At 34.2% G+C, this 72,089-nt stretch overlaps 4 protein-coding genes and 1 pseudogene across 8 annotated transcripts; all 5 read right to left on the reverse strand.

The window, feature by feature from the left end:
- Window positions 1-12,324: 12,324 nt before the first annotated feature.
- LOC145815374 (alanine--tRNA ligase, chloroplastic/mitochondrial-like) lies at window positions 12,325-15,681 on the reverse strand. Its single transcript, XM_082912000.1, has 6 exons — window positions 15,470-15,681; window positions 14,670-14,748; window positions 14,173-14,295; window positions 13,804-14,013; window positions 13,560-13,717; window positions 12,325-12,980 (listed from the first exon to the last, which is right to left on the reverse strand). Exons 1-6 carry the CDS (start codon window positions 15,544-15,546, stop codon window positions 12,644-12,646), a joined length of 984 nt encoding a protein of 327 aa, XP_082768126.1. The 5' UTR covers window positions 15,547-15,681; the 3' UTR covers window positions 12,325-12,643.
- Window positions 15,682-17,968: 2,287 nt separating this feature from the next.
- LOC145815376 (microtubule-destabilizing protein 60-like) lies at window positions 17,969-19,981 on the reverse strand. Its single transcript, XM_082912001.1, has 7 exons — window positions 19,934-19,981; window positions 19,756-19,848; window positions 19,529-19,648; window positions 19,296-19,394; window positions 19,008-19,067; window positions 18,821-18,915; window positions 17,969-18,295 (listed from the first exon to the last, which is right to left on the reverse strand). The coding sequence occupies exons 3-7, from the start codon at window positions 19,598-19,600 to the stop codon at window positions 18,211-18,213; spliced, it is 411 nt and encodes a 136-aa protein (XP_082768127.1). The 5' UTR covers window positions 19,601-19,648; window positions 19,756-19,848; window positions 19,934-19,981; the 3' UTR covers window positions 17,969-18,210.
- An 83-nt stretch (window positions 19,982-20,064) lies between these two features.
- Window positions 20,065-24,655, reverse strand: LOC114264825 (uncharacterized). Its single transcript, XM_082912043.1, has 8 exons — window positions 23,910-24,655; window positions 22,889-23,190; window positions 22,481-22,702; window positions 22,068-22,289; window positions 21,655-21,876; window positions 21,242-21,463; window positions 20,672-20,764; window positions 20,065-20,322 (listed from the first exon to the last, which is right to left on the reverse strand). Exons 1-8 carry the CDS (start codon window positions 23,995-23,997, stop codon window positions 20,065-20,067), a joined length of 1,629 nt encoding a protein of 542 aa, XP_082768169.1. The 5' UTR covers window positions 23,998-24,655.
- Window positions 24,656-39,272: 14,617 nt separating this feature from the next.
- Window positions 39,273-46,736, reverse strand: LOC114264799 (alanine--tRNA ligase, chloroplastic/mitochondrial). Of its 5 annotated transcripts, XM_082911998.1 has the most exons (12): window positions 46,325-46,548; window positions 45,512-45,598; window positions 45,084-45,164; window positions 44,769-44,977; window positions 43,819-43,989; window positions 43,023-43,100; window positions 42,518-42,652; window positions 42,234-42,383; window positions 41,890-42,000; window positions 40,756-41,785; window positions 40,512-40,669; window positions 39,273-39,925 (listed from the first exon to the last, which is right to left on the reverse strand). In XM_082911998.1, the coding sequence occupies exons 4-10, from the start codon at window positions 44,799-44,801 to the stop codon at window positions 40,949-40,951; spliced, it is 1,515 nt and encodes a 504-aa protein (XP_082768124.1). In that variant the 5' UTR covers window positions 44,802-44,977; window positions 45,084-45,164; window positions 45,512-45,598; window positions 46,325-46,548; the 3' UTR covers window positions 39,273-39,925; window positions 40,512-40,669; window positions 40,756-40,948. The 5 variants fall into 5 exon arrangements, with proteins under 5 accessions (XP_082768124.1, XP_082768125.1, XP_082768123.1 ...); XM_082911999.1 differs by lacking the exon at window positions 45,512-45,598 and having other exon boundaries at window positions 43,823-43,989; window positions 46,325-46,636; XM_082911997.1 differs by lacking the exon at window positions 45,512-45,598 and having other exon boundaries at window positions 46,325-46,546.
- LOC145815395 (alanine--tRNA ligase, chloroplastic/mitochondrial pseudogene) lies at window positions 39,871-40,904 on the reverse strand (annotated as a pseudogene).
- Window positions 46,737-72,089: the final 25,353 nt, after the last annotated feature.

Here is a 72,089-nt window from a genome sequence, read left to right on the forward strand (position 1 = left end):
GCCCACGAAATATTGGGAAAGAAATAAAATTTTAGCCAGTTTAGATATAAAAAATAAAGATTATAGGATTACCTCAGCACAAATAGATCATACACCAGCAGACATAGAAGAATTTAGAACACAGATTAAGGAGTTACTAGATTTAAGAGTAATTAGACCCAGCAATAGCCCGCATAGGAGCGCAGCATTTATGGTTAGAAATCATGCAGAAATAAAAAGAGGAAAAGCTAGAATGGTTATAAATTATAAGAGATTAAATGATAATACAGAAGATGATAAATATAATATACCAGATAAAGACCAACTCATAAATAGAACACAGACAGCAAAGATATTTAGCAAATTTGATTGTAAGTCAGGATTTTGGCAGATAAAAATGGAAAAGGAAAGCATACCGTGGACAGCCTTCTGTTGCCTTCAAGGACATTATGAGTGGCTAGTTATGCCTTTTGGATTAAAAAATGCACCTTCCATATTTCAGCGTAAAATGGATAGTATATTTAGTAAATATAGTTTTATACTGGTATATATAGATGATATATTAGTGTTCAGTCCAGATAAAAATAGTCACATAGATCACCTGTATATAACATTAGAAGAATTCATAAATAATGGAATAATAATTAGTAAGAAAAAGATGGTATTATATAAACCTTACATAGAATTTTTAGGAATGGAGCTAGGAGATGGGAAAATTAGGTTACAACCTCATATAGTCAAGAAAATTTTAGACTATCCAGATAAATTAGAAGATACAAAACAACTTCAATCTTTTTTAGGAATTTTAAATTATGCACGAATGTATATTCCTAACCTTAGTAAAATAATAGGACCCCTTTATAGTAAGACTACACCCACAGGACAGAAATATTTCAATCAGCAGGATATAGCTCTAGTTAGAAAAATAAAAGACATTTGTAAAAATCTACCAGACCTACAACTTCCCTTAGAATCAAAATATATAGTTGTAGAAACAGACGCAAGTCAATTAGGATGGGGAACAATATTATTAGCTAAACCTAGTAAATATGACAGTAAAAATAAAGAACGCATTTGTAGATACAGTTCTGGAAAATCTAAAGAAAAAGATATAACCATGACCAGTCTAGATTTTGAAATATTAGGAGTAGTATACGCAATAAATAAATTTAGATTATTTTTGCACAAACCTTTTACGATTAGAACAGATTGTGAAGCCATAGTTAGATTTCATAACAAACTAAACGAACGTAAATTAAGTACTAGAAGATGGGCAAAATTTTTAGATTGTATAGTAGGACAAGGATATAAAGTAGAATTTGAGCATATTAAAGGAAGTGATAATAGGTTAACAGATTGGCTAAGTAGAAAAATTTATTTAGAAAAAGAAGATAACCGGTTTAATTTTTTTGCAGATAATGGAGAACAGCAAGACCATGAACTTTGGGGGATTTTCTCTTCCCATTCATGAAGGCAGAACCAAGTTCAGACCTTTAACAGGGATTGAGTTAGACCCAGTTCAACAGTGTCTTTTAGATAACCTTTGGAACAGTCAGAACCACCCAGCTAAACGCCTTTCAGCCCTAAATTCTCTCAGTATATATTTTTCAAAAATCCAAAATAAACCTTTGTCAAAAAGCTTTTCCTTCTATGTAGTAGCTAAAGGAACCAAGCCTGGAATTTACCATGACTGGGTAGAAGTAGAACCCTTAGTTAAATTTTTTCCTATACCCCAGTTTAAAGGATTTTATGATTTTGAGTCAGCCAGTACCTATGCCCGAAGACAAATAGGAACCAGTTACTTTATTAGTCAGATAGCTAAAGATTACTTGGACACATTGAGCAGGATGCCAACCATTCTTGCTACCAGTGGAGTTCCAACTAGCCAGATATTTGGAAGCAGTAGTACAGGCAGTAGTAGTTCTAACCCTCAGATAGATTCTCAAAATCCTCTCCAGATGTGCAGACATTGTGAAGGCCTTTCCAGAAATTTCAAGAAAATTATGGATAAAGGCAAAAGGGTCAGTGAAGAGCTAGACCAGCTCCGAGATGAAGAAAAACAATTGAGAGCAACCGTTCGAACCCTCACCAACCAGCTTAAAAAATTAGCTCCAGAAAGAACACCTACCTCCTTACCTAACCCAAAAATCAAACAACTCACCAGTGAGGAATTTGACCAATTGAGTGCTAGAATGTATTTCTTCAGGCATTCTATCATTCGATCTTTTTGTGAGAAAAGCCAAGTAATGGAAGACCTAAAACCCTATATTTACACCTTAGCCGAAGATAGCAGAAATAATGAGTTAGTCATTATTCAGCAATTTCTTCAAGACCTCTCCATAGCAAGAGTTGACTGCCCTGGCCTAGCTTATCAATGGACCTATACCTATGAAGAAAAAGAGCAGCCCTGCGTAGAAGAAGAAAAATGCAGAAAAAGGTCCGAACATTTTGGTAGATGTCAGTGTAACCTAGACTTCAGCATTTGCCTTTGCCAAATAAATTTAGCTACATTCGAGCCATTGGAGATAGAAATTAGGGGCGAAATTCGTTATCTAACAGCCCCAAAATTGTTAGATTACGGCTTTGTCTCTAGACTAATTTTCACAGATCCAGATCAGACAGATAACTTTGGACATAAGCTTGCTCATGCAGTACTATGCGTAATGGAAGAACATCATCCGTATGTGGAAGCTTTGATAGATAGCAAACTACCAGAGTGGAAGGGAATGTGGTGCAATCCAGCTAAACACAAAATGTACCTCAGAGGAACCTCTACATTCCCAGGATACCCAGGACTTCTCAATCGGAGACCCTGGCCATGCAGAAGATTTCCACTCAAAGACCAGCTCAATAAATGGAGAAAATTTGCCAGCAACTCACTATTAGCATATAACGGAAATTATGGACATCTAGTTTGTGAAGATAGATATCAGAAGATACATTGTAATTTAGCCATCCCAGGATATCCATTCAGCAAAGAAACATTTGTCGACGAAAGTCAGTACCCTAACTATCAGCATGGCGTCTCTCATGAATCACCGGTAATGGGAGAAAATGATCAAGAATGGTACGATGAACCACCCATGGGAGATGGGGATGACTTTTACGACCAACTCTCAGCAGCAGACCTGGATGATCTCTCAGACAGAATGTATGGATAAAAAAAAAAAAAAACAGGTTCCCACTCTACAAGACTCATATAATCTTTTAAAAAGTATTTCTACGTGACTCTTTCAATTTTGCAAAACATTCAAGAACCCACCTAGAAGTATCACTCCATGGGTCAGCATCAATAATTGGCTCTTTGTCAAAAGAAGACAAAATCCACAGAAGATAAAGATTCTCCTCAGATATCAGAAAAATGCACGCCAAGAAAAGACAAAAAAGATTTTTGTAGATATTTTATGAGTCTGTCAGTGATAAGGATTTTCCTTCACTCACTACTTTAATAAAGTGGATATCTTTTATCCTGCTTTATTAAAGAAAAGCTGTGAAAATCTTTATACATGTCTTGTAATAAATTATAGTGTCAAAATTTTGTCAAAAAAAAAGGATTGAATGATATGCGATGGGGCCCAAAGTAGTACCCGATATCATTATCCTAATCTTTTATTGATAAAATTTATCTATATCTAAAATAGTGATTTAAGTCAAGCATATAATTGTATACATATATGTTTTGTCTTTATATGCATACAATTTGCCGTCAAAGTTTGCAAAAAGCCTAGAGTCTAGGCTTGTAGGTTTTGAATTAAGAAAGGCTAGTCATAGGACATAGATTAGGATTTTTGTTTTTATCTTTCTTTTGAGTTATATAAATTGGCTTGCATGCCAACGAAGAAAGCAGAATGAAAAAACACCACTTCACTCTGCGTTGTAAATTTTCCAACGCCTCTCAAAAACCTCTAAGTGTATTAATTTTTTCAGAGTTTCAGAGTCTGTAATATAATCTTTGTAAGTATATTTCTTATTAATATGAAGTGTGAGTAGTTTCTCTTTTTCCTTAAATATTTCGAAAGGGTAACTCTTCTATTCTAAAAATTTATTTTCTTTTTAGGAAAACTAAGTTTATGGAATGCTTGTTTGCTCATTAATATTACATGCTTTGAACCTTCGTAGTATCTTCAGTTTTCTATTTTGTTACTGAGTGACCTTAGTTGAAGAGCCCGTGTAAGCCGTGGTTAGGCGTTGGAGGGCGAATTGTAGGCAGAAAGGGAAAAGTAAAAAATGGAAAATAAAAATATACTATGTTGAACGAGGCTTAGTCTCAAGGTGGGAGTACATGTAATGAAAACAAACATTGCCTAAAAATAGTTTTTACCATAGAAAAGAATTTTATAATAAAAGGAGAGCAACCCGAGTAGAAATATTAAGAAAATATTGTCCATATAAGAATTTCAAAAAATCAAAAATTTGTATGCCCTTAGACGTAGATCTTAGAAATATTAGATTTCAAAAAATCAAAAACGTATATGCCCTTAGACGAAGACCTTAGGAATAAAATTAAAATTTTTGATTTTTGTATGCCCTTCGTCTAAGGGCATATACGGTTTTGATTTTTTGAAATCTAATATTTCTAAGGTCTACGTCTAAGGGCATACAAATTTTTGATTTTTTGAAATTCTTATATGGACAATATTTCCTTAATATTTCTACTCGGGTTGCTCTCCTTTTATTCTAAAATTCTTTTCTATGGCAAAAACTATTTTTAGGAACCTACTCCTTCATATTTTGTTTCATTTTCTCAATTTTTTTCATTTAAATTGATGATATTATTGAAATTTATCAATAATGGAATAAAGTGATTGTTGAGGGAGCGTATGTGTATGTATGTCATATTTTAGTTGATTTTTTAATTTTTTATAAAAAGATATTTAAAAATGTAGAGGGTGATATGTGATGGATTATTTTGTTTTATTAATTACTTTTAGCTTGGAAAATACATCTTTGATAAACATAGTTAGGGATTTACATAGGAAAATTTACCTATAAATTATATCTTGAGGAATGGTGGTCTGTTTAGTTCCAAAAATTTTTTTATAGACCAATTAGTCCCATTGATTTTGGGAAGGTAAGTTTAATATATTATTTAGAAATTAAATTTACTGTTATATCCTTATTTTTATTATGTTTTTTATTTCTTTATTTTTTATTTTTTTTTCTTTGGTATTAGAAAGGTAAGATACACAATCAATAGGAATCAAATTTGGGATGAATTTCTTAAAATGCGAGATTCTTCAAACATTTCAAAAGTGTGTGAGATTCTTCAAACATAGTAAGTTTTTGGCAAATATATAATTTTAAACTTTAACACTAAAACGTAACATTTCAATGTAACACTAAAAAAAAACTCCTTGATATACTTTTTCTACACGTAACACTCCAATATAATATTCTCAAAAATTTCTTAGCGTAACACTCCAATATAACATATAAAAAAACGTTAGTGTATTTTTTTTCAAACATAGCAATCCAATAGGGTTCGTTTGGCAAGAGCTAAATGGGGCTTTTTTGGCTATTTTAGCCACAAAAGATAAAATAGGCTATTTTAGCCACAACAAACAAAACATCACATCCAACCCATAATCATTACATTCTTCTCTCACAAAAAAAGTCAAAAAAGTCAAAAAAGCCAAAAAGCCCTTCCCAAACCAAGCTTTTTAGCCCAGGCTAAAAAAGTCAAAAAAGTCAAAAAATTAAAAAGCCAACTCACTTCCCAAACAGAGGCTAAAAAAAAGATGTGAGATGTGAGATTCTTCAAACCATTCCAAAATGAGTTCAAAAATTCTTTAGTAAGATTTAGACAAATGTATAATTTCAAACTGTTAGTGTTATATTTGAAAAAAGTACACTAAGAAATTTTTTAGTATTTTTTGTGTTACATTGGAGCGTTGTATTTGTAATTACATTGATTAAAATGTTATGTTGGAAAAGTATATTAAGAATTTTTTTTTTTTTTAGTATTACTTTATTACGTTTAGAAAAAGTACACTAAGTAATTTTTTAGTATGTTATATTGGAATGTTACATTATTATTTGTAATGTTGGATTTGTTCCAAAATGATGGAAAATTCAAAACATTTACAATGTAGATTGCCTAAATGTATAATTTCATATTTGGAGAAACTCATTTTTATCACTAAAAAATTAAATCCAAATATATAAGTGACTATCCTTTTGTGTAATTTTTACTTTAATATAAGTTTTAGATTCATAAGGAAAAAAAAAAAAAAAAAGTAGACAATTCACAAAATTATATTTTAAAATTTATTAGTACTTCATTTATATATATATTTGTTAATTTTTTTCCCTTCAAAACCATATATGCAATATAGATATTGTTGTAAAGATCTCGAAAAAAGAAATTTAAGAACATTAATTTTATTAAAAATAAATTTAGAGAATTAAAGTTATAATATGTTTAATTTTTTTAATACAAGATACATATAAATCGCGAAGATGTCATCATCATGAATTGTTATTTTCATTTCTAAACAAATCCAATTTTAGGGAACATTTTTTTAAAAATCATCTTAAACCTAATTTTTATTTTTTTAAATTCAGATGGATAAAATTATGAAATAGTGTTGTTTTTTTTGGAAGTGGACTTTATTATGTGTCACATCAAATAATAATAATTTTTTTATATATATAATAAAATGTTAAACTTAAAAATTAGTGTGACAAAAATAAAATATTAAAAAGGTTTTAAAAAAATTATTTTCAATAAAAAGAAGATAAAATTATATGGAAAACAATGAGTATTTTTTATTTATTATTTTTTCATTAAATTAATTTTTTTTTAAAAAAATCAAAAATCAAAAATCAAATTTTAAAAACATATAAAAAATACAACAAAATCTTAACATTAACTGTGATGTGAGGAAAATAAAAAGCTTTTGTTTGGGATGAGCTTTTTTGGCATTTTTTTTTATGAGAGAAAAAATAAAATAATTATAATTTAAATATAATATTTTATCTTATTAATTTTTTTAATCTATTTTACCTTTTTATTAATAAAATAGCAACCAAAAAAAAAAAACAAAAAAACAAATCCATGCCAAATATAGCTAAGATGAGGCAAGACCTTACCTGCTTCGACAAAAAAATGCAAGCTGCCTTCTTTGAAAATTTGGCGCGCAACTCTGACTTTTTAAAGCAAATTATTTAGTACTTTTATAATATTATGTGATATTTTTTATTTTATAAAGTGTTTTTAATTCATGATGTAATAAAAAATAAATTTTGTTGAGATGTGCTTTTAGGGCATATTAAATAGTTTAAAAATATTAGAGATTTATAATTTTAGATCCATAATACATCTACAATTATGTGGTAAGAGAGTTGGATCTTATATAATAAGTGTATCACAAATAAAAACTTAATATGTATTATATCACATTATTAGAAGTCAAATTAGGGGAGTGAGTCTACGAGTCTCAAACATTTTTTGTTATTGAGCCTCTGTTTGGCAAGTTGGTTTTCAGGCTTTTTTGGCTATTTTAGCCACAAAAAACAAAATAGGCTATTTTAGCCATAACAAACAAAACATCACATCCAACCTATAATCATTACATTCTTCTCTCACAAAAAAGTCAAAAAATTCAAAAAGCCAAAAAGCCCTTCCCAAACCAAGCTTTTTAGCCCATGCTAAAATAGTCAAAAAAACCAAAAAGCCAAAAAGCCAACCTACTTCCCAAACCAAGCCTGAGACGAAAATTTTTTAAAGGTACAATGTTGACTCATTTTTGTCAAGTAATTGAAAAACAAATAATAACTTGATATGTTTTGTTATTATTCATTTGTGAGGAATAGCACATAAGTAAAGTCAAATTATATTTTGAAGGGTGTTGGCAAAGTGGTGATGATTAACTTAGATAATGTGAGGTCCATTATATTTATTGGATAATTATTCAATAATCTTAGAAAATTATATGATATTATTCACATTATTAGATAGTTACAAGAAAAGATAACATATTTAGTACTAAGTAAACACTATTATATCATAATCTAAGAATATCTAATAATATGCTTTTATTTTTATTTATGTTTATGTTTGGAAGATGAGAGGGTAATTTTTGGGAAAGAATTGGGCCGAGCTGTGAATTGGGCCCTGCGGCCCAAAGTGTGAAGGAATCGGTAAGAAGCCGTAGTGATATTTCGGCCCAGTAGAGGCATAGATACTCCGGTCCAAGAGAAGTGTAGTTATTCCGGCCCAGGAGAGGTGTGGTTACTCCGGTTCAAGAATGTGTAAAGCAACTCCGGTCCGGTGGCAATTTGAAGTAAGTCCGGCCTTACAGTTAGTCCGGTCGTGTCATAATTTGGTTAGGTCGGTCAGAACTTGCTACTTGGAAGTTTGATCTAAACACACCATGGTTGAACAGGGGAAAGCCGAGATAAGGAGTTGGAGGAGAAGACCGAGCTAAGGACAGTTCGGCCTTCTCTGTGGCTCTGCATAGCCAAGCTTATTTCGGTCATATAGTAGTTCGGCCATGGTGAAAACCATCCCACTTGGTTTAAGCAGTGGGGGAGGGTGTAAAAGGATAAGCATTATCCTTAGGAGTATGAATCCTAGGAGGACTCTGCATGGAGAAATACAAGTCCTACTAGGATTGTGCCACAGGAAACTTATAAAAGCTCACAAACATCACCTTGGAGGAGGTAATTGAACACAATTCTTTCTGAGAACATAAAACTTTGTCTATTTGTCAAGCTTACTGACTTAGGCATCGGAGAGGTTTTCGGCACACACCCGCCAGCTAGCTCACGTTTGTGTTTTCAGGTGGTAAAGCGACGTCGTACGGAGGAGCGTGGACTTGGTCAACAGGATTTTACGAGGAGAATTATTTCCTCCCCGTACAGAAGAGAATACAAGATTAGAGTGATGGTAATTAAAAGTATGCACGCTATTGATATGCAACAATTTTTTCTACAAAGGAATACTTGAAAGGTGGTTAATTCACGCTTTGTTGATAAAGTACAAGAGTGACGGTAATAAAAACTGACAAAGGTGGGCCTATAGGGACTTTTGGCCCACCACTTATAGCCCAATACATAATTTAAACACTAAAAAGTCCAGCGTTGCACCAAGGACCAATAACATCTGAACACTTGTTAAGAGAAGAACCAACTACATAAACAGACAAAGATCCTACAGAGTTATTGCACCACGCACCAGTCATTAATGGGTTTCCTTGCAGCATTTAATGCGATAACCCCCTCACGTCGGGGCAGAGTAGCCTCACCATGAACAAGGCAAGCTAAGACATAGGCTTTCGGCTAACATGACAGGTCGGAGTAGATAAGGAAATGATGAGCAAAGGATATAAGCAGGCTTCTAAGACAAAATGAAGGTTAAGTTCCGTATCACCATTCTCTCTGGGCATTCCATCATTCTCTCATTTCTAACTTGTTCGTCGGAGGGTTTGCTGGGGGACTCCCGTTCCTCGTTGAACTCTTGTGCAGGTTTTTCCGCAGGCCCAGCCATTGGACAACGGTGTGGGAGGCGTGGATCTACCCGACCTTATCCATCAGGGTCCAACAGCATCATTAAAAACTATGTAAGGATCAATTTGAAAGAAACCTGATATCTAGTCATCTACGTGACTACATATAGTTGATTTGAATTATAATTTCGATTGTTGTATTAACAAGAAAACAAATAATGTATTTGTGAAGCTTATCATCTTAATTAAGATTGAAATTAGAGGTCATCTTAATCTAATAATCTATAAATAGAGAATTTAAAAATATTTCTGTTTCAAGTTAAAAATACTATTCTCTTTGTTTCTAAAAAAATTAATTCATTTAAATTATTTTTATCTAATAAATAAATTACAGCAGCATTGATGAACAGGAAGGAAGCTATAAGAGTCGTCCTAGTGGTCTTCTGTTTACTTTGTTGAACAAAGATTTGGTTGCATAAGAAAAGAAATATTTCTCCAAATCCACCATCAGCATTGATTAGGTCCCACACAAACATTATTCGGTAAAATGCAAATACCCCTGAAATTTGGATTGTTCTATGTAATTTTAAAAATTATAAATATTTTTTTGTCAGAATTTGTTATTTAAAAAAACCAATTAAAAAATAACTTTTTAAACTATTCTCTTATACAATAATAAAATTACCTGAATTGTTAATTAAAATATATTTCTAACATTATTAAAAATTATTAATTAACTTGATATTTTATTAATAGTAAAAGAGGTTATTTGTTATTGGATTAGAAATTTGAAGAGACGAAATGTATTTTCTAAAATCACAATGAACAATTCATATTTTAAACAAATCTTAAATGGTGTATTTGTAATTTATCCAAAATTGTTTAGTAAAAAAAGCAGTTCAATTCCACCACGTAGGATTCCAGCAACATAAAAAATGCTTTCTCCAACTGCCTCATCACCTCCTATATATAAACCATACATCCCCTGCCACTTCCTCAAACATCAACAAAATCACTTCAAAACACAAAAGTGAAAATCAAAATGAGGTCTAGTTGAGGCCTTGACACTTCTCTCTTTGCTCACCATCCTAGTAGTACTAACACTAGGAATCTCAGCAGAGCAATGTGGAAGTCAAGCTGGGGGTGCACCGTGCCCAGGAGGCCTATGCTGCAGCCAACATGGGTGGTGCGGAACCACCCCTGACTACTGCGCTGCTGGTTGCCAAAGCCAGTGCGGCAGCGGCGGCAGTGACACTCCTAACCAATAACACCATGACATGTGCACTCTATAATCTCAACCAATAACACCACACACAAAATGATGGATGGAACCGATCCTGTCTCCTATCCAATCAATTGAGGTAGTTAAGATCGGCTCTAGTCATTCAATTATTAGTATTTTTTGATTTGTGAGAACCACATTTGTAATTCAAAGAGTATTGGTGACACACTTTTAACTAAATACTGGTAAAAATCGTTTGATCACCATTACATCTAACCTTTATTCGGTAACCGGTGCTTTTGGGTCAAAATGAACATTATAACCTTGAAAGTATGCATGATCCTCATGATTTGCAAATTCTCTATCATCGTTTTTTTCTTTTAAATGCAATTACCAACTAGGAGATGGTATTTTTATCATGTTTTATTGGACTCAATGTGACAATAGTTAAGTGGAGATTTTAGAAGAGAGGTTTTTTTTTTTTTTTTTGGGGGGGGGGGGGGGGGGGGAATGGATGATAATAGTTTTGGTTCAATAATGCACCTTGTGAAGTTAAGAACAATATGAAAACAAAACATGATCAATAATGCACCTTGTGAAGTTAAGAACAATACGAAAACAAAACATGAGATGTCAAAGCAAAGCATGAGATGTGAAATGATTGCTTATCTTGTCAATGAGGGGAGAGAAAGGAACAAAGCTAAAAAATTGATCTTATCAAGCAAGAACAATTAAGGTGGGCTGTGGAATAAAGCATGTGATTCTTTTTGTCTTTCTTTAGTTCTAGCAAAATTATTAATTATCCTTATCTTAATGTGCTGGAAAACATTAGCTATTCAAATTTGACCATAACTGAGTATAAACTACAAGCAGAAATACACGCTGAACACAATATGTTGAGAGATATTTGTGCTTAACCTATAGACCATATAGTTTTTTTTTTTTTTGTTTAATCAGCCATACCTCCATGTCAGGGATTCGAACTTAAAACATTAATTTAAAAACAAAATGGCAGTAAACAATTGAACTATACATGTTAATATTAATAACGGTTCATTCCCCGTCATACATGGATCAGGTTAGGTGTGTCAGAAATCTGATACTTATCCCAACAGATCTGGATGATTCAGAGAGAGAGATAGGAATTATATAAACAACTTCATAAATAATTGCTTTTCCAGCTTCAAATGGCCCTGATATGCATGGAGTGAAGAGCAGATATAAAACTGGGAAGTTCAGAGGGCATGGAACATTTAAAAATTTGTGAAAACACCATCTGCTCCAAAGCACACGAAAGTGTCCACAAAGGTATGCATAAGCCGCACACACTAGCTAAAAGTAGAGGTAAAAATGGAAACAAAGGTCAACACACTGTGGTGTGTTGGGATACTGTGACCTCTTACCCTAATGCTACGTATATGTGGTTGGCTAATGCTACGTATATGTGGTTGGCGAGGGCGATTATCTCTATATTGAGAAAGAGAAGCACAATCTCGTTATCTTCAACCATGTTCTTGTCATGTACTATCATCTTCGACATGCTTTTTACTGTCATATTTCTAACAAAAAATTAATCTAATAATCGTTGACAGTTGAAACTAATCACAAGCAGAAGAATTAATACTATTTCCAAACTAGCAAATATTTTTCCTCTTCCAGTCAGGCTAACAGTCATTTTTGAAGTACTAAAGCCCAAAACTTTTGATTATTATGTACAATTGGCTCACATTAAGCCATGAACATAGCAAAATTACATTGTTTGACCAAATAATACCAATGCTATATGATGAACTTTACAAATTTTCTACTTGCCCTCTTCCCCCAACCAAAAGAAACAGAAATAAAAAAATAAAAATAAAAATAAAAAGAGAAAAGGGTTCGATGCTATTGCTATGTTGGGATGTGATAATTGCCTAAGCAGTTGCATAACTGGAATCTATAAAAGCTTCACAGAATAATGATTCTCCTAGCTTTTGGGACAGCCTAATGAATTTCAGCTAGCTTTTGCTGATAAAATAGAAACAAGCTCGGATCGAGCTTTTTCGAAGGCATTTGACAAATTCTCAGGTTTTCTACCACCTGCCTGAGCAAAATTAGGCCTGCCACCCCCTCCTCCACCGCATAACTTCGCTATAGGCCCGATAAATTTCCCTGCTTGAACTCCCATGCCAACCACCCCCGGTGAGAATGCAGCGATTAAACTTACCTTGCCTTCACCAGAACATGAGCCCAAAATCACAGCTGCTGGATCTTCTAATGTATCCACTAGGTAGTCGGCTGCACTCTTCAGTGAATCAGCATCTGTATCATCCATGCACTCAACCAGCACCCTGTAAAGTAATTTTCCAGAAAGCAACTGTATTATTCATAGAATGCTCTTTTAGAACTCCAAAGGGGAAATAATATCAAGACTTGTTAATGTCAATTTTTTTTGTTTTTGTTTTTGTTCTTTTCTGTGCTTGGGTTTAGGTTGAGTTGTCTGAATGATGGCGGTGCGAGTTAGCTATGTTGAATAGCTTAATACACATTGTTGGGCTCATTTTCTAATAGCCTAAGCTTTGGGGACTAATGGTGATATAACATATGGTATCAGAGCCAGAGAACTAGGGATGGGTAGGGTGCATATCCCTGGCTTGTACATGGTGGGTGCTGCCAAGCGAGCACACTGGTGTGAGGGAAGAGGTGTGAAGCGAAATTCCACATTGACTGGGTACAAAAGTAATGTGCAGTATATAAATCTGAAGGCACCTCATGCTGAGCTAACTTTAGGGTGTGTTTTTTCCAAGACTCTGTAACAAGCTATTCTTTACAAGTTTGAATGATTTCGTGTGCTCTTTATCATAGATGCATAGTTGATCCAAAATTTCTACTCTCTAACATAGATGGAACTACAGAAGTTAATTTAATACCTGATATTTTTAGAATTTCCCACAAGCAATACATTGTTTGCGATGATTGAGGCTCTGTGAACTGCTGCTTTAGCACGAATAGCTGAAATTTCATTTCTTGCCATTCGCAATTCCTCCAATAGTGTTTCTACCCTGGCTGGTACATCTTCAGCTTTCACCTTTGCAGAATGAATTTTAATAATGAGAACATTGGAAACAATCAGGTGTTCTCTATTTAGCAAAAAGATTACAGAAGAAAACATACTTTGAGAGTAGAGCAGAGCTGTTTCATGTAGTTATCTCTAGCATTGATGTATTCGATAAAAGCTTCACCAGCAACGGCTTCTATACGTATGATTCCAGACGCAATCCCCTGTTCTGAGATTATTTTGAAGCCATGTATTTCAGAAGTACTGCTGACATGAGTGCCACCACATAGTTCCATGGATACACCTGGAACCTCTACAACACGTACCTAAAATAATCACAGTATTTGAAGGAAAAATCAAATCCTATGTAAAAGTATGTTCCATAAGTTACAGCATTTATGTGTTGTGAAATGAGCGTATATTTTAACACCATTTTCTGTCAGAACTCAGAAGTACAAAAGAAAAGATTTTATAGAAACTTGAACCTGTTCTCCATATTTTTCTCCGAACATTGCAATAACCCCAGCATTTTTAGCATCAGTTAGAGGCATCACTTTAGTTTGCAGAAGTGTAGAGTCCTCAATCCAGCTATTGATCAGTCCTTCAATCTCCACGAGGCAAGAACCAGATTTATGAAGTTAATTTCACATATCATTTATATCTGGAAGCTATCAGTTAAAGAACTCTCACGTGGAGGTATACAGTCCCCAAGAAGTGAAGAACAAAAAAGTCTCAAATGGACACCTTGGGCTTAGCAGGCAAGTGCATATTTGTAACTTGAATGACCATGAAGAGTGATTTTAACAAGGGTATGAAAATTTTGGAAACATTCATGACAAGCCTCTTTGGCATGAATTTGGATAGCTAGACATCTCTTTACATGGAAAACAATTTTAATGATCAGATACGCAAGCAGAGAAAATTACAAAAGATATATTAGACTATAAGTACAACAATATGATTAAAGTTCTTGTCTGCTTACCTCGTCATGCCACATTTCAAATGCTTCATCATCATCTTCATAAACACTTACCCATACTCTTTCAGCTGGCAATCCAAACCTGCGCAATTAAAAAATAACTTTCATTCTTCTTGCTCAGGGAAACAATCACAAATTCATAGCTACGACGAGGAAAAAATTTATTCAAAAAAAATTATGAAAAACCCATCCTTTTAGTAAGATCCTCTGTATTGACCAACATCTGGTACTAACATATTGGAACCTACGCCCCCCAAAAAAGGCATTTATGCTTGACTTTAGGGTCTGTTTGGCTGATGTGCACATGTACTTCGCACTCTTCACTACTAGTATGGATCCCAAAATATTTACAGTTTTGACTGCTGCTTTTTTCCCATTGCTAACAACAGTGTCATCCCACAACAAACACTGTCCAAGGATGTGCCTTTGAAACTACAACTACTTGCAGCCACTAGAATGGTTACATCTTATATAGTGAATTGATACTCATAATATTTTAAGGTCATAAATAATTCCAGGCATTGATTGTACACATAAAATTGTGGAAATATTATTCAAAAAATACTGCTTGTATGACTTAAAAACCAGTTTTTATCAGAAATTTTATAGGCCTGGTACCTATTGAGAAACATAAAACTTCATAAGAGGTGCCAACTTGAAATAAGGATGTTGAGATTTATGGCATGCCAATGAAGGGAAAAAAACAAATTAAAAATAGACATATTCAATCAACAAAAGGAGTGTGAAGACAAGAGAATTATCAGTCTAGACTTTAGTGTCACAATAAAATTACTCATACATACTCCAAGGTAGTAAGCTCCCATGCCCATTTAATTGCTTCCTTCTTGAAGTAATCTCCAAAATTGAAGTTTCCAAGCATCTCAAAGAATGTATGATGTCTAGATGTTCGACCTACAATCTCAACATCATTTGCGCGTATGCATCTTTGGGAAGTTGTGGCACAGGGTACCTCAGCAAAATATGATGATGATGATGTTAAAGTGGCTCAAAATTGCATTCGAAAGAACATATGCAATATACACATGTTCATTAATAACAAAATGAATAAGACCACATCATTGCATTCCATTAGCAGACCTTGTAGACCAAAACCAAGAGACACATACCCATCAAAAGGCAAACAACGGGGGCAAAAAAGAAGATGGAAACTACGACACACATTAATGAAAAACCAGTCAATTACTAGATTAATGAATCATACATTTGGTAATCATCAGACATCATGCCAATATGTTAACCAGCCCAATTACGAGATGTGCATCAGTGCCTTTTGAAAATAATTTTTTTATCCAAGGTAAGTGTTTATAACTCCATATCATACATTTGCTTAAAATAGTATATATCTATATAATAAAGCAGAACGATTTTTGAAAATATGTAAAATGTATCAGAGATACATTTCATTTTAAGGGCTCAGATTAATTGTGATAAATATAGATGGTTGAGATATGCTTTAATTCCCGCCCAAACACTTGGTGCTCTCTCCCTCTCCCACCTACCCACGTCTCTCCCCATTCCATCTTTATCTCTCTGTTGCACGTCTCCTTCCATTCTCTCCTTATCTCTATCTCCATCTTTGTTCCTCTTCTTTATCTCCCCCCTTCTCTCTCAGTGGCTTCAATTCGCAACCCTCCACCACCACCCACCCACTTTCTCTCTCTGCTTCGAACCCCGATTGGAGCTCTTTGGTACCTCTCTCCCTCTCTCTCTTTCTCTCTATGCTTCAAATTTAAATTGTTGCTTCATGGTTTCTGGTTTATCATCATTTCTGTTTCTGGTTCATGGTTTATTATTTGGTGAAACAGAGCTACTTCAAAGCTATACCAAACCTGAGGCTTTTATCTGTGCAAGGTAAGATTTCTGTCTCTATTCCCATTCTCTTTCTGTTCCCCTTCGTTTTCTTCTCTTGCCATTTTCTGGTTCATTTCTGTTTATACAAATTTGCTGATCAACATTTGGTTCTCTTACTGTTCATTTTTGCCATTTTCAATTATGATTGAATATAACTTGGTGACTGAGGGAAAATTTTAAGTTTGGTGAATGATGTGATGGCCAAAGAAAGAACACTCCGTAAAGGTGTTTTTCTTCATGGGTTTTATAGGTATGTTTTTAGTGTTGTCCCAAACTACTTTCAGAATTACAGAATACAGATTGACAGTAAATCAAATTCGTTGGCTATACCACACAGAGGAAGCATCTGGGATGAAGACATGGGTGTTTGGATCAGTTAGACAATCAGTTAGCCAGTGACAGGTCTGTCATGAACCCACATGGGAACACCATCTGAAGGCACCTCACATTTTTCCAACACAAAAGTAAATAGAATGGGATGGGCTGTAATAGAGGGGTAGCCCCACCTCTCAAATTTCAATTCCATCATTTTATTAATGAAAAAGTCTAGAAACACATAAACTTATCATATGAAAATTATGTCCGATTTTTAGAAACACAGAATCTAATCATATAAAGATTGCCTCTGATTTTTAGATTGGTTATTAGTTTTATTGTTGTTGAAACTATGATATGGGTAAAGGTAGAAATTTCAAATATTCATGAATTTGGGTCATTTCTGTTTTTCTCAAGAGGCATCCAGGTGAAGCTATGTGGAATAGCTCAGTATGGTAATCTCATAGGTGTTACAATTGGATACACAATAACGGCATCTATTAGTATGGATGTCGTTATTTTATCCTGTGTTTTTTTCCCTTCACAATTATTATATTTTTAAATTAAGTTTTGTAAAGGAGAATGCTTGATGAAAGTCATTTCAATACATTTGAGATTTTGTCACCAAATGTGTATTTACATGGTGAAAGCACAAAAGCACTTTATGATTTTAAAGGACTTCTTAGATGAACATATACCAAACATTCATTTTCTCTAAAAAGTCTTATGAAGTTCTTCTATAGAGTTGATAGAAAATGCCACGAGTATACAAGGATCAAACTTTTCAAGAGAGAGTGAATTAGAAAGGTCACAGGCATATTAATCACCACCTTTACTTTTTTTGAAGGTGGTGTGAACTAAACTTCATTATAAGTCCTAACTACCCAAGTTTACCATGTCGTACACTAGAAGAAGTCAGCAAAATGTGTATATTGAGGTTGTGCTAATTAAATATATAGGCTTTGTTTGGATTTCTATGTGATTAGTCTAACCAACACGTATCTAAAAAATGCTCAAACAAACAAAGGGTAAGAGCAAAACTTCAAATAAAGATGCATACATGACTTGTGCTTCAAAGATAGAAAAAAGAAAACAAGGTAAATAACAACACTAGAGAAATGAATGATTATGAGCTAATATTCATTGAAATAGCACACAATTGTGCATACAACACTACCATCACTTGTTTCATCAAAATTGCAATTAAATTGATTGCTTTCATAGGAATATTGGAGGACCATATAAAGAAGAAAAAAAAGTTCAGCATTATTAAGCAACTGACAACAAAAGAATTACGAAAAATCTTGATTTTTTCTTCCTTCTCTGCATTTCATTGTTGGTGTGTGAACATAGCATCTCAACACATGCCACGCTTGATCTTCTTGTGTTGTGGTGGTATATGGAACTTTGGCTCTCTAGGTATGGTGCAATGCTTCATCGACCTGAAAATAACCCGAAACAAACAAAGGACATCGTTATGTTTACACCACTTGTGCCAGTCAAATGATGCATTAGAAAACTTCTAGATTTGAGGTATATTTTACAAAATTGGAGATCCAAACAACACCTGATCAATAAAATATGCTGGAAAAGTTGCAGCTACAGTGACACTGAGGGGAAAAAAATGTATATAAAAAAAGAAGAAAGAAAGCAATGTATACAAACTACATATTGCTTTTTAAGAATCATTTGAAGAAGAGGGTCTATTTGAAGTCTTTAGTAGGAGAAGTTATTTGGCAGGTTCAGCTTTCCGCGCCCACCAAAATAGACATGATATCTTCTTGTATAGAAAATAGAAACAAGTGGATCATATGTTTTTCTAATATTGAAAAGACACACCATGTGTTCTATAGGCCAAACCTACTAGATAATTTCTCTATTTAGTAGATTTTTTGGTTATCCATATTCAAATGGAAAGCCATGTATAGCAAAAGAAGTTTTTAAAAATTCTAGATTTTATCCGATACCTTCTAGGGATGAAAGGCCTGTCGAAATAGGGCATGAGTTGAGCTCTTGGAATGAGCTCCTTTCTTAGTCTCCTGATTTCCTCTTCTTCTGCTAACTACAGGAGCAAAATCCAACATGCACACATATATCAGTAAACTACCAATAATATCACCAAAACACACCCATAAGGTTTTTTCTGTCATGTACCTTTTGTTGTCTTTCCCTTTTCTCCCTGTACTGTTCAACAAGGCTCATCTTCTTAGCCAGCTAATATGCAATCACAGAAGCAAAATTAAAAGGTAATTCAATAAAGGGGATTTCATTATTGCTATGTAATATGCGCGAGAACGTGAGTGAAGGGTAAAGACTATAGTAATGACATAATGCCTACTCTGTATGTGATAGGTGAGTGAAGTTATGGTCATTATGCCCAAAACAATTGATTAATACATGAAAACCCTGAGTAAAAATATTTAAAGAAAGTTAAAAATACACCTGTTGGTCAAACTCAGCACGCTTCACAGCCCTCACATCGCTATGCAGCACCAAATCAACCGGTCTTGTGATTTCTTTGACGGCAGGTTTTACTAAGCACTGTAATACCATCAAAAAGCATATATTCATGCTACACATTTCAACAAAATATTACATATGAAATTAGAGATAGAAACATTTGTACAACACAGCGAAACTTCCATCTTTTTTCTCCTCAAATTAAATGGAATTACCTCTGGCTCATCTGTTGTCAATGGGAGACCTTGTGTAATTGGTATCCGTTGCTTTTCCTCCTCCATCATCATTTGTTGTAATTTCTTGACAAATTCTTCCTCCTTGTATCTCCCCCTTTGCTGCAATAAAAATCAATCACCAAAATTAACATGATTTCAAGTAAATTGAGGCAAAGACAGAAGGATTTAAAAGCAAAAGTCAATTTCACAAAACCATAAACGCACACCTCTGTTCGAAGCTTGAAGGGTTTTTGGTAGGTTGCTTTGAGTTGCTTCTTCTTCCAACGACTTCCACCAAAGGTCCCAGATGATTCAGAGCTCTACATTGAAAAAAATGAATATTAAAAATAATAAAAAAAAACACAGGTCCATTTTTCATTTTAGAAATAGAAAAAAAATGCTTACATTTCGTCGGCTTTTGTGACCACGACCAGAAGTCCTGTTTGAAATAGTGACGCTAGAAAATAATTCAAAGCAAACCCAATTAGGATCCAAATTGAAACGATTGAAAGAAGGAATAAGAGAATAAAAATTAATCAAATTATTATAACCAACCTTCCATGGCTGCCATCTAATGAAGACGAAACATGCAAATCCAAACCTAAACTCTCTGATATCACGAAAAAATCTGATGGAAAGAACGAAGAAGAAATCAGTGTTTCGGACACCTTAGGTTGTTGCAGTCCTGGCAATGCCCATTTCATCCCCTTCTTATCATCATCATCATCACCAACATCTTCTGATTGTTTCTCATCTGTCTGATCTGAGCCCTTCGGTATCGTAAGAAGCTTAGGCTGGAAAAGAAAGAGGAAAAAGGGGGTCAATAGTATGAGACAAAAAAAAAAACAAAAGATTCAAAGAAATAATTAATTTCAAGAAGATCAAAACCTAGCTTTAAACATGAACCCAAACAGACCAAGATCAAGAATCCATAACATATTGAAGTGAATATACCATTCCCAGATCAAAAAATAACCAATCAACAGGGAAAAAAAAAAAACCTATAAATTTTTTTCTTCAAAATTATAAGAAACACTAGTGAGTTCAATCATTTCCAAGATTCAAACCAACCAATAATCAATGCGGGTTGAGATTAGCGAATCAACAAGTAAACCACGAAGAAAATGAAGAACCAGAAATTACCAGAAAAGCCCACTGATCGACTGGTTCAACAACGTTCTTCCTCGGAGGAGCAACTACTGTATCTATGTTTTCGGCGATTTCTGGGTCTTGTGTCTACATATCCAACATGTTAGACTACCAAATGGTGGACAAACTTATAACTTGTAAGTAATAAATAATAATACTCATTACATAGAATCATATTCCGAAGTAATATATTCAGCTGGCATGGGCATTTCTCACCCTTTCATTTTATTTTTTAATGTTTACATTAATGTTGTGCTTAGAGAAGAACACAGCTGCCAGAATTATCACAGTAGATCCTCAATGGTCTCTCGCAAATTAGTTTATTAAGTGGTGGAATTCTATAATTGTGTTCTTCAAATACATGTAAATATATGTTTCTTTGGTTCTGATTTTTTTTGTTTAAAAAAATGTTTGTGGACTTAATATGCCAAGTGTTTAGTCTGCTGAACTTATTCAAGATTGAAAACTAAGTAGCAGATTGAAGGTGAATAGATGGATTTCAAACAGAAGTAAATTATATTGAAAACAGGACATGAGAGATCAATTAACTAACAATTGATATACCTTTGGAACAGTACTCTTTTGCTCTGTCAGTATCTGAACCTGCTGAACCGTGCCTCCAGCTCCGGTGTTGGATCTCTGACTCGTAACATTCTCTTTACCATTTCCGAGTCCATTATACTTGTTGACTCCCACTTTGTCATTTGCTTTTGTACCACCAGTCACAGAATCTTGTGCATTGACTCCATGTAGCCTCGTGGCTTTAGAATGCACAACTTTGTTAACCTGAAATTTTTATGCATAATTCAGCTGACTAACCATGATTCTGGACTAAATATGCCAAGTGTTTAGTCTGCTGAACTTATTCAGGATTGAAAGCTAAGTAGCAAATTGAAGGTGAATACATGGATTTCAATCAAAAGTAAATTATATTGAAAACAACACATGAGAGATCAATTAACTAACAATTGATATACCTTTGGAACAATACTCTTTTGCTTTGTCACTATCTGAACCTGCTGAACCGTGCCTCCAGCTTCGGTGTTGGGTCTCTGACTCGTAACATTCTCTTTACCATTTCCGAGTCTATTATACTTGTTGACTCCCACTTTGTCATTTGCTTTTGTACCACCAGTCACAGAATCTTGTGCATTGACTCCATGTAGCCTCGTGGCTTTAGAATGCACAACTTTGTTAACCTGAAAATTTTATGCATAATTCAGCTGACTAACCATGATTCTGGACTAAATATGCCAAGTGTTTAGTCTGCTGAATTTATTCAGGATTGAAAACTAAGTAGCAGATTGAAGGTGAATAGATGGATTTCAAACAGAAGTAAATTATATTGAAAACAGGACATGAGAGATCAATTAACTAACAATTGATATACCTTTGGAACAGTACTCTTTTGCTCTGTCAGTATCTGAACCTGCTGAACCGTGCCTCCAGCTCCGGTGTTGGATCTCTGACTCGTAACATTCTCTTTACCATTTCCGAGTCCATTATACTTGTTGACTCCCACTTTGTCATTTGCTTTTGTACCACCAGTCACAGAATCTTGTGCATTGACTCCATGTAGCCTCGTGGCTTTAGAATGCACAACTTTGTTAACCTGAAATTTTTATGCATAATTCAGCTGACTAACCATGATTCTGGACTAAATATGCCAAGTGTTTAGTCTGCTGAACTTATTCAGGATTGAAAACTAAGTAGCAGATTGAAGGTGAATACATGGATTTCAAACAAAAGTAAATTATATTGAAAACAACACATGAGAGATCAATTAACTAACAATTGATATACCTTTGGAACAATACTCTTTTGCTTTGTCACTATCTGAACCTGCTGAACCGTGCCTCCAGCTCCGGTGTTGGGTCTCTGACTCGTAACATTCTCTTTACCATTTCCGAGTCTATTATACTTGTTGACTCCCACTTTGTCATTTGCTTTTGTAGCACCAGTCACAGAATCTTGTGCATTGACTCTATGTAGCCTCGTGGCTTTAGAATGCACAACTTTGTTAGCCTGAAAATTTTATGCATAATTCAGCTGACTAACCATGATTCTGGACTAAATATGCCAAGTGTTTAGTCTGCTGAACTTATTCAGGATTGAAAACTAAGTAGCAGATTGAAGGTGAATAGATGGATTTCAAACAGAAGTAAATATGCTTAGTTTGGTGTCATTAATCAAAATGTTGCAGCTTCTCACCTTTGATTTTGCAGTTTCCAGGTGGGCTGACTTTGCGGCAGCAATGATTTTACTTCCACATCCAGATTTAAAAGTCAAATCCCGAGTCTTAGCAGTAGATTCCTTGGACATATTTGACTTTCTTACTTTGTCACAATTTGCTTGAGGCGCTCTCATGGCATTTTGATTATTATCAGGTGTTACATCTTTGTTCAGTGATGCACGAAGTGTCGTGTTCTTAACATTATAACCAGGGTGTGAAGAGGAGCCCACACCGGATTTTCCCGAGGAAGATTTACGCCCTTCTAATTTTCTCCCACCAACTACTTCAAATGCATGTTACATGTACGCATAAAATCCAAGAAAATCATACCAAAAATAAAAAAATAAAAAACAAATCCAAGAACAAAGATATTGGACAGGTATATATGCAATTCATAAACATATGCGTGCACAGAAATGTAATACAATTTAAACAGATTCATTAATTTTTTATTTTCGATAACATTACAAACAGAAACAGAGGAGCACAAAATTTAGACCAGCATCTCTAATGGAACTTCTTGCAAAAACCTTCAAAAATACACACACCAACTCAAACATTGTTGGTCACCAAGCTTCTTTTTTTATTGATGTATTTGGCGATGTAAACTTTTTACTGTCTAAATTTATCAATAATTTTTTTTTTACCGATTAAAAAAAAAAAAAATTGAACATCTCGCATCCACCATATCGAGGAATGAATCAGCAACGTGGTCACATGCATTACTTAAACACAACTGTCGATGAAACTAAAAATTATCATGTGACAAATCAAACTTATTCAAAAATTTAAAACTCGATGAACATGTATGTTTATATTCATCTTTCATTCATATACTTTTTAAGAGAAATTACCATTCAATGGTAGTTTTAGAAAATTATTACAAATTCCTAAAAGAGTTTTAAGACTTTAATTATTCACTGTACTTTTTTGTAAAAACTTACACTGAATTGAAAAACAAACAAAAACATAGATATGGACCTAAGATAAAAGGAGAACCTGAAAGTCGAATCATCCTCTGAAGAAATATCATAAGCAGCGACAAGAAAATCAGCAACAAGAAAATCAGCAAAAAGAAATTCTCCATTGCAACAACTACAACAGCGTACTGAATAGCTGTGTGTATGCGAATATATATATATATATATATATATATGCATTTAGAGAGGGAGAGAGAGAGATTGCGGGAATTTTGAAATGCATTTAGAGAGGGAGAGAGAGAGATTGCGGGAATTTTGAAAGAAATTTGATCAATTAAGGAATTAGTTAATTAAGGAATGATTGATTAAGGAATTAGGAATTTTGATATGGTTTTTCCAATCTTCCAGAAGCCTCTCTATTCCTCTATTTTTGTTACTATAGCTAGCTAAAAGCAGAAAATTCATCTCCAGCAGCCTCGCCGGTGGCTAGCTACTTTGATTTTCAGCTACAGTGCCTCGCCAGGGAAGACGAGGCGCTGTTCAGTAGCCTCTCAATTTTTTATTAGTTTCTTTCGAGCACTCCAAGCTTTGCTTACGAACGACGATCGACGCTGGACAACTCACGATCAATGCCGGAGGAGGAGGGCCAAGCCGGAGGAGGAAAATCAACGCCAGAGGAGGACGATCGAGCCGGAGGAGGAGAATCGACGCTAAACGAGTCACGATCGACGGCGGACGAGAACGCAACGAGGACGATCGACGCCGACCTAATCACCATCGCAGACGAATCTCTGGGTCTCTGCCCCTCTGTCTCTCTTTCCCTGTGCTTGTATTTATTAATATTTTGAAGGAAATAGTTAAAGTAGAGAGGGCCGTTGGAATGTGTGTTGAAAAAATTGTTAGCTAAGCTAATAAGGTGTAACTTTTGGGTAACTAATCTGAGTACGAGTGCTGTTGGAATGTGGGTTGATAAATATGTTATTTATTTGTTGATTTTCCTCCCTTTGTTTGCGTAGAAATCATCGAACATATTTCATAATTTTTAGAACTCAATGATTTGAAGTCGAAAAGAAAGAGCATCTCTTTCTCTGTCTCAATTGAGATTCTCTCAGATTTTTTTTTGCAATCGGAATTATATTTTTAATTTTTCATATTTTGTTTTATTTTTTTAATTTTTTTCATTTAAATTGATGATAGTATTGAAATTTATTAATAATGGAGTAAAGTGATAGTTGAGGGGGTGTATGTGTATGTATGCCATATTTTAGTTAATTTTTTAATTTTTTAATATTAACTTTTTAATTTTTTAAATAATTTTTTGACTTTTTAACTTTTTGTCAAGTTCCCAAACTTGGCCTAATTTTATTAAAAATAAATTTCGAGAATTAAAGTTATAATATGTTTAATTTTTTTAATACAAGATACATATAAATGGCGGAGATGTCAAGATCATAATTGTTATTTTCATTTCTAAACAAATCCAATTTTGAGGAACATTTTTTTAAAAATCATCTTAAATCTAATTTTTATTTTTTAAAATTCAAATGGATAAAATTATGAAGTAGTGTTGTTTTTTTTGGAAGTGGACTTTATAATGTGTCACATCAACTAGTAATAATTTTTTTATATATATAATAAAATGTTAAACTTAGAAATTAGTGTTACAAAAATAAAATATTAAAAAGGTTTTAAAAAAATTATTTTCCATAAAAAGAAGATAAAATTATATGGAAAACAATGAGTATTTTTTATTTATTATTTTTTTCATTAAATTAATTTTTTTTTAAATCAAAAATCAAATTTTAAAAACAAATAAAAAACACAACAAAATCTTAACCTTAACTGTGATGTGAGGAAAATAAAACTTTTGTTTGAGATGAGCTTTTTTGACATTTTTTATTTTTATGAGAGAAAAAATAAAATAATTATAATTTAGATATAATATTTTGTCTTATTAATTTTTTTTAATGTATTTTGTCTTTTTATTAGTTAAATAGCAACCAAAAAAAAATAAAAAAACAAATCCATGCCAAGCAAACATAGCTAAGATGCGACAAGACCTTACCTGTTTCGACAAAAAAATGCAAGCCGCCTCCTTTGAAAATTTGGCGCGCAACTCTAACTTGTAGGGCAATCTTCACTGTATTTAAAAAGATTAAATTCTGTTGTATATAAAATAACAACAAGAATATAAAGAAATAAAGAAAAGGAGAGAATTTGTTTGATTATAAAAATCAAACTCGAAATAAAAATAAATAAATAAAAACAGATTTTATTTTGTTACAAAAACAAAATTTAAATCTGATTTTAATAAATAAAAACAATACTGAAAATAAATTAAATAACTTACTTGATTTAATTTGTTCGAATTATTTTCTGATCAAGTCCAGTGTTTGACACTGTGTCCTTAAGACAGATTCGTCCTCTCCACGGTGCTTTCAGAATTTGGACGTCTATCTCCCAGGATGAAATGATCTACCACAAACAATAGCAGCACTACAAATTGTTTGCCTTATGAGCACACTAACTGTTTACACTCTTTCTTTCAGAAATAAAATGCAACAAAATGAAGAATAGAATAAGCAGAGGTGAAATACGAAATTTCTGAAAAAAAATCAATAACATCAAATGAGGGTGGTCTTATTTATAGATGTAAAGGTGGCTCTTGATTTTAAATTGAACAGGTATGAAACCTGTTGGTTTTGAATTCAAACAGATTTGAATCTGTTAATAATTCAAACAGATAGCAAAAAATCGGGAAGGGCCCTGTTTGGGTGTGCACTAATTCCAAACTAGTTTATTTCTGTTTGAAAACGGGAAGGGCCCTGTTTGGATGTACAGAAAATCCAAATCAGTTTAATTTGAATTTTGAATTTTATTTTACCAAAAATAAAATTAAATTCAAATGTTTTTTGCCCAAAAAGATTAGTATTGGGCCGAACAAGCCCAACCCAATCACACACCACGCACCCGCGCCCAAGCCCAGCCCGCCCGACCGGACGGACAGCGGCGGCGGCGGCGGCGCACGCGTGTTGATTTTTGGGTCCAATGGGTCTAGCCCATTTTGCCCATAACCTCTCCCTCTAAAACACTTGGGTACCCCTTGGGGCACACCTCAAGTACCAAACCCATGCCTTATAAATCCTTTCAAAACTTCCCACCAAAACAATGTGGGACAAGCCATTTTACAACCTTAAGGAATTTTCACCAAAACTCCATTTCCATGGAGCACACTTTGGCTTCAATTTCCCATTCACTCGGTAATGGTTTTGAGCAACCAAATATACCACGTGAATCACACCGCGGCATAGAACGCGTTACCACTTTGACCCGAGTAAATCGACGCTCGGGGCCCACCTAAAAAATAGACCAAACTTGAGAAAAAATTCTGGTTTTACCCAGAATTTTTCTACCATTTCCAACAATCCCCCACATGAATGGAATTTGATGACAACGGAAATGCAACAATATGCAGACTTTTACGAAAGAGTATAAGTCTAAAATATCTTGCATCAGGATAGGTAGTTTTCGGTCTTGAACCTTCCCTAGTGATAACCTATCGGACTTACTGGCTAACCAATGGACGCGATGCCTTGAATTGTTCAGCCGTTTGTGTAAGCCAAGACAATAGATTTCACACAAAATATCTTCTAACACATCGTGGTTCTCACTGTTGTGTTCATTTTGGCCTTGAACGCGCCTGATTTTCATAAGTGTTTCTAGAGAATTTAGCCTCTTCATTCTCATAGAACCGGCCCCAGTTCAACACTCATATAGGTGATTCTTATTGTGAGTATCTCCTTATACTCATCTTGATTTTATGCCTTAATCAAGATATAAGTAATCATTAAAAGCAAAGCTTATCCTTATACCCTTACAGACAACATATGTTGCAGATATCACTCTCACCAGAAGAATGGGTAGGGAATTTTTAATCCCTTGGTGATTTCTGGTGAGCCATACATAACTTAGTTGCCCCTTTGAACTTAGTTCTTGGGATCTCCAGTCATATAAGTAGGGTTACCATTATGACGACTCTTATGTAATAGGCTTTAATCCCATCCCCTTTGATGAACTATACACTAGCTCTTTTGTCAAACCTTTTGTTAACGGATCCGCAATATTCTCTTTAGATTTTATATAATCTATTGAGATTATTCCGTTTGACAACAATTGCCTTACGGTATTACGTCGACGACGAATATGTCGTGACTTACCGTTATACATGTAATTCTGTGCCATGCCTATTGCAGATTGACTATCACAATGAATGCAAATAGCTGGCACAGGTTTCGGCCACATTGGAATGTCTTCTAAGAAGTGACGAAGCCATTCTGCTTCTTCACCTGCTTTGTCTAAAGCAATGAACTCGGATTCCATTGTGGATCGTGCGATGCAAGTTTGTTTCGTGGATTTCTAAGAAACAGCAGCGCCTCCTAGAGTAAAGACATATCCACTTGTGGATTTTAAATCTTTAGTATCCGATATCCAATTTGCATCACAATAACCTTCAAGTACTGCTGGATATCGAGTAAAGTTCAAACCATGATCACGAGTAAATCTTAGATATCTGAGAACCCGAATGATCGCTTTCCAATGGTCTTCTCCAGGGTTACTAGTGTACCTACTCAATTTACTAATAGCATAAGCTATATCAGGACGAGTACAATTCATTAGGTACATTAGGCTTCCAATGATTTGGGAGTATTTTAACTGAGACACTGCATCACCTTTATTTTTCGATAAATAAAGACTGATGTCTACAGGTGTTCTAGCTAAATTCAAATCATCTTTGATAGATTTATCAAGAATTTTCTCAATATAATGAGATTGAGATAATGCATATCCGTCAGATATTTTAGTAATTTTCATTCCTAATATAACATCTGCGACCCCCATATCTTTCATATCAAATCTTTTGTTAAGCATTTTCTTAGTTGATTTGATCATGTTTTGACTGCTTCCAATGATAAGCATGTCATCCACATAAAGACAAACTATGACATATCCTTAGTCAGTATTTTTAACATAGACGCATTTGTCACATTCGTTTATCTTAAACCCATTAGTAAGCATTGCATGATCAAATTTTTCATGCCATTGCTTAGGTGCTTGTTTTAATCCATAAAGGGATTTTACAAGTCGACAAACTTTCTTTTCTTGCCCTGATACAACAAACCCTTTGGGTTCTTCCATATAGATCTCTTCATTTAGATCACCGTTTAAGAAAGCTTTCTTAACATCCATTTGATGTATTTCTAAATTAAACAACGTTGCTATAGCAATAAGCATGCGAATGGATGTTATTCTTGTCACAGGGGAATATGTGTCAAAATAATCCAAACCTTCCTTTTGTCTGTAACCTTTAACTACAAGTCTTGCTTTATACTTGTCAATTGAACCATCTGCTTTCATTTTTCTCTTGAATATCCATTTATATCCAAGAGGTTTAGAACCTAGTGGAAGATCCACCAATTCCCAAGTATGATTTTGCATAATGGATTCAATTTCATTATTAACAGCCTCTTTCCACAAAGGTGCTTCAGGACTTGTCATTGCTGCCTGAGGTTCATTTTTTAACAAGTATGTCAGAAAATCTGGACCAAAGGATTTTGATGTTCTCGCTCTCTTACTTCGTCTTGGTTCATCATCAGTTAAATCCCGTTGGTCTAGACCATTACTAGTCTCTTGTGTTTGATTGTCATTAGTCTCTTGACTTTGTGTACAATCATAAGTTCTTTTCTGTGAATTCAATTCTTGTCATTTCTTATAAAGAAAGACATGTTCAAAAAACACAGCATTCCTTGACTCTATAATAGTGTTCACATTTATATCAGGTATTTCTGATTTATAAGTCAGAAGCCGATATGCACTACTATTCTGAGCATAACCAATAAACACACAATCTACTGTTTTTGGTCCAATCTTAGTCTTTTTAGGAACAGGTATTTCAACTTTTGCCAAACACCCCCACACTTTTAAGTATTTGTAGGAAGGTGGTCGACCTTTCCACAATTCATAAGGAATGCTTTTGGTTTTCTTGTGGGGTATTCTATTAAGAACATAATTAGCAGACAATATTGCTTCCCCCCACATGTTCTGTGGTAAGCCTAAACTTAGTAACATGGCATTCATCATTTCTTTTAGAGTTCTATTCTTCCTTTCAGCAATTCCATTTTGCTATGGAGAATAAGGGGCTGTAGTTTGGTGAATAATGCCATGTTGTGCACAAAATTCATTTAATGGTGCATCATATTCACCACCCCTATCACTTCTAACCATTTTAATGATTTTACCAAGTTGATTTTCAACTTCTGTTTTGTAGAGTTTAAACATTTCTAAGGCTTCATCTTTACTTCTAAGTAAATAAACATAACAATATCTTGTGCAATCATCGATAAATATTATGAAATATTTTTTGCCTCCTCTAGTTTGAATAAATTTTAAATCACATACATCAGTATGAATTAATTCTAGAGGTTCGGTTTTTCTTTCAACCGATTTAAATGGAGCCTTAGTTAGTTTCGCTTCTACACAAATTTCACATTTATGATTAGGGTTAATTTCAAACTTTGGTATATGATCTAAAGCAGTTAATCTACGCAAAACATCAAAATTCACATGTCCTAATCTACCATGCCATAAATTTGACTCAAGAATATAAACAAAAGATGTGTTATTCTCATTCATAGCAATTTTTGGTACAACTGTCATTACATTCAACTTAAAGAGACCATCACTCATGTATCCCTTACCAACATACATACCACTCTTTGTTAATACAAATTTATCAGACTCAAATACAAGTCTAAAACCATTTTTACTTAACAAAGACCCAAAAACTAAATTCTTCCGGATGTCAGGTGCATGCAGTACGTTGTTGAGGGTTAGTTCTTTCCCTGATGTCATCTTCAAGATCACTTTCCCTTGTCCAGCCACAGTAGAAGTAGAAGAATTTTTCATGAAAAGTTGTTCACCATTTGCAGCCTCATTGTAGGTAGTGAACATCTTCTTGTCCGCACATATGTGACGAGTTGCTCCAGTGTCAACCCACCACTCTTTGGGATTTCCAACCAAGTTAGCCTCAGACACCACAGCAGAAAGGTTGATGTCATTCACTCCGTCAGAGATGTAATCCAATTCTGTTACATTGGCCTGATTGGTGGTCTTCTTACTTGTACTTCCATGATCCTTCTTAGGGCGGCGGCAGTCAGAAGCCCGATGTCCAGTTTTGCCACAGTTATAGCATTTTTCTTTGAACTTCTTACTACTATCGCCTTGTTTAGGACCATCTCCAGTAAACTTTCTCTTTTTGTTATGTGGTTTATGAACTTGTTCAACCACATTAGCCTTGGACTCAATGGGATTTTTCTCTTTCCTCTTTTCAGCCTTTCGGTTATCTTCCTCAATTCTTAATCTTACAATCAATTCATCCATAGCCATCTCTTTGCGTTTATGTTTTAAATAATTTTTGAAATCTTTCCATGCCGGTGGTAACTTTTTCACTAAAGCAGCGACTTGGAATGACTTGCTAAGAGACATACCTTCTGAATGAATATCATGTAAAATTATTTGAAAACTTTGAACTTGAGATATTACTGTTTGGGAGTCAACCATAACAAAATCCAGAAATTTACCAACGACAAATTTCTTCGTGCCGGCATCTTCTGTCTTGTATTTCTTCTCCAAAGAATCCCACAATTCTTTTGCTGTTTTCAGAGGACTGTATACATTATACAGCATATTGTCAAGGCCATTTAGGATGTAGTTTCTGCACAGGAAATCTGAATGTTTCCAAGTATCTACAGCGGCAATAACTTGCCGATCACTTTCACCCTCTTTAAGTGCTGGAGCCTCTTCATGGAGAAACCGGGCCAAATTAAGAGTCGTAAGATAGAACAGCATCTTCTGCTACCATCTCTTAAACTCGGTACCGTTAAATTTTTCCGATTTTTCTCCATGATTGATTGGTACATGAACATGGTTCTGGATAGGGACCGATGTAGGTGTAACAATAGGAATACCACTGCCAGATGCAGTTTCAGTTGTAGTAGCCATAATCTCTGATTACAAAAATCAGAAAAAATTAAAACACAAATTAATTTTCTAGTTACTAAAACCAGAAAATAAATTATAACAACAAAATAATTTTATTTTCCTTGTTACTAAAACTATAAAAATAAAATATCACAATAATTTTCTGTAATACCAAATAATATTCTGCAATTGTTAATGACACCAGTATATTACTACTAGTTGTCAAAGAAAAGAGACAGTATATTACTATTATCTGTCAAATAACATAAATCACTATTTGTTTTTCCAACCAGAATATTACTTTGAAAACACAGAAAATTAAATACAATGAAGATACCAAAAAAAAAGAATATGTCTTAAGATTGTAGGACAATCTTCACTGTATTTAAAAAGATTAAATTCTGTTGTGTACAAAACAACAACAAGAATATAAAGAAATAAAGAAAATGAGAGAATTTGTTTGATTACAAAAACCAAACTCGAAATAAAAATAAATAAATAAAAACAGATTTTATTTTGTTAAAAAAAACAAAATTTAAATCTGATTTTAATAAATAAAAACAACACAGAAAATAAATTAAATAACTTACTCGATTTAATTTGTTCGAATTATTTTCCGATCAAGTCCAGTGTTTGACACTGTGTCCTTAAGACAGATTCGTCCTCTCCACGGTGCTTTCAGAATTTGGACGTCTATCTCCCAAGATGAAATGATCTACCACAAACAATAGCAGCACTACAAATTGTTTGCCTTATGAACACACTAAGTGTTTACACCATTTCTTTCAGAAATAAAATGCAACAAAATGAAGAATAGAATAAGCAGAGGTGAAATACGAAATTTCTGAAAAAAATCAATAACATCAAATGAGGGTGGTCCTATTTATAGATGTAAAGGTGGCTCTTGGTTTTAAATTGAACAGGTATGAAACCTGTTGGTTTTGAATTTAAACAGATTTGAATCTGTTAATAATTCAAACAGATAGCAAAAAATCGGGAAGGGCCCTGTTTGGGTGTGCACTAATTCCAAACTAGTTTATTTCTGTTTGGATGCACAGAATATCCAAATCAGTTTAATTTGAATTCTGGATTTTATTTTACCAAAAATAAAATTAAATTCAAATATTTTTGGCCCAAAAAGATTAGTATTGGGCCGAACAAGCCCAGCCCGCCTGACCAGACGGACGGCGGCGGCGCGCGCGTGTTGATTTTTGGGTTCAATGGGTCTAGCCCATTTTGCCCATAACCTCTCCCTCTAAAACACTTGGGTACCCCTTGGGGCACACCCCAAGTATCAAACCCATGCCTTATAAACCCTTTCAAAACTTCCCACAATGTGGGACAAGCCATTTTACAACCTTAAAGAATTTTCACCAAAACTCTATTTCCATGGAGCACACTTTGGCTTCAATTTTCCATTCACTCGGTAATGGTTTTGAGCAACCAAATATATCACGTGAATCACAACGCGGCATAGAACGCGTTACCACTTTGACCCGAGTAAATCGACGCTCGGGGCCCACCTAAAAAATAGACCAAACTTGAGAAAAAATTCTGGTTTTACTTAGAATTTTTCTACCATTTCCAACATAACTTTTTAAAGCGAATTATTTAGTACTTTTGTAATATTATGTGATATTTTTCATTTCATAAAGTGTTTTTAATTAATGATGTAATAAAAAATAAATTTTGTTGATATGTGCTTTTAGGGCATATTAAATAGTTTAAAAATATTAGAGATTTATAATTTTAGATCCATAATACATTTACAATGATGTGGTAAGAGAGTTGGATCTTATATAATAAGTGTATCACAAATCAAAAGTTAATATGTATTATATCACATCATTAGAAGTCAAATTAGGGAAGTGAGTCTACGAGTCTCAAACATTTTTTGTTATTGAGACGAAATTTTTTTAAAGGTACAATGTTTACTTATTTTTGTCAAGTAATTGAAAAACAAATGATAACCTGATATGTTTTGTTATTATTCATTTATCAGGAATAACACATAAGTAAAGTCAAATTATATTTTGAAGGGTGTTGGCAAAGTGGTGATGATTAACTTAGATAATGTGAGGTCCATTATATTTATTGGATAATTATTCAATAATCTTAGAAAACTATATGATATTACTTACATTTATTAGATATTTATGAGAAAAGATAATATATTTAGTACTACGTAAACACCATTATATCATAATCTAAGAATATCTAATAATATATTTTTATTTTTATTTATGTTTATGTTTGGAAGAGAATACAAGATTAGAGTGATGGTAATAGAAAGTATGTCCGCTATTGATATGCAACAATTTTTTCTACAAATGAATACTTGAAAGGTGGTTAATTCACACTTTGTTGATAAAGTACAAGAGTGACGGTAATAAAAACTGATAGAGGTGGGTCTATAGGGACTTTTGGCCCACCGCTTAAAGCCCAATATATAATTTAAACACTAAAAAGCCCAATGTTGCACCAAGGACCAATAACATCTAAACACTTGTTAAGAGAAGAATCAGCCACATAAGCAGATAAAGATCCTGTAGAGTTATTGCACCACGCACCAGTCATTAATGGGTTTCTTTTAGGGGTGAGTGCGGGTCGGTTGCGGCCACGAAACCTCCAATCCGCCATCCGTCCGCTAAATTGGTGGATTAGAGAAAATCAATCCGCATCCGTCCGCCAATCCGGCGGATATGGATTGAGCAGTTTGGCGATTTGGCGGGTGGGTGCGAATCGGTTTGGCGGTTTAAGATTTTATAAATTTTCAACATAATTCAACTTGTGCACTTCCTAAAAAAAAAAGAAAAAAAGAAAGAAAGAAAGTATTACGGTCAATGACTTAAAAAACTATTACAATCACTGCATGTCTTATCCAAAAAAAGAAAGTTTGAAACTTTAGAATATCACAATCACTGCATGGCTCATCCACATATTACAATCACAACATGATTCATCCACATAAAGTATTACAATCTGTGATTCTTAAAATATAATAACAATTCAAACCACAAAAATCATGAACAAGGCAGTAGTAGAGATTGTATGTCTCTGTATTGTTACATCTATGTATGTTTTTGAAAACAAAAACCAACCAGCATATATCATATTTTCTATTTATTGTTTTTAGAGTTAAATTTAAAAACCAAAAAATATAGATAAACAATACGTTTATTTTTTTCAATTCAAAAAATATATTTAAGTTGAAAACTTTTTTTTAACAGAATATTTAAAATTTTTTTCAATTGAAAACACAAACAAAATATTTACAAATTGAAAATATAAAGTCTTATAAATTATGGCGATTCGGTTGCGGCCAAAGGAAACTCAAATCCGTCATCCGTCCGCCAAATTGGCGGATTGGAGAAAATCAATCCGCAATCGTCCGCTCGTCATCACGCATCCATCCAAAATGTGGCGGATCGGTTCGGTTCGATCGGTTTTGGCGGATCGATATATCCGCTGCTCATCCCTAGTTTCTTTGCAGCATTTAATGCGATAACCTCCTCACGTCGGGGCAGAGCAGCCTCACCATGACACAAGGCAAGCTAAGATATAGGCTTTCGGCTAACATGACAGGTCGGAGTGGACAAGGAAATGATGAGCAAAGGATATAAACAGGTTTCTAAGACAAAAAAAAAGGTTAAGTTCATTATCACCATCCTCTCTGGACATCCCATCATTCTCTCATTTCTAACTTGTTCGTCGGAGGGTTCGCTTGGGGACTCTCGTTTCCGTTGAACTCTTGTGCATGTTTCTCCATGGACCCAGCCATTGGACAACGGTGTAGGAGGCATGGATCTACCCGACCTTATCCATGAGGGTCCAGCAGCATCATCAAAAACTATGTAAGGATCAATTTGAAAGAAACCTGATATCTAATCATCTACGTGACTACATACAGTTGATTTGAATTATAATTTCGATTGTTTTATTAACAAGAAAACAAATAATGTATTTGTGAAACTTATCATCTTAATTAAGATTGAAATTAGAGGTCATCTTAATCTAATAATCTATAAATAGAGAATTTAAAAATATTTATGTTTCAAGTTAAAAGTACTATTCTCTCTGTTTCTAAAAAAATTAAGGATTATTTACCAATAAATCCTACTTCACAAACTGTTATACCAAATAGTCCCACTTTTATTCTATTATACCAAAGAGTCCTGTTGGTGGGTTGATTTGGTCCTTTTTGATCTTTTTTTCCATTTTTGTTTCACTGTGTGGACGAGAGTGCCCTTGGTTTAATATGGTACTCTTTTGCGGGGTCAGTTCCTTTGGGTTGGTTTCAAGCTAGAGAGAGAGAGATGGGTTGGTTTCAGGCTAGAGAGAGAGAGGAGTAATCAGTCTCTCTTGTGTGTGTGTATCTGCTATCCGTGTATCAGTCTGTGTGTTTTTCAGTCTCCCCGATCAAGGCTCTGTTCTATTGTTCCACTCTCTTCTTTACACACACACACACACAGAGCGAGAGCGAGGGCTCTTCTGATTCGATTCGAGAGTAAGAAAGAGAGAGATGGGTTGGTTTCAGGCTAGAGAGAGAGAGGAGTAAGTAGTCTCTCTTGTGTGTGTGTGTTTGCTGTTCGTGTATCAGTCTCTGTGTTTTTCAATCTCCCCGATAAAGGCTCTGTGCTATTGTTCCACTCTCTTCTTCACGGGAGACAGAGAGAAAGGGCGACAATGTATGTGTGTATCTGTGTGTGATAGGAGAAAGGGAGAGCCCATACCAGCCCCTGTGTGTGTCTTAACTCAGATCGAAGAGAAGCTGTGTGCGTGTGTCCCGTGTATCAGTGTGTGTGTATATCGTGTGTGTGTGTTGTGTTTGTGTATCAGTGTGTGTGTTAACCCCCCAAACACACCAACCCAGCCCAATAAAAAACCCCTTACAGCGTTTTGTCATTCTGTGACACCCTACCAATATATCACGTGCAACACACCACACATCCATTCACTAATCACGCACGTGAGCGACACACGTGCCTCACCCAATTTCCGCCCGACAGCTGCATCAGCAACGGTTAGATAAGGGTAATTACGTCCCTCACAATTGAATGGGACTAAACGGTTTAATAGAATAAAAATGGGACCAATTGGTTCATAAGTTCAAATTTTGGGATTTATTGATAAATCTCCCCAAAATTAATTCATTTAAATTTTTTTTATCTAATAAATAAATTACAGCAGCATTGATGAACGGGAAGGAAGCTATAAGAGTCGTCCTAGTGGTCTTCTGTTTACTTTGTTGAACAGAGATTTGGTTGGATAAGAAAAGAAATATTTCTCCAAATCCACCATCAGTATTGGTTAGGTCCCACACAAACATTATTCGGTAAAATGCAGATAGCCCTGAAATTTGGATTGTTCTATGTAATTTAAAAAATTATAAATATTTTTTTTTGTCAGAATTTGTTATTTAAAAAAATTTATTACAAAATATTTTTTTTAACTATTCTCTTATACAATAATAAAATTACCTGAATTGTTAATTAAAATATATTTTTAACATCATTAAAAATTATTAATTAACTTGATATTTTATTAATAGTAAAAGAGGTTAGTTGTTATTGGATTAGAAATTTGAAGGGACCAAATGTGATTTCTAAAATCACAATGAACAATTCATATTTTAAATAATTCTTAAATGGTGTATTTACAATTTATCCAAAATTGTTCAGTAAAAAAAAGCAGTTCGACTCCACCACGTAGGATTCTAGCAACATAAAAAATGCTTTCTCCAATTGCCTCATCACCTCCTATATATAAACCATACATGCCCTGCCAGGCTGCCACTTCCTCAAACATCAACAAAGTCACTTCAAAACACAAAAGTGAATCAAAATGAGGTCTAGTTGGGCCTTGACATTTCTCTCTTTGCTCACCATCCCAGTAGTACTAACACTAGGAATCTCAGCAGAGCAATGTGGAAATCAAGCTGGGGGTGCACTGTGCCCAGGAGGCCTATGCTGTAGCCAACATGGGTGGTACGGAACCACCCCAGACTACTGCGCTGCTGGTTGCCAAAGCCAGTGCGGCAGCAGCGACAGTGACACTCCTAACCAATAACACCGTATGTGCACTTCATAATTCCAACCAATAACACCACACACAAAAGGATGAATGGAACCGATCTTGTCTCCCACCCAATCAATTGAGGTAATTAAGATCGGCTCTAGTCATTCAATTATTAGTATTTTTTGATTTGTGAGTACCATATCTGTAATTCAAAGAGTATTGGTGACACACTTTTAACTAAACACTGGTAAAAATTACTTGATCACCATTACATTTAATCTTTATTCGGTAACCGGTACTTTTGGGTCAAAATGAACATTATAACCTTGAAAGTATGCATGATCCTCGTGATTTGCAAATTCTGTCATCGTTTTTTTCTTTTAAATGCAATTACCAACTAGGAGATGGTATTTTTAATCATGTTTTATTGGACTCAATGTAAGTGGAGATTTTAGTAGGGGGGGGGGAGGGATATGAAATGATTGCTTATCTTGTTAATGAGGGGAGAGAAAGGAACAAAGTTAAAAAATTGATCTTATCAAGCAAGAACAATTAAGGTGGACTGTGGAATAAAGCATGTGATTCTTTTTGTCTTTCTTTGGTTCTAGCAAAATTATTAATTACCCTTATCTTAATGTGCTGGAAAACATTAGCTATTCAAATTTGACCATAACTGAGTACAAACTACAAGTAGAAATACACGCGAAACACAATATGTTGAGAGAGTATTAATATTTGATAAAATGGCAGTAAACAATTTAACTATATATGTTAATATTAATAACGGTTCATTCCCCGTCATACATGGATCAGGTTAGGTATCAGAAATCTGATACTTATCCCAACAGATCTGGATGATTCACAGAGAGAGAGAGGAATTATATAAACAACTTCATATATAATTGCTTTTCCAGCTTCAAATGGCCATGATATGCATGGAGTGAAGAGCAGATATAAAACTGGGAAGTTCAGAAGGCATGGAACATTTAAAAATTTGTGAAAACACCATCTGCTCAAAAGCACACGCAAGTGCCCACAAAGGTATACATAAGCCGCACACACTAGCTAAAAGTAAAGGTAAAAATGGAAACAAAGGTCAACACAATGTGTGGTGTGTTGGGATACTGTGACCTCTTATCCTAATGCTATGTATATGTGGTTGACGAGGGCGATTATCTCTATATTGAGAAAGAGAAGCACAATTTCGTTATCTTCAACCATGTTCTTGTCATATACTATCATCTTTGACATGCTTTTTACTGTCATATTCCCAACAAAAAATTAATCTAATAATCGTTGACAGTTGAAACTAATCACAAGCAGAAGAATTAATATACTGTTTCCAAACTAGCAAATATTTTTCCTCTTCTAGTCAGGCGAACAGTCATTTTTGAAGTACTAAAGCCGAAAACTTTTGATTATTATGTACAATTGGCTCACACAAAGCCATGAACATAGCAAAAATACATTGTTTGACCAAATAATACAAATGCTATATGATGAACTTTACAAATTTTCTACTTACCCTCTTACCCCAACCAAAAGAAACAGAAAAAAATAAAATAAAATAAAAAGAGAAAAGGGTTCTATGCTATTGCTATGTTGGGATGTGATAATTGCCTAAGCAGTTGCATAACTGGAATCTATAAAAGCTTCACAGAATAATGATCCTCATAGCTTTTGGGACAGCATAATGAATTTCAGCTAGCTTTTTCTGATAAAATAGAAACAAGCTCGGATCGAGCTTTTTCGAGGGCACTTGACAAATTCTCGGGTTTTCTACCACCTGCCTGACCAAAATTAGGTCTGCCACCCCCTCCTCCACCGCATAACTTCGCTATAGGCCCGATAAATTTCCCTGCTTGAACTCCCATGCCAACCACCCCCGGTGAGAATGCAGTGATTAAACTTACCTTACCTTCACCAGGACATGAGCCCAAAATCACAGCTGCTAGATCTTCTAATGTATCTACTACACTAGGTAGTCAGCTGCACTCCAGTGAATCAGCATCTGTATCATCCATGCACTCAACCAGCACCCTGTAAAGTAATTTTCCAGAAAGCAACTGTATTATTCATAGAATGCTCTTTTAGATCTCCAAAGGGGAAATAATATCAAGACTTGTTAATGTCAAATTTTTTGTTTTTGTTTTTGTTTTCGTTTTTGTTCTTTTCTGCGCTTGGGTTTAGGTTGAGTTGTCCGAATGATGGTGGTGCGAGTTAGCTATGTTGAATAGCTTAATGTACATTGTTGGGCTCATTTTCTAATAGCTTAAGCTTTGGGGACTAATGGAGATATAACATATGGTATCAGAACCAGAGAACTAGGGATGGGTAGGGTGCATATCCCTGGCTTGTACATGGTGGGTGCTGCCAAGCGAGCACACTAGTGTGAGGGAAGGTGTGAAGCGAAATTCCACAACGACTGGGTACAAAAGTAATGTGCAGTATATAAATCTGAGGGCACCTCATGCTGAGCTAACTTTAGGGTGTGTTTTTTCCAAGACTGTAACAAGCTATTCTTTACAAGTTTGAATGATTTTGTGTGCTCTTTATCATAGATGTATAGTTGATCCAACATTTCTACTCTTTAACATAGATGGAACTACAGAAGTTAATTTAAAACCTGATATTTTTAGAATTCCCCACAAGCAATACATTGTTTGCGATGATTGAGGCTCTGTGAACTGCTGCTTTAGCACGAATAGCTGAAATTTCATTTCTTGCCATTCGCAATTCCTCCAATAGTGTTTCTACCCTGGCTGGTACATCTTCAGCTTTCACCTTTGCAGAATGAATTTTAATAATGAAAACATTGGAAACAATCAGGTGTTCTCTATTTAGCAAAAAGATTACAGAAGAAAACATACTTTGAGAGTGGAGCAGAGCAGAGCTGTTTCATGTAGTTATCTCTAGCATTGATGTATTCGATAAAAGCTTCACCAGCAACGGCTTCTATACGTCTGATTCCAGATGCAATCCCCTGTTCTGAGATTATTTTGAAGCCACGTATTTGCATCTACCACAGCTTCCACTTCACCGCCAACCTCTATACTTCCCTCCTTATAGTGTACCCTTATGAACAAATATATTACCCACGGATTTTTTGACGTCTTTTATCTCTATAACAGCAGTCTGTTGGTTTCCAGCTTCGGGAATAAATAGAAAACCATTGTCTCCAATTTGACCACCTGATTCAGCATAAAATGGTGTCCTATTGAGAAAAACTTCTACTTCGCTGCCTTTGGAAACCTGTAGTACCGGTTTCCCATTCACCAAGAGAGCCTCAACTACTGCTCTGGTGGAAAGTGCGTCATAACCTAGAAATTCTGTGTCACGAATATTTTCAGCCTGATCTCCGCCATCTTCAACTTCAAGTTTGACAGCATTATGTGTAGCCTGAGACTGACGTCTTTGGTTCTCCATTTCAATATCAAAACTGTTCATATCTATATTGACACCGCGTTCATCAGCCACTTCCCTAGTTATCTCCACGGGAAAACCGTACGTGTCATACAAGAGAAATGCATCCTTGCCTGACAAGCAAGGTGCAGTGCTATTTTCCTGAGCACTTGACAATGCGTCTGCTAACATTTGATCGAGCAGCTTTTCCCCTCTCTCCAATGTTTGTACAAACTGTAGTTCTTCCCTCTTCAACTCCTCCAAAATGAGGAATGCTCTTGTTTTTATGTCTGAATCTATGTGGGTGCTCAAGTCAATTACTTTTTCTGCGATCGTAGGCAAAAATGCTTCTTCAATATCCCCCTTTATACCAACTAACCTGCCAGTACAAACAGCCCTTCTGACGAGTTGCCGAACTACATAACCTCTCCCAATATTTGATGGGACAACGCCGTCTGACAGGAGATAAACGATTGCATGCAGGTGATCACCAATTATCTAAAACAATGGAAAGTTTTATAGTATCAATGCAAATATAAGAATAATTAATATATGTTAGAGAAAACTATTGGAGATATCACAAACTCTTGGTGATAGCATACTTTAAGGTTTGTTTTCATAGAATCATCAGCAAGAGCATACGAGACATTTGCCAATTCTGAGGCTTTCTCTATAATGGGAAAGATCAAGTCAGTCTCATAATTGTTGGGAACCTGCACACATGGTAGAATATAAAAGGAAGTGTGAAGTTGAACTAAAAAATAACCAAAAGAATCTTCAAGAAATGATTCTTCTGAAACCAAAATGAGATTATTGCGGGGGAAGTTTGCTGTGGGCAGTACAAACTCCATTACCAAGATTCGAATCAGATGGAGGCATCCCATTTGCTTTGATATGAGAAGTACTTAAACCGTTCATAACTCAGATGTGGCAGAGCTAGAAGTACCTTCTGAAGGATGCGAGCCATAAGCTCCAAACCTAAACCAGTATCAATATTCTTTTGTTTTAATGGTTCAAGTGAACCATCATCTGTTCTGTTGTATTGCATGAAAACCAGGTTGTAGAACTCTACGAACCTAGTATCATCTCCTAGGTCCTGCAAATGAAAAACATCAACTCAATAATCAAAATCATAGTGATAATGCTAATAAATAATTCAAATACAAAATAGTCCAGCTTCACCCAAAGCAATATAAAAAAGAAAGGAAATGGTTTTAACAAAATACGTACAACATCTGAGTGTCCTCTCTCAGGACGGAAATCGTAATAAAGCTCGGAGCATGGACCGCAGGGACCAGTCACTCCACTAGTCCAAAAGTTGTCTTCTTCACCCATCCTCTTTATACGCTCCACAGGAACACCAACCTGAAGCAAGAACCAGATTTATGAAGTTAATTTCACTTATCATTTATATCTGGAAGCTATCAGTAAAAGAACTCTCACGTGGAAGAATACAGTCCCCAAGAAGTGAAGAACAAAAAAGTCTCAAATGGACACCTTGGGCTTAGCAGGCAAGTGCATATATGTAACTTGAATGACCATGAAGAGTGATTTTAACAAGGGTATGAAAATTTTGGAAACGTTCATGACAAGCCTCTTTGGCATGAATTTGGATAGCTAGACATCTCTTTACATGGAAAACAATTTTAATGATCAGATACACAAGCGGAGAAAATTACAAAAGATATATTAGACTATAAGTACAACAATATGATTAAAGTTCTTGTCTGCTTACCTCGTCATGCCCCATTTCAAATGCTTCATCATCATCTTCGTAAACAGTTACCATACTCTTTCTGCTGGCAATGCAAACCTGAGCAATTAAAAAAATACTTTCATTCTTCTTGCTCAGAGAAACAATCACAAATTCATAGCTATGACGAGGAAAAAATTTATTCAAAAAAAATTATGAAAAACCCATCCTTTTAGTAAGATCCTCTGTATTGACCAACATCTGGTACTAACATATTGGAACCTACGCCCCCCAAAAAAGGCATTTATGCTTGACTTTAGGGTCTGTTTGGCTGATGTGCGCATGGACTTCACACTCTTCACTACTAGTATGGATCCCAAAATATTTACAGTTGTGACTGCTGCTTTTTTCCCATCGCTAACAACAGTGTCATCCCACAACAAACACTGTCCAAGGACGTGCCTTTGAAACTACAACTACTTGCAGCCACTAGAATGGTTACATCTTATATAGTGAATTGATGCTCATAATATTTTAAGGTCATAAATAATTCCAGGCATTTATTGTATACATAAAATTGTGGAAATATTATTCAAAAAATACTGCTTGTATGACTTAAAAACCAGTTTTTATCGGAAATTTTATAGGCCTGGTACCTATTGAGAAACATAAAACTTCATAAGAGGTGCCAACTTGAAATAAGGATATTGAGATTTATGGCAAGTCAATGAAAGGAAAAAAAACAAATTAAAAATAGACATATTCAATCAACAAAAGGAGTGTGAAGACAAGAGAATTATCAGTCTAGACTTCAGTGTCACAATAAAATTACTCGTACATACTCCAAGGTAGTAAGCTCCCATGCCCATTTAATTGCTTCCTTCTTGAAGTAATCTCCAAAACTGAAGTTTCCAAGCATCTCAAAGAATGTATGATGTCTAGATGTTCGACCTACATTCTCAACATCATTTGTGCGTATGCATCTTTGGGAAGTTGTGGCACAGGGTACCTGAACAAAATATGATGATGATATTAAAGTGGCTCAAAATTGTATTCGAAAGAACATATGTAATATACACATGTTCATTAATAACAAAATGAATAAGACAGCATCATTGCATTCCATTAGCAGACCTTGTAGACCAAAACCAAGAGACACATACCCATCAAAAGGCGAACAAAGGGGGCAAAAAAGAAGAAGGAAACTACGACACACATTAATGAAAATCATACATTTGGTAATCATCAGACATCATGCCAATATGTTAACCAGCCCAATTACGAGATGTGCATCAGTGCCTTTTGAAAATATTTTTTTTATCCAAGGTAAGTGTTTATAACTCCATATCATACATTTGCTTAAAATAGTATATATTCAGATACAACTTACAAGACCCTAATATTATGTGGTGGGAGAATGGAGAAGTATTTCAATATATGGTAGTATAGAAAAATCCATTACCTCATGTGATGCAATTTTATCCTTAATCATTACAATTGTATGGATGACAACTTAAATATTGAGATATTCCAACAACAATAGAGCATGGTCTGTCTAATGAGGCATAAATACCTACAAGTTTTAATATAATAAATAATTCACTGTGCACAATGATCTCAATGTAGCATACTAAAATAAATAATTCACAGTGCACGATGATCTCAATGTAATATATTTCTATATGCTATGTCCAATATAATCAACTGAATGCTAAGTTTAGTCTTTATTTTCAATAGAGTGATCCCAAGTCAGGCTTTGTAAGAAAATTCTGAACTACATGTAAATACCTTTCCCAAGAATATGGGCTTGAACTGAAGCATTCCGGCAATTGTCAGTAGAACTGTTGGATCATCTGGTACAAGAGAAGCACTTGGAAGGACCTTGCGACCTCATGAAGCATAAAAATCAAGAAATCGCCAGCGAATGGAATCCCCACTTGTGGGGACATCCTTGGATTTATCCTCAACCAATTCCTCAGTCATAGGTTGTATTGATGCTGAAAGAAGATATCCAGAAAAGGTTTTTATATCATTCGGAAGACAGATGCTGAAGAATTTGTAAGCTCCTATGACAAAAAATGTGAACAAACAAGAGTTCTCTACCTGACGTAATTCTTGTGGTGAAGTTTACTTTCCGTGCTCCCTTAATTTTGGAATGTTTAGAGGGAAAATGATCCCTGCAACCTGTATTCAGGTTCTAATGTGTCAGCCTCAAGAAGGGAACTTAATGCACTGAATATGGAAACACCCCCCCCCCCCCCACAAAAAAAAAAAAGACTACCCTTGTCGTGGTAAATCTAGATAAAGCAAAGTTCACAGAGAAAAACCAAAAGAATACACTACACTGCACTCACAAATCCCCAAACCTGTAATTTTTGTGCCCTGAAGAGTCTGGAAATTTATACATGGCAATACAATCAAACACTTAAAAAAGAGTCAGGTTAGTTTGTTTCTATCATTTTTCTATCCAAAACCATGATTAAACCTTAAGAAGTTGAAGGATTTACCAGAGTCGAGAAAAATAATTATACCTCCTCCCCTAAGTTAATAAATTTGCTTTTTCTTGATTTGAATTTGATAATCAAGAAAACCCTAAAATCACAAGGACGAATTGAGACCTTCAAATAGAAAACCAAAGATCAAAAAATAAGCACAAGAAGTCAAACTAATTGTTCCAAATTTAAGCAATAGACTAAAGCTTAAAGACTAGAATTTGTTCAATCAAGTCATACATTCATGTAGCTTCAAGTGAAATAAAAGTCATCTTCAACCAATATATATGTATACCACAATTGAGCAAGAGGACTCTTGAATTCACATAAAAACACTACACCACTTATAAGAACTCCAATATTATGAAGTACAAATCAATAATCCCCACCATATGCTCTTAAATCTTTTAAACTCACCCTAGCTTTGTATACAAATTACTATCCCTGCAAAACTCATTTCAACTATTAAGTCCATGGGTGCTTCCAAAAATAAGAAAAAGACACACAAAAACTAAACTATACAATAAAAGAACAAAATCTAACTTATCTATTAATCAAAATTAAGATAAGAACACAGATGAAAAGAGAGAGATTTGCAATATGGGTAACAAGGCGAAACCACTTCAAGAATGTTTTAGCCCTAAAAGAAACACAACTTAATTCTAGTCTCTTAAAAAAATTTGATTATAACCTTTCACGTACACATCCTGTAACGGCAATTTTTTAATTTCCTAAGACAAATTAAAGACCCAATTTGCTAAACTAACATAACATCACTAGAAGCAAAGTTAAACCCAAGGAACTCAAACAAATTTTAAGATTTAATAAATGTATTCAAGGCAAATTAATTACCAATGGAGAGGGCAAGTTGGCATCTTGGCTGATATCTTGAAATGGGTCTTGAAGTAAGAAATGGGAGCAGAGGTTTCGCTCCATGTATGCAGTGCAGAGAGAGTTCCATCTTCAAGCTTTTCATGGCCGTTTATCTCTCTCTCTCTCTCCCTCTCTTGTGGTTCTCTCTATATTTCGAATTGGCGTTAATTTTTAGAGAGAGAAAGAGAGTGAGGGAGGGCGGGAGAGGAGAGTGAGGGAGAGAGAGGGATAAGTTTTTATGTGATATCCACATAATTTGCAGTTGAAAATTGTAAGGTCAGTTGTGAGGCCACTGGACTTCCAAGTCCAGGCCACAAATGAAGTGGCTGATTGACCCAGGTCCATGTCCAGAGTACCCAACTCAAGCGATTGCTTGGCTGCACTGTACCCAAATGAATTTCCAGTCCTTGATTAGACAAAAAAAAAAAAAAAAAAAAGAAAAAAAAAAAAAGAAAAAGAAAAAGAAAAAGAGAAGCCCCAGAAAGATTGAAATACGGGCTTGTTTGGTTTGTATTTGAGAAACATGTTTTGAGATAAAAAGTACGAAAATTTGTTTGGTTTGATTTTTTTTCAAAAGATATTTTGAAAAATTATTTTGAGAGAGAGTTTTGGAAAAAATGATTGATTTGATGTGTATGAGAGAGAGATTTGTTTGGAAAACTTGTAAACCAAACAAGTTTTGGAAAAAAATTTTGAGAAAATTTATTTGGTTTGTTACTTTTGAAAACTTATTTGTAGAGAATTTTTCCCAAAATTTTTTGAGAAACACAAACCAAACTTAATTTTTTTGGGGGGGGGGTGTGTGTGTGTTTAGAAACAGATTATTTTAATAAATTTTTAATTAAAATACGAGGTAAAAATATTAGTATATTTAGAATAATTTTTTAATTTTTTACAAAAAAATATGCAACAAGTAGAAAAAAAATAATTTTTTAACTTTTTAATATAGGTTATAGGTTTTTTAATTTTTTTTAATAAATTTTTTATTTTAAACTAAAATACTCACATGCTAAACGAGGCCTTAATCACTTTGACTCTTAAGTCATGTTTGATTGAAAGTTTGGGAGAAGAGATTGGATTAGTAATCTATGGAGTCCACCTATAGTATGTTTATTTGTAAAGAAGTGACATGGAATGCTAATCCTGTGGGCCCATTTGTTTTCCGCTATCACAGTTCACTCCGGACTGTGATAGACGAACAGTGAAGATGACTTATGTTTGTTTGGTTTTGGAGCTCCAAATTTGTAGTCACTTCGGATTACGATAGGCCTTGGCCTTGGCCTTGGCGAGGGGTATTGGTAATTAGGACTGGGAAATGGTATTAGCAAAATAGTCCGTTCGGATTGAGTATTACTGGACGTTCAGCTGGTCAATCAATTAACTGTAATTTTTTTTTTTTCACTTGTTGGACATTTTTTTAAAACACTAAAATTTAATGTTTTTGTATTTTTTGTTAAGTAAAAATTATAATTTTATTTGTTTTATTATTTTATATAAAAATAATTTAACAATCCACGCACTAACAACTATCATCAAACAAACACAATTTTACTAATCTCCTCACTATCAATCCACTCATTAACAATTCCCTCACTATTAATCCTCTCCATTCTACCTCTTAAAACAAACGGGGCCATGAGACTATCAACCCCCTCCCAGGGTGGAATTAGCATTCTCATAGGAGGGGTGGGATTAGAATTCCACTCCCATGGATTGAGAGCAAAAAGACTATTTTGCCCCGCATTCTACAAAATCAACAAAAATAACTTCTATGTAAAAAGGTTTTTTTTATGTAATTTGCAGATTTAATTATAGCTAACTAATACCATCACACTAGTGCACAAACAAACACATTTTATCTTACACCTCCAATCTAATATCACCACACTATCAATCCCCTCAATTCCATTGTACTTTTCTTTTCTTTTTTTTCTTCTTTTTTTCTTTTTTCTATTTTGACCTTTCATATTTTAAGTTTTTCTCAATTAACTCCTAAAGCTAATGTTTGTACAAAATTAAATAGAAAATGATATATTGATAGTCGTGTGACATAATAATTATTTTGGAAAACTGAGTCAAAACCCCATCCATTAGACCATTATTTGTTAAAAATGACAATCCAATTTATTTTTCTTCATAAATCCCCTAAGGAGAAAGCGCATAGTTGAGTAAGGACAAAGTAAAACATTTTTTTTTATTTTTTTTGTTTATTGGAAAATATTGCCAGAGTAACATGTTACTGTCAAATAGAATAATTATCCAACAGAGTAACATGTGGAGTAATTGTCAAACAGATTAACATGTTACTGTTACTGTTTACATCAATTTCAACAGTAATAATTTAAAAAAAAAAATTCATAGTCAACATGAATCTTATTTGATTGATCTTGATGAGAAAACTCTAAAAGTATTAATTTTATTAAAAACTGACATTTACATCAAAAGTTATATTACTTTAAAATTTAATATTTTGATAATAGTAATATTTGTTGGACTTTTCAAGAAATTTTTTTTGTACTTATCCTTAATGCATTAAAATTTTATTATGAGGGGGTTTTGACTAAATCCTCCTAATATTTTATTATATATAATTCACACTTCTAACATAAATTCAAGCTCTAATATAATAATATATTTTTTATATTATGTGATAGTTATTGCGACATTTTTTTGGTCTAATTTTCAACGTAAATTAGCTTTAGGAGTGAAGCTGAAAAAAATAAAAAATAAAAAAACACAAAGGGTCAAAGTGAAAAAAAATAAAATTAATAAAAAAGTAGCCAAACGTAAAAGGGGACAATATATATATATATATATATATTTTTTTTTTTGATTTAAATTGGAATATACCATGATTACCAATTAAAGAAATTTATAAAATTACTTTTTTACAGAATACTTTTCATGTCAACCTGCATGTTAAAACAATTGAACAAATTTATGCTTTAGAAAAACCGAGGGAAACTTGCCAATTATTTGATTCTAATCTAATTAAAAGACATCTAAAACATGGTAACAATTTTATTCATTTAGGATTAATTCAAGTTGGTATTAAACCATTAACTCAACAGGGAAAAAATACTTCTGTTTTATTATGTTTATGAGATGCTCGTTTTATTAATTACAATGATAGTTTGATGGGAATGATGGAAACTGGTCTACATAAAGGTCCAGTACATTTTAATTGTTTTCCTGATTTCACTCTTAGTCTGCGAGATCCACATATTTTAAAAGCATTAACTTTGAATATTCAATTAAATGGTTCATTCACTAATATGTGAGAGAAAGTTCACAATATTGCTTTAATTTATCGTGTTCATTATAAATGCATGAAAACTAATTTAAATATTCAAGCTTTACACAAATCTCCAAAAGATAAAACTCTGCTGATCCAAAGTAGTAACAATGAATCTCATATTAATGTTCCTCAAATGATTGAATGGCATAATATTACTCTTTCTGATCAATGGATTACTGAAAATGAAAATTACAAACATAATCAACAACAATCTTCAATTCAAGATATTCAAGATATTCAACAATATACTGATGGCTCAGTTCCTATTAAATTTAATCGAAGCCAATCTTTTAGACATAGTACATCTAGTGTCCCTACTGATGTTGAAATTGAAGATGAAATATTTACCACTCCTTTGTTTAGGAAAAATAGTCAACTACATCTTGGTCAAACTAGCCAAACCTCTTATAATAAATTAAAAGGAATTGATAACTCTACAACCTCTCAAATTAGTAAACCTGTTTACTCAACTCACACCCATTTACCTGAAGAAGATATTGCCTCTAATAATTCACCAACTCAAACTGATTTCGAAGAATTTATACCTCCAGTAAATCCTCAATTAATGACAATCAAAAAAGATTTTACTCCTGATTTAGATAAATTACTTATTGACTTTAGATCCAAAGAAAATAGGACTAAAAGACATGCTTATCGTGATAAATATGACTCTACTCAACAATCCAGAATAACTAGAAAATGGTATGATTTTATGATTGAATATGGTTTTGAATTAGCTTTCTTTGAATATATGGAAAAATATTACAAAAAGATTAACACAATCACAAAACATAAATGGAAAACTTTTCCTAATACTTCTGTTAGTTCTAATCATTCTCCATTAGAAAACATAATTATTGATCATCAAGGTGCTGAAGTTCCAGCCTCTCCTTTTAAATTACCTGGCTCTGACCCTGAAATTAAAAAAGTTATTAAACAAAATAATTATACTAATCAATGTTTAAAAACAATTGGCAAACAATTAGATAAACTAGAAACCAATTTAGATGAACAATCAGTAAAATCCACTAAATCCTTAGATCAACCTTTGCTTAATCTTCCTAGTCATCATTCTAAAAGAACTAGCTTAGTAACTACTGATCAATCTACTGTAAAATCCATTGAGCAATTATTCACCAAATTAACTCCCAACGATCATACTTCTACATCTAAAGATAAAGGTCTTACTGTTTTAAATCAACACCCTAATATAGATACTATTTCTAATCAATCTGAAACAGGCACCACTGATAATGAAATAAATCAAACCGCCCAACAATTTCAATCCTCTAATCTTAATAAAATTCATTATCCCAAAGTTAATCCTCAAAATACAAAAAACTGGTATTCTCGACCTACTCCACCTGATCTCTAATTTGAAGAAACTAATCTTAATAATCAATTCTCTGTCTCTGCTAAACGATTATATGAATGGAATATTGATGGTCTCAGTGAAAATCAACTCCTTCAAAAATTAAATCATTTATCTATGGTTGCAAATAGCTATCTCAGTAATTACCCTCAATACTCTCAACTTGAAATTGTTTCCTTAATTACTTCTGGTTTTACTGGTATGCTCAAATCTTGGTGGGAAAAATATCTTACTGAAGATCAACGCGACTCCATCGTTTATGCTAATCAAACTGATAAAAATGGTTTACCAATTTTTGATGAAACTATTGGTTGTTGCCACCCTGATGGAATCAATCAATTAATATATACAATAGTTCGACATTTTATTAGTACCCCTTCAAATATATATTCTCGCATATATGATCAACTTAGTAATCTTACTTGCCCAACCTTAAGTTATTTTAGATGGTATAAGGATGTTTTTACCTCTAGAGTTATGTTAAGAGAAGACTGTACTAAATCATTTTGGAAATAAAAATTTATTAATGGATTACCTAGTTTATTTGCTCACAAAATTAGAGATGTTCTTAGTCAACCTACTGGTATTATTGAATATGATAATTTAACATATGGTGATATAATAAGTACCATTCAACTTACACAAAAATGTGTATTGACCTTAAACTTACACAAAAAGCTGCTAAAGATAAACACAAGGCTAAATTGAATTAGGAAATTTCTGTGAATAATATGGTTTACCTCCTGTTGCACCCTCTCGAAGGAAATCACATAAATATTCTAAACATAAACATAAATCATCATACATATATTCTAATAAATACAAAAAGAATTACTCACCTTCCAAATCCAATGATAAATTCTATACTAAACCAAAAAAGAAATATTACAAAAAATCACATCCGAAATCTAAATCTAATAAAGATGTTACCTGTTACAATTGTGGTCAAAAAGGCCATTACTCAAATAAATGTAAAGAAAAACAAAAATTAAGGGATAAAGTTAATCAATTGCAAATTGATGATAACTCAAAAAATAAATTATATGAAATCTTTCAGTTAAATCAATCTGTTAGTAATTCTTCTTCTGATCATCCTGATACTTCATCTGATTACCATTTGCCTAGTGAAGAATCTGATAATATTAACATAGGATGTAATGATGTTTGTTGTAAACCAGTTAAACAAATTACTGTTCTTACTAAAAACAATCAAGAAAAATCTGCTCTTATTGAATTAATTAGTAAATTGGATAACCCATAATTAAAACAAAAATATATTGATAAATTAAAATCCTTGTTAATACATTCTGAAAATAAACCCAAGTATGATAAACCCATAATTAGTTTGTCCAAAACTCTAGAAAGATTTAAAAATAAACACAAGGATTTACAACAAGAAATCAATCAGATTAAACAAACAATTAAAGAATTACAAAATAAAGATAAAAAATTAGAAGACAAAATTATTACTTTAAAACTTAACAAAAGTCTGGATAATTTCCAAGAAAATCATAATGAATCTCCAAATGAGTCTGAACATGATTCTGATCCTACTAATCCTGACAATCTGTTATTTGATAATCGACCATTTCAATCACAATCCCATAATCTTGAAGAAAAACGTTTAAATCTAATTAATAAAATTTATATTCAAAAATGGTATTCTAAAATTAAAATAGTTGTCAATGATTTTGAATTACAATTAATTGCTTTAATAGATACTGGTGCTGATTTAAATTGTATACAAGAAGGTTTGCTCCTTACTAAATATTATGAAAAATGTCATGAGAAATTAACCTCTGCTAATGGTAGTAAAATGCATATTAAATATAAATTACCCAAAGTTCATGTTTGTCAAGATAATGTATGTTTTAAAACATCATTTGTTTTAGTTAAAAATATGACTGATAAAATTATTTTAGGTACACCATTTATATATCTATTATATCCATTTACTACATCTAGTACAGGAATAACAACTCATGTTTTAGGTCAACCTGTTACATTTAAATTTTTATCTCCTCCTGAAATGCTAGAATTAAATCAATTAAAAGATTGTTCTATTTCTCATACAATTAACCGATTAACTCGACACTTACATTTTCTTAAAGAAGAAATTAACTATAAAAGAATAGATTAACAATTAACTGATCCAGTTATTATTTCTCAAATTAATGATTTTAAATTAAAACTAGAATCAACTATTTGTTCAACTTTACGTACTGCATTTTGGCATTGAAAAAAGCATGTAGTTACTTTGCCATATATTAAGAATTTTAATGAAAAACAAATTCCTACTAAATCTTGACCTATTCAAATGAATCATGAATTACTTGAAATGTATAAAAAAGAAATCAATAAATTATTAAGAAATAGGATCATTAGTCCTAGTAAATCACCATGGTCTTGTCCTGCCTTTTATGTTAATAAAAATGCTGAATTAGAACGAGATGTCCTTCGCCTAGTTATTAATTATAAACCGTTAAATGCTGTTTTAGAATGGATTCGGTATCCTATTCCAAATAAAAAAGATTTGATTAAAAGACTTAGTCAAGCTGTTATTTTCAGTAAATTTGATTTAAAGAGTGGTTTTTGGCAAATTCAAATCCATCCTAAAGATAGATATAAAACTGCTTTTAACACTCCTTTTGGTCAATATGAATGGAAGGTCATGCCTTTTGGCTTAAAAAATGCTCCTAGTGAATTTTAAAATATCATGAATGACATATTCAACCCATTTACTCATTTTTCAATTGTTTACATTGATGACATATTAATTTTTTCAAAATCCATTAGTGAACATTGGAAACATTTAACTGCATTCTTTTATACCATTAAAAGTCATGGTCTAGTTATATCTGCTCCTAAAATTAAATTGTTCCAAACTAAAGTTAGATTTTTAGGATATGATATTCATCATAATACCATTCTCCCTATTAGTCGCTCCATAGAGTTTGCATCCAAGTTTCCTGATGAAATTCTTGATAAAACCCAATTACAAAGGTTTTTAGGATCACTCAATTACATTGCTGAGTTCTACAAAGATCTTAGGAAAACTTGTCAACCCTTGTTTGATAGGTTAAAAGATAATCCTCCTCCTGGTCTTTTGTTCATACTGCTATTGTTCAACAAGTTAAACAATATGTTAAGTCTCTTCCTTGTCTTGGTATTCCTACTGAAAATTCATTCAAGATTATTCAAACTGATGCGTCTGATATTGGTTATGGTGGCATTCTTCTCCAGAAAGTCACTCCTCAATCCACTGAACAAATTGTTCGTTATCATTCTACTGTTTGGAATAAAGCACAACTAAATTATTGTACTATTAAAAAAGAAATTTTATCTACTGTTCTATGTATTCAAAAATTTCAAGATGATATTTTAAATCAAAATTTTTACTTCGTGTTGATTGCAAATCTGCTAAATATGTTTTGGAAAAAGATGTTCAAAATCTTGCTAGTAAGCAAATTTTTGCCCGTTGGCAATCTATTTTAAGTATTTTTTATTTCGATATTACTTTTATACCTGGTTGTCAAAATTCCCTTCCTGATTTTCTTACCCGGAAATTTTTACAGGGGAGTAAAGGATGAGTGCAACTCCACATATTTCCTACCTGAAAGCCCAAATTACCCATTACCAAACCCTAATACACCAAGTTAACTTCCGAATCCAACACCTTCAATTAGCCGCAAAACTACAAAAAGAGCCCAGTGTATCATTTACCACCAGATTCAAGCTCGTCGCAATTTACTTTCTGACTACATTAGTCATTTGAATTACTACCAGAATTATTTAGATTTTCTTTCTGGTTTCTAATCTTGTTTTAATTCCACAGATGTCTCGCCCAAGGCCTCCTTCGAAGGCTTTGGTCCCATATTCTAGTAAACCTAATCAACTTGTAGTCCCTCCTCCTTTGGAACCAGTTACCCAGTCCCATTCTCTTGAAATGGTTAACCGTTACTAAGTTCTTGGTAATATTTATCGACCTAATTACTCATCTGCTTTGGCTACTGATCCCTTTGCTTCTGGCCAATCAGTTTCAGTTACTCCATTCCCTGCTAACCCAGTCAAGTCATCTTAATCGGATTACACCAAATCACACATTACTAATCTGTTTTACAAAGAACCCAGTCACCCTAAGAGTCAAACCATTAATGAAATTGCTCGATCCTATTTTGGCTCTGGATGCCATTTCATCCTCTCGCATCCAGAAAAAACACTTTCCTATTACAAAGATATTTTGATCCGCCACCAATCAATTCTGATTAAACCAATTCAGGATCGAACTTATTCTTACAAGATCCTGTATCATTCAATTTATATTCACAACATTGTTTCCTTAGCTGAATGGGGTCTTCCTTATCAACTTCGTGATTTACCCGGTCACTCCATTCAATACAATTACCATGATTACATTGATGCTTGGTTCAAGATCTTCTTGTACCAAAATGAAACTTTCAGTCATTCTTGGTTCATTTCATGTGATCAAAAATTCAAGTCCGAATTACCTACCTGGTTTCTGAGATGGTGGACTCATTATGGCGCCATTTCAGATATCCTCCCTAGTGATCTTAGTGAGCTAATTAATTATTTTGCCTCTGTTTACCCATTCACTGCTCATCAAAGACAATTTCCATTGTTGCTAATTTTTATATCCAAATATAAAATTCCTTGGATATTCAAATGGCATTATGGGATTGATGGTAACAAAATCATCCGTCAACACTCAGTCAAATGGTGGGCTAAGTTCAATGTGTCCAGAATTCTTGAAATTGTCCATGAAGAATTCCCAATTGATCAATGTGCTCCAACTAAAGCCCAGCAGATCCCAACTGCTGCAATCAGTCAAGAAAGTCAGCCCAGTCTTCCTCCAATCAACCTTGGAAGCCCCTCATCTAGTGGCTCCAAGCCCAAATCATCCAAGTCAAAGATTCAGCCCAATACTGATCATTCCAAGTCCAAGGCTAAGTCTACAGCCCAATCCAAAGCTCATTCAAGGCCCAAGTCAAAATCTTAGGCAAAGCCCGTTTCACCTCCTGCTCAGCCCAAAGTCAAATCCAAAAGAAAGTCCAAGTTATCCAAGGAAGAATTGATCCAGTTGGTCAGCAAATTTATGGATCAGCCTGATTCCCACTCAACCAGTTCAGATAATTCAGAAGAAGGTTCAGAAAATCCACACTCTTCTGAAGAATCAACCAATCAGTACTCAGGTCCAGAGTTTCAAGGTGCTTAGGATCCATTTGCTTGATCAACATTGGATTCTACATAGATACAAATTAGCTTCAATAAATACTCTTTTGAGAAAAGCTGCCAATTTGTATTTATATTGATTCCATTAATCACATGTTCCACCGAAAGGCATGAATAGTAAAAGTTATTGTTCACTTTTACTGTTCACTTTCACTATTCAATCAATCAACTGTTGATAAAGCTGCTCATTTGTGCAATCACTCCACCGAAAGCAACCGACAGCATCTGCTTTGCCTCATGCGTTGCCAGCTGCCTTCATCAATCACATGCTAATTTGCTTTTCTTTTCTATATATTGTAATCAGTTATATTCATTCAGCACTCTTCAATTTTAGAAAATCTTCATTCTAAGAAAGCCAGAGAGCTCTGAGTGAAAATTACTTCTTTCCGTCTGTAACCCAATTAAGATCCTTGCAGTTGCTACAATTGTAATTGTAAGTTATTTTCTGTATTTTAATTACAAAGTTTAATATTAAATGGTTTTGGTTTAATTAGTGCATTCCAATTCTGTTTATCAATTTTGTTTCGTATTTGATTTCATATTCCATTTTCTTTATTCTGCTTGCTGCTTCCGTGTTTTGGTATATATATATATATATATATTTTGTTCCCTTATTTCAAAGCATTTTGAACCACACTACCATACCATATGAATCTTATAACTAAAGAAAAAAAAGGCATAATTTTATACGTTTTGAGTCATAACTAATAAATTTTTTTTTAAAAAAAAAGTCATGACCAAACATCACATGAGGAATAACCAAAGATCAGATGAATCATAACTAAAATATTGTCATGTTTAAAGGAGAAAATTAGTCATAATTAAATAAAAAAATGACATAACTAGGGGTTGCATATGATACATCATTTTCAAGGAGCGTGTATAATAGAATTTCCCTACATTTAAAGTAGAACACAAAAAATCTATCACATAATAATACACATAAATGAATAAGATTTTGAAAAATTTACTTATAAATCTCATATTGAGGAATGATAATCCGATTAGTCCCAAGAGTTTTCTTATAGACCAATTAGTCCCATTGACTTTGAAAATGTAGATTTAATATATTATTTGAAAAGTAAATTTACGGTTATACCCTTATTTCTATTATTTTTTTCCTCTCTCTCTCTTTTTTTGTGTGCTAGAAAGGTGAGATACACAACCTATGATAATCAAATTTAAAATGAATTTTTATATGAGAATCTTTTTTATTTAGAATGACTTAAAATATGAAAATTTTCAAGCATTCCAAAAGGATTTCAAAAGGAGTATAAAAAGTTCTTAGTAAACTTTGAGTAAATATATAATTTCAATATGTAATACTTCAACGCAACACTAAAAAAAAACTCTTTAGTGTAACACTCCAATGTAATACACAAAAAAATTATTTAGTGTATTTTTTTGAAACGTAATATTTCGATGTAACACTCAAAAAAAAAATGTAGGATTCTTCAAACCATTTCAAAAGGGTGTGGAATTGTTCAAACTATTACAAAAATAGTACAAAAATTCCTTAGTAAGCTTTGGGTAAATGTATAATTTCCAACTGTGCGTGTTACATTTGAAAAAAGTACATTAAGTAGCTTTTTAATGTTTTTATGTGTGTTAAATTGGAGTATTACATTTGAGATTATATTGATTGGAGTGTTACGTTTGAGAAAAATACACTAAGGAATTATTTTTTGCGTGTTACATTGGAGTGTGTTACATTGGAGTGTTATATTTACAAAAAGTTTGGAGTGTTACGTTGTTACATTTAGAAAAAAATACACTAAGGAGTTTTTTAGTGTGTTACATTGGAGTGTTGCGTTCTTATTTGCAACGTGAGATTTATTCCAAAAAGAGGGAAAATCCATAACCTCTATAGTGGGAAAATTATTTCCACACACCTACTTATCTTAGTGCACACACTTAATGAAATATTATTTTAATGACAATTATAACTTAAAATAAAATGAATATAATGGATATCAAAACACACCCTTAATATTGAATTTAAATTTTCTCTGTACACATTTAAAAAAAAAAAATCTCAATGCACATTTTTTGAGTAAAAAAAAAATTCCTAATTTAGATAAAGAGAGAAGCCATTGAAATCCATGGAACCATCTTAAAATCAGAGGGATTATTGTTTTGCTATGAACTAAGAAATCCCCAATTCCATCTCCAATTCAAAGGTCATCTTTTTCAGAACCTCCAATTCCATTTTTAGATTCTCAATCACTTGTATCAATTGTAATTCTCTGTCGATTTCCACATTCTCTCCTCCACTAATCATATCAATCATATTTCATTACCTTTTGCATTCTTTGTCGATTTCCACATTCTCTCCTCCACTAATCATATCAATCATATTTCATCACCTTTTGCCTTTGATCATCCAAACTCTTCTTTAGAAACAACAAACTCCCTGTCATCACCTTCCTATCCATTGATCCACCATTACTACCAATCTCACCTTCACCTATTTGGGTCTGTAAATCCAATTTCTCTGACTTTCCTTCCTTTTTCTTGAATGATGGTTTTGCCACTAAATCAGACTTGTTTCACAATATCATCATCTTGATTACTCCCTAGAAAAACAAGGTCTAGTCCAAACACATATTCATTGAAGTTCCACCCACTGATCCTCCATTTCACAGTCACATCACCGATTAAAAACTTTGAGTTGCCTTAAATCGAAATAGGGTCTAAATCGTTGGTATATAATTTTGAACAAATTTGTGGAAAAAGGGTTGAGGTGGTGTGTGTACAAGCATATGAGTTAAGGGTATGATTGGAACATTTGATGTGTTGAATGAGAATAATAACTCAGAATCAAATTACTAAATGTGTGTACTGATAAATGATGTACACTGAGATAAGTGGGTGTGTGGAAATAAAATTACCCTCTATAGTGCGGATTGTCCAAATGTGAAATTTCATATTTGAAGAAACCCATTTTTATTCCTCAAAAATTAAACTTAAATATGTAAGTGACTACCATTTTGTGCTCTTTTGGGAAGCTGGTAAAAAGCCAGCTTCCAGCTTTTTATTAATTTTGGGTCACATTACCTTTCACATAACTTACCCAAAAAAAACAAAATAAGCTAAAAAAGTCAAAAAGTAAGCTTTTTACCAACTTCCCAAAACACCTAATTTCCCTTTGAATGGGACATTTAGATTCATATAAAAAAAAGAAAGGACTAAATAATTTATAAGATCATATTTTGGGATTTATTGGTGCTTCACCCTAAGATTTTATGTGATAATACACATAAATTAATAAGATTTTATAGAGTTATTAGAATGGTCTATTTCTTTAAAAAAAATCTTAGTCATATGTAACTGATTCCATGATCAGTTTCTCAGTCTATAGATTTATTTATTGTGTTTGATTTCAATTTTTTAAATTTAATTTTCTAGAAATTAAAATTTTATTTTTTTGTGTTTTTTTGTTTTTAGTGAATATTTTTAAGATTTTAAGCAAATTTTAAAACTTTTTTTAGATATATCTTGCATAGATGTATCTAAAAAGTAAAATATTTGTCAAAAAAATATTTTAAAAATTAATAAATATACAAGAATACGAAAATGTACTGAATTTTCGTATTTTTTTATATTTAGTGAATTTTTTAAATATTTTTTATACAAATATTATACATTTTAAGCGTATTTATGTTAGGTATATTTAAAAATTAAAAAATTATTGCTGAAAATATTGAAAAATTCAATGAAAATAAAAAAAAAATTAAAAATTAAAAAAATTAGTTTTTTGAAAAGTAAATCCTGAAAAACCAAACCAAATAAGTTGATTTATTTTGAAGAACTCAAAATAAAATTTTTTGGGACAAATAATATGTATTTGGAAAAATCTTATCTACATTAAAGTGGTGGAAGTCTCACATCCACATTGGTATGAACCAAACACGATCTTGTGAGTAATTAGTAATTTAGTATGTAATTTATTAGAATTTTTTTAAGTTTTGTTCTTGATGAAAATTTGCTTCTTTTGGACCTGATTTCAATTCAGATAACCGTACAAAGATGGTGTCTAATTAGGCCAACAATTTCAATGCAGTCTTAGGTGAGAGAGTACCTGCAGGTCCTAAGCTATACTTGAAAAAGACTCTTGTGAACTGAAAATCAACATGCCTAGCATTTCAAAGCTATTTACTAGGGTCAAGTTTGACATTTTTAAAAAAATTTAAAAATTTAAAAAGTCACTATCCTATTTAAGTCATATCATCTTATTTAAGTCAGATCACTTCTCTAGCACATCACTTCAAACCCAACCCAAATCTAATCCATATTTCATAAAAAATCAAAAAGTACACTTATTTAGTCTTCCCAAACTTGGCCTTAATAATCACCGGCGGAGCCAGCAAATTAAGTTAGAGAGGTATTTATTAATTATAATTTTTTATTTTAAAAAAATCTTGAGCAATATTAAAATAATTATAATTTTATGAGATAAATTTAAACATAAAAATTACATATTCATTATTAATAAGAACAAATCAAAATTCTATAATAGTGTAGAATAGTTCGGTGTGGGATGATGACGTAAATTTGTAATTTTAACACACAAAATTATGGATCAAAATTCCTAATTTTAAAAAATAAAACACATCATTTATAGGAGTTTTTTTTTTATTTAAAAAAAATTTTCTATAAAAAAAACTATTTAGAGAATTGACCTACTTTTCAAATTATTTAGGAAACTAACTTACTTTTTGAAATCGCATTTTAAAAATGCGATTTTGAAATTGAAATTGCATTTTCAACGTGCAATTTTACCTTGAAATCGCAGGTTGAAAATACAATTTATGATGATATGGTGAAATTGCATGTTCAACATACGATTTTAATTGAAATAATCAAAATCGCATTTTCAATATGCGATTTCAAGGTGAAATTGCATGTTGAAAATACAATTTCAATTTCAAAATCGTATTTTGAAAATGTAATTTAAAAAACAAGTTAGTTTCCCAAAGAGTTTGAAAAGTGGGTCAATTCTCTAAATAACTTTTTTTTAGAATATTAAAAAAAAAATCTCATTTATAACACAAATTATTATAAAATCTATTTAATTTTTATTTGATAGAAAAATATTAAAAAGATGACATTTCTTATAAATAATATGTTTTGAATGAAAATTATTAAACAGTCTTAGAGTACTATAGAGCGTTACTTACATGATGCTCAAAGCATAAAAAATCACAAATCACACTAAGTGGTATGTCAACTATTTAAAAATAATGAGTTCATTATATCAAATCTAAAATATTTTTCTCTACACTATTGATTTAAACTACTGTATAAATAATACCACATAGTCAGTGGCGGAGCCAAAAAATTAAATCAGATGGGGCATTTATTAATTATAATATTGAAAGTTTTTTCAAAAATATTTTACATAAATTTTTACGATTGACTTTGAGAAATATCAAAAAAATGATGTTATTTGTAACTAATGTGTCATGGACAATACAAAAAAAGTTATGAATATAAGTCTTAAAATAAATTATATAATAATAAAGTAATTTTTTTATACAAAATGTGAGTAAAAAATCAATATAATGGTAATACCACGTTACCATTGATATGTGATATCATCAATCAATAATAAAGAAATACATGAAGGGTGAACCTTACATGTCAAATGTAACTAACAATCCAATAAATTATATATCTTCGTAATAAGATTAATTATGCTTAATAATAATAGATATGACCATTACATTAAAAATATTATAAATTTTTCATAGATAATAATATAATCTATCGTAATTTTTTAATTTTCAATCAAAATAGTCATTGTTGTTCTCATAATTTTAAAAATGTCATTGACATTTCACTCCAAATAATATTTTTATAATTTTTTTAAAAATATTTTCTTTATATTTGGTAAAAAATAAAACAAAAAAAAAGAAGACCAAAACCCAGGGGGCACGTGACCCCCTGCCTCCTCTTTATCTCGGCCCCTGCATATAGTATTCTTAAAATATCAAATAACTACTTATTGCGAATAATATAATAAATTCATAACCAAAGAACATGTTAAGAAAAAAAAAAAAACATTTTATACATGGCAATCACCAAAAAAAAAAAAATTTCAAAACTGAGGGGCACGTGAACCCCCCGCGGCAGCGGCGGCGGCCCTATGCTGCCTCTGCCCCTGCACCCAATTGTGGATTTTCAGTAGTTAGTATTAGTACCCATGAAACACTACCAGCAACAGAGCTGAATCTCTCTTGATTACTTTCTTTATTTATTTTGTGATCTAAGACCTAATGCCCTGTTTTGCATACCCTTTGATGCAATGATTGTCATCAAACCTTAACAAACCTGCCCAAGACGCGTATGTACTCAAAGGTATGTCTGATTGGATGGATTAAAATATGTAATTGAGATTATTAATTTGTGAGCCTAATTATCTTATGTTTGTTTTAACATTTTGGTTTAGGATTATTAATCTAATGGATAATTAATCTAACAAATTTGTAGGATTATTAATAAGGGGGTAGAGATAGAATTATTAATCCAATGAATAATTTATCCTATTAATCCTATTGGATAGTAAATACTACACTAATTTGATAGGATTATTAATATCTCACTATTAATCTTGTGAATCAAACATGACCAAAAGATATTATTGGCTACATATTTTGTACAAGTCAATTACAGTTCAACGCGTGGCAGAATAAGGGTAATACCAGAAGATTATTCAAGTCTTCGATCCTGATCGTACACGTGGCAGTTATTATTGGTTATTACAAGATCTGGGTAGTAGTGGATCAACAAAGAGATGCAAGGTGATGTGGCTTCAACGGTTACTCACATTTAAATTCAAATTTAGGAGGGAAGCCTAACTACAAGTGATGGCGTAGTGGAGCTAATTATAAGGCAACATGATCAACGATCATGGAGGAGCAGTTCGACGGTTCGAAATGCAATTCGATGGTCATCCTTGAGAAGTATAAATAGCAGAGAAGGCCCCAGAAAAAAATCCCAGACTCAGATCCAAAAAACCAGTCTTATTCTACATTATTTCTTTTCCAGTTTTACATTTCTTGTTCCTTACATTCCAGTTCTTTACATTCCTGTTCTTTACATTTCTGCACTTTAAAATTCCTGCACTGCACTTCGTTCGATAGGAGTAATTTCAAGTAGATTGTTGTTGTAAACCTCCACGGGGCTGAGTTTGGATCATTGTAAGTTTTTCATTTCAATGAAATGCTTCAATTGTTCTTCATTTAACTGTTATTTTGCTTAATTCTCCTAAATCAAGCCACCAGTAAAAGTTCTCTTCATTGAGGCTGAAAGAACTAAAACACAATTGTCTGATAATTGGTTGGCAATTATTTTTCTGTAATGACTGATTGATCCTTGCTGGCACGCTCGCAATTACAATAATAACCTTCGAAAGCCAAAAAGCCAACATATATTTTTCGCACGCCCAGTGGGACTAATTGAAATGGCTAAACGTAGAAGACAAGGAGAAAATGAACGCTTGGAAGAAGGCGTGGAAGGAGAGATAGAGATACCTAATCCAGAGGATAATGTGATAACACATCCTGTGGAAACTCCCATTTTATCAGAACCTATGGTCGAACAGACCAGCACTTCAGAACTAGTACCACATATTCATAATATTGGACGAGACCAAGGAATTGGACCATTTACTGTTCCATCTACTCAGCCATGGGGTGGCGTAGTACATGCTATGGGACAACAATTAATGAACACAATGGAAAGGTGGGCAACATCCTTTTTGGATCGAATGAACAACCACCAACAAACAAACGCAAGACACATGGAGGAAGTTTTAAATGCCCCTCAACAAAGATTGACTAAAGATAAACAGCCTATGCAAGTTAATTGATATTCTAATGGTCAAACTAGTGATCAGAACTATGAAAGACCATCACCTCAGTCTTGATACAAACCTATTTCGAGGCCTATAGCATGTCAAAATGCCTCAGTACTTAACAGTGAAGCCATGCAAATTGGTGGATCTGGCCCAGTATAAGAAAATGGCGTAAGAATGGTTCTAAATCCCATGTTCGAAGCCATACCTGGCACGAGGGGGTTCACAAATCCCTTATTCGAATTTATACCCGGGGGGTTGGAAGGTTTTCCTACAAATGGAAGAGACACAACGCCTGTTCCAGCACCTTTCGCAGGACAGGCTCAAAGGGGTTACCCACCACCCCAATAGCGACCTGCACCACAGAGACAACCAGTCCCAAATTTACCACCTTATGGACCAAGAGGACCGCAGGCATAAGTTTGTCCACCAAATCTTGTGTTTTTCCCTCTAGTAGTGGTTCAGCAGGCACAAAATATGGTCCCTAGGGACCAAATTGCTGATATTGTTAGAGAGATGTGTGGACCGATGGCTCGGGGGGTCCAGACTCCTGTATACAGGAAACCATACCCAGAATGGGTAGATAGGGTACATGAATACCCAAGAGGTTTCAGGATACCAGATTTTACCCTTTTTTATGGGAATGGAAACCAATCAACAGTAAAGCATATTGCTAGGTTTGCTGCTCAATGCGGTGAATTTACTAATAATGACTATATGAAGTTAAGGTTATTCCTAAATTCTCTAACTGGGGGAGCATTTGTATGGTACATTAACATTACACCTGGCTCTATCCAAACTTGGCAACAAATGGAAGAGGCATTTCATGCCCGATTCTTCCAATCGGAGCCAGAGGTTTCCATGGCAGATTTGGCAAGATTAAGTCAAAGGCCTGAGGAGAAGGCTACTTAGTTTATTGCCAGATTTAAAAGGGCTCAAAATAAATATAGAGTCATCTTACCAGAGCCAGAATTCGTGAGATTGGCTCAAAATGGCTTAGAGTTTAGGCTTCGGAAGAAGTTTGACTCAACTGAGTTCAGGGACTTAGTGGAACTGACTTATAAGGTGTCTAGGTACGAAGCATTACTAGAGGAGGAATAAGATCGAAATAATGCATCGTACAAGACATATTATAGAGATCCTAATTATGAGATCGATGCAGCAGAGATTGTGGGAAAATAACCTGTGATCTGTGAAGCATTAGTTCATAAGGATAAAACAATTGACCAACAGTTTAAAAAGAAAGACCTTCATAGGAAATACTCTTTCGATTTAACTAAGGCAGATGACATTTTTGATCATTTGCTTGTGGCCAACTACCTTAAGTTATCAAAAAGAGTCAAAATTCCATCTCCAAATGAACTTAAAGGAAAAGTATATTATAAATGACATAACTCTTGGTCTCACTCGACTAAAAACTGTATTGTTTTTCGAGATAGGATCCAAGAACAAATTCAGAAAGGAAGTTTGAAATTCCCAGCCAAAGCAGAAAAGGCCATAGGGATCGACAGTAATACATTTCCAGAAATTGGAGAGGTGGCAGCCAATGTCATTATGCCAGACTTCTAGAGCTTGTCATTGAAAGAATAGGAAGAAGTCAATGTGCAGATGCATGTTGCCAACCAGACAACTATCAAGAAAGACACTGAAAATTTACCAGCTATTGGACAAGGTTTCTCACACCAGAGGGAAGACTCTGATGAAGAAGCACTAGATAACGATTCCTTAGAGGCAGCTATAATGCAAAGGATGTGTCCCAGGTGTAGACTGAGTTATAAGTGGTTGAAAGGGCTTCCAATTGATGAGAAGCAATATTACAGGGATGTGCAGAGACGTACTAAACCAACCAATGCTTACAACAAAAGGCCATACCCAACTAGTGGTAGGCAGCAACCATTAATGGTTGAGCCAACCGCCGATAGAATGCATTCTAAAGGCAAGAGACCTTTGTATGAGTCCAGGCCACCTAATTATTACAGAATGGAGAGCAGTCATTCTGAAAGAAAACTGGAGAAGGGTTCAGTTCATAGGATCAAGGCCTAAGATTGGCCCCCCAGACCAGCCTGATGCAGGACAAAAAGTGGCCACCTTCATCGAAGGCCTAAGTTAGGCCCAAAACATGAAGTCAGGACCAAGCAGTGGCCTTCACAGCCAGCTTCGAAGATGGATTCGAAGGAAGAAAAGAACAGTTCAACATCTGGGTCAGTAAGTTCGTGGGTACCTGGAGTTCCAGATTGGTTTGTTATGTAGAACAAACCTAGGGAGGTATCTACCTGAAGAGATATTTTTGGAAACCAAGGCAGGATGGTCAAACCTCCTTTGGTGGCCTCAAACAATTGGGTATTGCTTAAACACCCAAAAACAAAGGAACCAGATATGGTCCCAGTAATTTCAAGATCACAAAGGAAAAAGATTCAGCGTAGGTACACTCAGTACCAGAAAGACCTGAAAGAAAGTGGAAAGAGCTCTTCATTGGTCTAGACAGAAGGAAGGAAGAATCCAAAGTCAGACCATACTCCAAAACCAACTCTACAAGGCAAAATGGGCTGCAACAGAGAACAGTTGGCCAAAGTTCACTCTGAACTAAAAGCCAGAGAGAAGTCCAGTTTAGCAGAATTGGAGAAGGCTTTGATGCAGAGTGATAGCGAGACAGAAGAAGAAGTTGGCCTAGGCCAAAAGAAATGAATGGTTGAGGAAGAAATGTTCAAAGCCTTCATGGCTTAACAAACATTTTTGGTTACAAAGCCAGTCGAAAAAGACCATTCGAAGGAGTCTGTTAGTAATGAAGTGCCAGAATGCAGCATGAAAGATGCTTCTGAGGTAACTGAACAAGGTGGCCAAGAGGAGAAATAAGCACAACCAGCCATCCAATTTGGCTCAATGTCTGTGAATATGGTACACATACTACCGCATGAATTCCAAGCTGGAGATAAGAACCAAGAGGGGCAGGAAATTGACCCAATTCCAGTCTCTAGTGAAGATTCACAAGTGAGTATGGTGTAAGATGAATCCAGGATGGCTACCCCAATGGAAACTGAATACGAGAGTGAAGAAGAGGTGAGCATTAACCTCTCTTATCCTTTTGAGTATCCCTCGAACTTTATGACACAACATGTCAAGCCTTTGTATATCAAGGCCTTTTTCGACAGGATACAATTGAATCGAGTTTTGGTGGACAATGGAGCAGCAGTGAACTTATTACCGAAATCTTCCTTGAAGAAACTAGGGAAAAAGAACCCCAGGTTGATCCCTACTAGCACAACCATTGCTGGCTTCGCTGGAGACAAACAGATGGCTCAGGGAATTCTGTCCATCAACCTGAGTGTGAGAACCAGGGACTGCATGATGGCATTCTTCGTTATCGACATCAATGCTAAGTACAATGTTTTACTTGGTAGAGATTGGATCCACACTAACAAATGTGTGCCTTCCTCTTTGCATCAGAAAATAATGATGGCTTTGGGCAATGGGGAGATAGAAGAAATTGATGCAGATCCTCAACCCTTCATAGCCTGTGCAAACTTCGCAGAGGCCAAATTGTATATTGAGGGATGACACCACTCAGTATACTAAGGAAACCTGATGGCTCAGCCGAAGTGACGGCTGATGAGGAAGTGACACACCTGAAGCACTTAGTCCAGGAGAGTGCTGATGAAGAGATTGTCATTAAGGATGACAATGATGCCTGGTTGTAGGCAAAGAGATGAAGCACAAGAAGCCAAGTCTTTGGCTCTAATCAAGTTCTCAATATTGGATGTAAAATCAATAATCCAGAAAGTGTAGGAGCAAGAGAAAGAAGCCATGATAATTGGGTGCAAGCAGGAGCAGCAACAGGTTAGAGTTTTGGCCCTTGATAAATACTGTGCATTAGACATTGAAACAAAAGTCTAGGAGATACAGGAAGAAGAAGCCTTGCGGACAGACTTTGTCTATGAGGAGGAGGGTAAAGATGTTAAATTAAAGAACCTGAGAGCAGAACAAAGCAAGAAGATTGCTTCGAAGGCAGAAGGAATCAAAGAAGAAGCCTCAGTAAGTTCTCAGACACAAGACTCCTTAGAAGAAGTAAATTTAGGGGAAGGTTCTATACAACAGCCCACCTATATAAGTGCTTGGTTGAATGTTCTGGACAGGGACCAGTTGTTGGTTGTCTTGACGAAATATAAAGATTGTTTTGATTGGTCTTATAATGAACTACCAGGATTGGATAGGTCATTAGTAGAACATAGGCTCCCTATGAGGCCTAATTTTAAGCCATACAAGCAAAAACCAAGAAGAATGAGTCCAGAAGTGATTTAGAAAGTTAAGGAGGAAATTCTTAGACTACTCAAGACAGGTTTTATTAGGACAGCCAGGTATGTTGAATGGTTATCCAATATTGTGCCTGTAGTTAAGAAGAATGATAAAATGATGGTATGCATTGATTTCAGAAACTTGAATCTAGCAACTCCAAAAGATGAATATCCTATGCCTATAGTAGATTTGTTGGTAGACAGTTCAGCAGGACATCAAATTTTATCAATGATGGATGGGCACTCTGGTTATAACCAAATCTGCATTGCAGAGGAGGATGTCCACAAGACGACATTCAGATGTCCTGGGAATATTGGCACCTTCGAATGGGTTAAAATGCCATTTGGTCTGAAGAATGCTAGGGCTACATATCAGAGGGCTATGAACACTATCTTTCATGACCTCATTGGAGGGTATTTAGAGTGTTATATTGATGACATTGTAGTGAAATCCCAATCCATGGAGGAACATCTGTTTCACTTAGAAGCAGCTTTTGAAAGAATGAGGAAGTTTAAGTTGAAACTCGATCCTCTTAAGTGTGCTTTTGGCGTATCATCTGAAAACTTCTTGGGCTATGTAGTACACAAGAAAGGAATGCGGATTGACCAGAACAAAGCCAAAGCCATCATTAAAGCTAGACCTCCATCAAGTAAAAGTAAGAAAGAATTACAAAGATTCCTTGGACAGGTTAACTTTCTTCGAAGATTCATTTCTAACACTGCAGGGAAAACTAAAGCATTTTCTTCTTTGTTAAGGCTAAAAGATGAAGAGGAATTTGTGTGGACAGCAAAGCATCAAATTGCTTTCGAAGGAATCAAAGCCTACTTGGCCAACCATCCAGTGCTGATGCCACCAAAGGGTGATAAGCCCTTGAAGTTGTACATAACTGTAGCAGAAGATTCATTGGGAGCTTTCTTAGCCCAAGACAATGAAGAATGCAAGGAGCAAGCTGTTTATTACCTTAGTAGGTTTTTAAATTCTTGTGAATGTAAATATTCAGTTGTAGAAAAGCTGTGCCTTGCATTGTATTTTGCTGAAATGAAATTAAGATACTATCTTTTGCCTACAACTGTCTTGGTAATTGCAACCATTGCAATAACCCTCGTCACTGTTTACCGAACAACCACTGATTACCGTTAAACTGAAAATGATTATGACTGATAAGTGAACTGAATAAACTACTGAACTGACTGACTGAAATTGAAACTGAATTGACTGAGTATACCTGTTTAATTGTATGTATATCTGTTGACTGTTTGATTATCTGTTCATGCCTTTGTGTTTAAATTGCGAATTGAAGGCCTTATCGGCGACCGAATCTGAAATTGATTGATGATTTGCGTTCCTTAGAATTAATGTGATTTTATGGCATATTCAGTTAAAATGTGATTTGGTGTGATTTAATTAGATTAAATATTGATAAATTGCATGGTTTGGCTTAATTACCAAAACACCACACTAGTGGCCCACTACCTTACACACTTAGAGGCTTGCATACATGTAAACAAAACATTTCATCAGCCATTTCTCTTGTTCTTGCCGACTTGAGAGAGTGAGAGGTAGAGAAAGCTTGAGTTCTTCACATTTTGGCTTAGGGGTGTTTTAATTTCCCCCGTCTGTCTCTGTTTCTGTTTTGTAATAACTGTATAGACTGATAGCACTGTACTGTACTGTTTGATGGGGATTAGGTCCCTGTTCTGATCGACTGTATATGTTGTACATACTGTTTTGACTCTGATCGTATATATGTATGAAAAGTCTTTTTGCATACAGACTGTCACAGCTCATTGGACATTGTCTATTTACTGTTTTGGCTTCTGCCAGGCCCTGTACTCTGTTTTACTGTATTGCTGTTAAGCAGGCCTTCGGTAATCTCAGATTACTGGCCGGTTACGGTGCTAAACCCATAGGGCCGGGTTTGGGTCGTGACAGAGTGGTATCAGAGCGATACTTACCACGAGTTATACCGCACACACGTGTCCAAATGAGCTATAGGATGTCCTAGAAAAGTGATTAGGGCATTTCATGAGCATGATAAGTGTGTGCCTATGACATGATTGAATATATACTAATATGTTAATCTGTTTAAATAAATGACTGCCTATGTTGATAACTGTCATAACTGCTTATAGTGAAATGGATAATACAAGAACTGCAAATGAATCTGAATCCTCATCCTCTGAGGCAAGAATGGCAAGACTGGAGAGAATGATGGAACTCATAACTGAAAGGTTAGGACAATAACAGAACCCACAGCCCCCACCTCTTCCAGAACAGTCAGAGCCACCTGTTAATGATGACATAATCGCCTTCACCCAGAAGTTCAGCAAAATGAAACCGCTGTCCTTTCAGGGAGGCCTTGAACCATTGAAGGCTGAAGCTTGGGTTCTTGAGACAGAAAAATTGTTTGAGGTTTTTCCGTGCTTTGAAGCACATAAAGTACTGTTGGCCACCTTTACCTTGCAAGAAGAGGCTAGAAGGTGGTGGATGCTTATTCGTGATGACAACACTATAATGACTTGGGCTCAATTCAAATGAGCCTCCTTCGAGAAGTATTTCCCTCAGTGTGTTAGGGACAGAAAGGTGACTGAGTTTGAACAACTGAAACAAGGCACCATGTCGGTGGCAGAATATGAGACAAAATTTACTGAACTTGCCCGTTATGCACCGCACATGGTTGACACTGATTACAAGAAGGCTAGAAAGTTTGAAGGCGGCCTTAATGTTGCAATACTGGACAGAATTAATGTTTTGAAGCTACCGAACTATGTAAATGTTCTTGATCGAGCTTTGATGGCTGAATCAAACATCGAGGCACTGAAAACTGAAACACCAGAGTCTGAATGGCGTGGTAAAAGGCAGGGTTTCAAATTCAAGAAAGGAAAGCATAACCCATCGAACAAGAAACAGAATACGGGGTCAACAACTAGCCCCAGTCAGGGGAGTGGTTTCATACCACCCTGTTCTGAGTGTGGCAAGAAGCACAAAGGGGTCTGTTACAAAATATCTGGAGCCTGTTACAGGTGTGGCAAGGTGGGCCACCTGGTTAAAGATTGCGCCTCTACTTCTCAGGGCAATAGCAAAGCTGCAGCCAGCGGCGTAGCATCAACTGCTCCACCGAAACCCAACCCTAAAGCTACCGGGAAAGAGCCCATGAGGTAGGACTGAGTGATCGCCCTAGTACCGGGAGATGTGCAGAATACCGAGACCGTTGTGTCAGGTATTCTCTCTATTTGTACTCAAAATGCTTATGTACTGATTGATTCGGGGTCTACGCATTCATATGTGTCGCATGCTTTTTCGCGAAAATTGAATAGACCCTTAGAACCTATGAACTATCTGCCACTGAACATTGACCATTTTGATGTTATATTGGGGATGGACTGGTTAACGAAATATCATGCCACAATAGACTGTGTAACGAAACAAGTAGTTTTCCGTCCATCTGGTCTGCCTGAATTTGTGTTTAATGGGGTTGGAGTAGTACCTCCTCCGTACTTGATTTCATTTGTGAAAGCTATTAAATTGATTAGAAAGGGATATAAAGGATATCTGTGTTCTGTATCGACTGTATCTACTGATGATAGTGCTAGTGTGAACAGTATTCCTATAGTCAGAGAATTCCCTAGGGGTGCAACTCGGGCGGGTTCGGTTGGGTTGGGGGTCTGCCCAAGCC

The sequence above is a fragment of the Camellia sinensis genome, unplaced genomic scaffold (assembly GCF_055761805.1).
Source record: "Camellia sinensis isolate YWXY unplaced genomic scaffold, ASM5576180v1 Unanchor2, whole genome shotgun sequence".
Lineage (NCBI taxonomy): Eukaryota > Viridiplantae > Streptophyta > Magnoliopsida > Ericales > Theaceae > Camellia > Camellia sinensis.

What these genes read in the sequence shown, in the direction of transcription:
- LOC145815374 (XM_082912000.1), bottom strand. Translation starts at nt 15,546, where the DNA reads ATGCTTGGAAACTTCAATTTTGGAGATTACTTCAAGAAGGAAGCAATT. An exon ending in TGGGAGCTTACTACCTTGGA is followed by an intron (nt 14,749 to 15,469) that starts GTATGTATGAGT and finishes TTAATTGCGCAG; the next exon opens with GTTTGGATTGCCAGCTGAAA. An exon ending in GAGAAAAATATGGAGAACAG is followed by an intron (nt 14,014 to 14,172) that starts GTTCAAGTTTCT and finishes TGATTATTTTAG; the next exon opens with GTACGTGTTGTAGAGGTTCC.
- LOC145815376 (XM_082912001.1), bottom strand. Translation starts at nt 19,600, where the DNA reads ATGATGATGGAGGAGGAAAAGCAACGGATACCAATTACACAAGGTCTC. An exon ending in GTGCTGAGTTTGACCAACAG is followed by an intron (nt 19,068 to 19,295) that starts GTGTATTTTTAA and finishes ATTGCATATTAG; the next exon opens with CTGGCTAAGAAGATGAGCCT. An exon ending in AAAGGGAAAGACAACAAAAG is followed by an intron (nt 18,916 to 19,007) that starts GTACATGACAGA and finishes TTGCTCCTGTAG; the next exon opens with TTAGCAGAAGAAGAGGAAAT.
- LOC114264825 (XM_082912043.1), bottom strand. Translation starts at nt 23,997, where the DNA reads ATGGAGAATTTCTTTTTGCTGATTTTCTTGTTGCTGATTTTCTTGTCG. An exon ending in TGGAAACTGCAAAATCAAAG is followed by an intron (nt 22,703 to 22,888) that starts GTGAGAAGCTGC and finishes TAAAATTTTCAG; the next exon opens with GCTAACAAAGTTGTGCATTC. An exon ending in AAAAGAGTATTGTTCCAAAG is followed by an intron (nt 21,464 to 21,654) that starts GTATATCAATTG and finishes TAAAAATTTCAG; the next exon opens with GTTAACAAAGTTGTGCATTC.
- LOC114264799 (XM_082911995.1), bottom strand. Translation starts at nt 44,801, where the DNA reads ATGCTTCAGTTCAAGCCCATATTCTTGGGAAAG. An exon ending in TTGAAATGGGGCATGACGAG is followed by an intron (nt 42,653 to 43,022) that starts GTAAGCAGACAA and finishes TTCTTGCTTCAG; the next exon opens with GTTGGTGTTCCTGTGGAGCG. An exon ending in AGAGAGGACACTCAGATGTT is followed by an intron (nt 42,384 to 42,517) that starts GTACGTATTTTG and finishes TTTCATTTGCAG; the next exon opens with GACCTAGGAGATGATACTAG.